This window comes from Oculina patagonica, chromosome 4 (genome assembly GCF_052425735.1).
Source record: "Oculina patagonica isolate OP01 chromosome 4, crgOcupat, whole genome shotgun sequence".
Taxonomy (NCBI): Eukaryota; Metazoa; Cnidaria; class Anthozoa; order Scleractinia; family Oculinidae; genus Oculina; species Oculina patagonica.
The window spans coordinates 36,129,570-36,201,041 of record NC_135761.1 but is presented as its reverse complement, the minus strand read 5'-3'; the positions used below and the strand labels follow the sequence as shown (position 1 = coordinate 36,201,041).

General features: G+C 38.2%; 5 protein-coding genes and 2 long non-coding RNA genes across 7 annotated transcripts in view; 2 read left to right on the top strand and 5 right to left on the bottom strand.

Moving 5' to 3' along the window:
* Positions 1–17,573: 17,573 nt before the first annotated feature.
* Positions 17,574–18,135, bottom strand: LOC144652319 (uncharacterized). The gene is made up of 2 exons (XM_078512370.1): positions 17,900–18,135; positions 17,574–17,779 (listed from the first exon to the last, which is right to left on the bottom strand). Exons 1-2 carry the CDS (start codon positions 18,133–18,135, stop codon positions 17,593–17,595), a joined length of 423 nt encoding a protein of 140 aa, XP_078368496.1. The 3' UTR covers positions 17,574–17,592.
* On the bottom strand, positions 17,574–20,094 carry LOC144652304 (uncharacterized). The gene is made up of 3 exons (XM_078512347.1): positions 19,482–20,094; positions 19,168–19,355; positions 17,574–18,717 (listed from the first exon to the last, which is right to left on the bottom strand). Exons 1-3 carry the CDS (start codon positions 19,900–19,902, stop codon positions 18,607–18,609), a joined length of 720 nt encoding a protein of 239 aa, XP_078368473.1. The 5' UTR covers positions 19,903–20,094; the 3' UTR covers positions 17,574–18,606.
* A 14,594-nt stretch (positions 20,095–34,688) lies between these two features.
* On the bottom strand, positions 34,689–36,507 carry LOC144648382 (uncharacterized). The gene is made up of 3 exons (XM_078507960.1): positions 36,412–36,507; positions 35,254–35,828; positions 34,689–34,930 (listed from the first exon to the last, which is right to left on the bottom strand). Exons 2-3 carry the CDS (start codon positions 35,645–35,647, stop codon positions 34,689–34,691), a joined length of 636 nt encoding a protein of 211 aa, XP_078364086.1. The 5' UTR covers positions 35,648–35,828; positions 36,412–36,507.
* LOC144648381 (uncharacterized) lies at positions 35,781–37,519 on the bottom strand. The gene is made up of 2 exons (XM_078507959.1): positions 37,008–37,519; positions 35,781–36,254 (listed from the first exon to the last, which is right to left on the bottom strand). The coding sequence occupies exons 1-2, from the start codon at positions 37,273–37,275 to the stop codon at positions 36,100–36,102; spliced, it is 423 nt and encodes a 140-aa protein (XP_078364085.1). The 5' UTR covers positions 37,276–37,519; the 3' UTR covers positions 35,781–36,099.
* Positions 37,520–41,993: 4,474 nt separating this feature from the next.
* Positions 41,994–46,228, top strand: LOC144652358 (uncharacterized). The gene is made up of 3 exons (XR_013570501.1): positions 41,994–42,402; positions 43,167–43,287; positions 44,793–46,228. It is a non-coding gene; the product is annotated as an uncharacterized LOC144652358 (long non-coding RNA).
* Positions 46,229–52,761: 6,533 nt separating this feature from the next.
* LOC144648380 (uncharacterized) lies at positions 52,762–57,891 on the top strand. The gene has a single exon (XM_078507958.1). It carries the CDS (start codon positions 55,147–55,149, stop codon positions 57,889–57,891), a length of 2,745 nt encoding a protein of 914 aa, XP_078364084.1. The 5' UTR covers positions 52,762–55,146.
* Positions 57,892–69,141: 11,250 nt separating this feature from the next.
* The window catches only part of LOC144652378 (uncharacterized), a 2,673-nt gene continuing 342 nt past the window's right edge, over positions 69,142–71,472 (bottom strand). Inside the window, exons 2-3 of the long non-coding RNA XR_013570522.1 lie at positions 71,206–71,254; positions 69,142–70,052 (exon numbers count right to left, since the gene is read on the bottom strand). This is a non-coding gene — a long non-coding RNA (uncharacterized LOC144652378). The remainder of the gene's footprint in view (positions 70,053–71,205; positions 71,255–71,472) is intronic.

The window sequence follows — 71,472 nt, the reverse complement described above, 5'->3', positions numbered from 1 at the left end:
AAGCTTGTGTTTTGTAAATTGCAGATTTGAAATGGTGAAAATGCGGAGATTTGCACCTGACAGTCCTGCAGTAAAATTTGACAGACAGGCGGTGGTTTAGAAAAGCAAAGTTACACGTGTTATATTCATCCATCCTAAAGGTTTGCAAATATTGAACAATGATTTACCGATGATTTACTTTTAAGGTCACAATCTCGTCCCCAGAGCCTGCGTTTCCCTTGACCAGCGGGCCAGGAAACTCAACGGCTCTGGACGAATCCAAACTGGAACCAGGAAATCCTGGTTCTGGTGTGATTGTGCGCGTGCGCCAGAGATTGCAAGACTCTTTTGCGCACGCTCCACGTTCCACTATAATTAAAAAGTCATTCGACCGTTAATTCATTCACAGGAGACTAGACATGTCTGTGGTTTTATGCAAATTCAGGTCGTGTCACGTAATTGTAATTAATGCTGTTTTGGGATCATTCTCTACTGTTAAACATCGTTATACATTTAACATGCTTATTTAAGTGAAAAAGAATTGCTCTGGGACTGTTGATGTCGTCTCCAAACAGAAATACATCCAAAAACTACACATGTTACGATTGCGTGCACAGTCTGTGATTTGCATAAAGCACAGACTTTCAATTCCCCAGAGGACAGGACAACCATCCCGACGCACGTTCAAATTTTGGCGCAATACAGATTGACCAATCAGAAGTGTTTTCATTGTTTCAGCGGCTTTTTAGAATAGCCCAGAGGTCCCGATCCCTGGCGCAGACCAGAAGGATCGCGGCCTCTGGGGACGAGATTGTTAAGGTCATTGCCCTGTATTGCATTGCGCATCTTTACTGCGCAGAATTTTACGCGTAATAAGCACGCGCACATAAACAAAATGGCGGCTTTTTTAGTGGCTTAGTCTGCGAGAGAAGTAAATTGTCGCTTTCTCGTAAACGAGTCTGGTGACCTATCAATTTTTTCTCATATTTTGGGTGTAGCGATTAAATTCTTTCTGTAAAATGAAAACAGATCAATTATTGTGTTTGAAAAATAATTTATTGCTAAAAACGTGCACTTTGCTAGTACAGTAAAAACCCGCGTGTAAGAACCTAGGAATTTAAGAACCTTCTGGCAAAAATTTGCTTTGTTAATACCCCAAAATATAAGAACCTGTTTAGCCAAACAAATTCCAACAGGTTCTTATAAGTGGGGTTTAACTATTTAATTTATATTTTTTTTACTAAAAAAACAGTTCTTGATGATCAATTATATGTTGTTGTACTTTTGGCAACATGGGTACATCAACAAATATTTATAATGAAGAACAGACCAGATTTTATACTATTTTCTGATAATCAACATCAATGTCTACTCTGTAGAAATTAATAACCTAATTAAGAACCTACTTAGCCTAAACTGTCAATAAGTACCCCATAATACAAGAACCTGTTTTGCCAAACTCTAAAAAAGTAGGTTCTTACACGCGGGTTTTTACTGTACTTGCAGAGGAATTTTTAAGGAATTATATGGAATATACAAGGTCTTCCTGCTCCTAAACGAATCTGGTGACCCCCCTTTTTTATTTCAAAATTTAAGTTCCCTTAAAGTAATAAACCAGTAGGCGAAGTTTGGTTAAAAAATTGTGTTCAGTTCTATTTCAGGGCAATGACCTTAAAGCTTGTATGATCGTTTTGTCTGCTGGCTAGTTTTATAGCCTTGCTCAAAACTTACAAAAAAGTATAGAACACGATGTTACTGTGTCAAAGGACTTTAAAAACGTCTATACGAATTGAAGCTTTTTTTTATACAAAATGTCTAAGTTAAACCCTTGTTAAATAAACATTTTGCTTAAATAAACTGCACCATTCAAATAAACGCCGGATCAACGGAGCCAAGTTTGAAATAAACGCCGGGGGCGTTTAATTGAGAAAATACGGTAATAATAATAATTGATATTTGAACAGGGTGACCCCTTCAGTTGCAGGACTGGTATCAACGGGGGCCCTGTATATGTATAAAATATGTATAAAAATATAATGATATAAATATATAAATATGTATAAAATATATATCTATAAAAACTTACTACTTTAAAAAGATACCACTTAAATGCTAAAAAAGTTAAAAAGTTTAAAAAAAGTAATAGTGTCCTTGTAGAAAATTGAATTGCCAAATAAAAATGTTGTGTTCTCAAAGAAAATTGAATTACGAATTAAAAATGTTCTAAGAATAACCTAAGAATAAAAAGCAGAGTTGGTCCCAGAGCCTGAAAATTCTTGTGTGGAGTTGGTGGCAGGTCTTCCTTTGGTATCAGCAAGGTTCTGTTAGGACATCATTCTGATCTGCAGTGTGGTCGACCAGCTTTCCTCGTGGAGCAGGACGATCAACATGCACAACGGCAGCTTGGCTCTCCTGTTAAGGCCATTGTGCCACCCTTCTACATCGTTTGGTTTTTATTGACTGCAGGTACACCCACCAGCATTTTGTTCCAAATATACCAGTATTTCACTGTCTGCATAACAAAGAGCAGCCTATAACATTTCTTCGTTAACTTGACAATATTATACAAGGTCTATAAATTCGACATAAAGCAGATCTGATCTATACCCATGTTTTGTTTTGAGCATTCAAGATGGCAGATGTGAGATGACAAAGAATAGCCTGGGAGCTAAAAGAGAATCCGCTGGGCAGAAAAAGTGATGTCCCCTTGGCCATGTGGCAATGCGACGCAAACACACATTAGAACAATGGTAAAAGAAATGAGAAATGTATGGGTTGAGGTCATCGTCAAAGAACAATTCAAAAAACAGCGTTCCCCAATCCCTTGCATACTCTTTATTTTCATCTTTATTAAAACATACATTACATCGCAGCTGTACATCACATTTCACTACATTACACTAAACTAAGGAAAAGAGAAAAAACAAAAGTAAATAAATAAATTTTCTTTAGATAATAGGATTTACAATGCATCATTTTAATTATTAAATATGACTGATGATTCTCAACAAGCAGTTTCTTGTTATCTTGTATTTTTCTTGAAAATATATACATAGTGTTTTAAAAAACTTAACCATAAGTTGTCTAATTGAAAAAAATAAATTAATTTAATTGTTTATTATCCTTTAAAATTGCTTCAAGAATATGGGGATGACTGAAGACCCAATGAAGAGAGAAAATCTGTTAAGGCGTGGAAAGCAGCCATTGAGTTTACAGGGATTTCTGCACCCCCGAAGTCATAGATGCAATTTGTACATTGCTATTAGATTCAGTGCTTGAACCTGCTGAGGCATTGTCTTCCAGTGTTGCCCAGTCTGGTTTGAGTGGTTTCTCTGGCAAATCACTGTCACTCGCACTGGTGTCTTCCTCTATAACAGCATCATTGGCATTAGCTGAATGCTCACTTTTCATCAGCACTTTGTCCTGAACTTTTCTCATCCTCTTCTGACTCATCCTAAAAAAAACAAATGAGAATAATCAATTTCACTTTATAGTCACCGAATGTACCTGTCTGTTTTTAAACTCAGTGTATTTCTCCTTTAACTTTTCAAACCGCTTATTTAATCCTTTGTGTAGTCTCTTCCACCTTTTGATCTTTTTTTGCCTGGGCATTTGTTGCAGTTCTTTGTGCCTTCCTTCCCTGATACTTTGGGAGTGGGTGATGCAACTGGCAAATTCTGTGATGTGACAAATGAAGGTGAAGAGTTTGTTATCCCTTCCATATCCAAGCTTTTGTCCATGTCCCTGAATGCTTGTACGGTTTCACCTGTGTGTACTGGTACTTCCATGATCTCAGTGACATCAGTAGAACCTTCAGGCTCTAAACACACAGATGACAGGCTGCATGTGGAAGTGGAAGTGCTATTGACTGCAGTGGTATTCGTGGCAGTTGTTATAGCGCATGCATCTTTATATTCATCCTGACAATCTATTAAGAAAACAATAAGAAGTTTAGACAGAAGTTGCTTTATACTATGTTTAATATTCTTTTATTCAATATTATCTCCTCGGGCAAATATTAAGATTGCCTCACATATAATGTTGAAAATCCCACATTTTCGAGGAGTCTTGAAATAAATGGGGCCTGGCTGCATAGGATTGCTTGGTTAATGCACCTGTTGTGCATAGTAACAGGAATAATCCATTGTTCCTGCAGTTGAACACTTAAATTGCAAGTTGTAAATAAAGGCTGTCATCAGAAAGCAACAAAAAGATGAGAATAATGTCTCATCTTGCGATTGCTCTTATCACTAAAGAACATCATTCCATCTAATGCATGGGGGTCTTGTTGGATGGGGCTTAGGCAAATGTAAAATAAAACTGTCAATGCCTTTGTAAGGTCCCCCACAGTAAGGACACGTCAAGAGACAGGTGGTTTTCCTTCTGCTGTGCACTACTTTGAGATGCCTCACCAAAGAGAATGCTTTGACGTTGCAAAGGAAACAAGCTATGTGCGCTGTGTACGTATGAATTGGCATGCAGGACAGGACCGTTGACAAAGAAACTGTGGCTTAGGGCATGGACTCTATCTTCAATGCACATTCTTAGTAGTTTCTCTGGCAAAACTGATACAAAACTTTGTAAAACCCTGGATTTAAAGTGGATAAACAGTGTTTAATAATATCCAAGAATAGCTGGTTCATTTATGTCCCATGCATTTGCTAAAATTAAGCTACATGGTATACAAATGGTGTACAAATGCTGTATAAAAGTTTAATATATACCAATCCAATTGTTATATGTTTTGCTTAATGAGTATAATTAAGGAGTATATCTTTGAAATTTGGAATTAGTTACCATTTATGTATGAGGTGAGGTCATTGTCAAAGAAGGATTCTAAAAACACCTAATACATCAAACTTTCCATAAGAACCCGGGTCCAAAAATCCACTTGGAGTTTTGGATGTTTTGAGCACAAAGAGCATGTGATGCTACATCTGCTTCATTGGATCTTGTTTCAATGTACCTCCACAGCTTTGGAGAGGTCTTGTCTTGTTCAAAACTGCTTGGATTGAGAACAATGGTAAAAGAATTGAGAAATGTATGGGGTGATGTCATCATCAAGGGACAATTCTAAAAACAGGTTTCCCTAATTCCTAATCCTTCTTTCTTTGCGTCTTAATTAAAACATTCAACATTACATTACAGCTGTACATCACATTACATTACTTGACACTAAACTAAGGAAAAGAGAGGAAACAAATATCAATGAATAAGTAAATAAGCCTCACTTAAAGTACCTGATGATATAGTTTTGTTTGATCTGTCCTGAACAATGGTTTGCATGAAGGTACGCATGCGTTTCTCCGAGCCCATGATTTGCAAAGTAGTTATGAACATAACTAATAGTCAAGTAACATCTTCCCAACAGCGGAAGCTTCGTTGACCAAATAATTGACTTGCCTCGGAATGGCCTCACATATACCGGTAATGTCGAAAATCCTACATTTTCAAGGAGTCTTGAAATAAATGGGGCCAGGCTGCATAGGAGTGCTTGGTTAATGCACCTGTTGTGCATAGTCAAAGGAATAATTCAATGTTCCTGGAGCTTAGCAAGGTGCACGAGTTTCACTTAATTCCATGGTGTTCTCAATTGCCTGGAAAGTATCTGATGCCTCCTTACATGCCACTTTGTAAAGTTCCCTTTCATTCAACACCAGGTTTAAATGTTCTTCTTGTTCTCGAATGCAATCTGATTTTTGACAAGTAGGCTGATTCGCAACTCGAAGATTTTCGTATTTTGCTGACATGTCAAGCAGAGATCAATCATTGGTTTTGCTACCACGAGGTTTGGATGAAATTGTTCCCATTGTTCATCAATCTTTGAGTAGCATACAGCCTGCTTTTTCGTGGTTTTGCACACAACTTCAAAAGTGTGTCAAACACCGATCTTTGCTTTATGGGAGGACGGACAGGAGTTTGATATCTCCGTCTTTGTATCCAGGAATCCTTCCAGGAAGGATTCCTTTCTGCATAGTTTTCAAGAAATAATTTAACATCCTTGACAACGGCATAAGGATTAGTATTCTTAGGAAGCCATTTGGTGTTTCAAAAAGTTGAGAATAATGTCTCGTCTTGCCCTCATCACTGAACAGCATCATTCTGTCTAGTTATTGCGTGGTGGCCTTGTTGGGTGGCGCTTACGCAACTGTAACATAAAACTGTCGATGTCTGTGTAAGGTCGCCTTTGAGATGCTTTAAGAATGAAAACACTTTGATGTTGCAAGGAAAACAAGCGATGTGTGCTGTCTTGCAGTACTTGATGATTTGGAAACAACACTGGTAAAAGAACACTGATAAAAGTTTGTCCTCTTTATTTCTGATTCCTTGCCTGATTGGTTGTATTCTTCAACAAACTTCAATTTAACTGTAATTTCTGCCATTTAATTTTGTCAATATGTCTTGACACTCCTTTTGCACTAGTGCTTCTATACCCTAAGTCAAAATCAAGTGAGCTCTTTTGGGTGTTGGTATTAGAACAAGAATGCTTTAGGCCAATAACACCCACTGTGATCTGCATAATTTAAAATTGAATAATAAATTAACTTATTATTTGTTCCAAATATTTTCATGGCTCTGAAACCCTGAAATTGGTTCTAGCTTTGGATTATATTTTCCCCAAAACAATGGAGTAAGCAAGTGACCTGCCCTTGAAGCTTTTCTGTGTTTTGTTGTCCTGTTTTGTAAATTGAAAGTTTTTTGTCACATGATCAATTGAAGCTGCCACTTTTGTGATGATGGTGATGATGATTCATTACCATCATTGAGTATTTGATTAAGTATTTTTCACTGTAATTACATTTTTTGGTGCATACTTGGTGAAAAGACAGCCCTTGATGCACAGAAACGTGAAGTGTAACAACGAGGGCAAACTGATTGGGGATTGTTAGTTTTGGGGTCAGTTTACAACCTTTTCGTGCAGCTGTAGTTGAATGTCTGAATAGATTTTCACAGTCTTCCAGTGTTTTAACACAAAAACAGTACTCATACTGGCGACTTACACAAAAATAATATTCAATAAGTTAACTGCTAAACAGTACTGGATAGATAAATAAAAGATACATAAATCGTTTATTAAAAATCACAATTAGCAGCTATAAGCAGAATTACTTGCGTTATGTACATATAAAAGTTCAAAATTATAAAAATCCGTAACTATATCATAAGCTATAAGAGAAAAAAAATACTATCATATAATCATAAAGTACATCGAATCAAGTATAAAAAAACTATTTACAACTAATGCTTTTCTGCATTGTGCATTATTAAAGTATTTCCAAACCTCTTTGTTTTTACACACGGCATTGAAAACATAGGCCTATTCCTAAAATTATATCTCTCATTGTTATTGTGCGCGGGCAGCAGGTCAGCTAATTTATGCTGGCCATCGCTCTCTACAATTTGTTTAAACAAAGTGCTACATAATTCGTCACAGCTATAAAAGAGTGTTGTTAAACCCGATTCTTCCAGGGCATTACTATACAAAATCTCTGGGAATAGAATCCTTAAGACTCTTAAGTTCCAAATAGGGAAGAACTTGATTTTGCGGGCAGAGTTTGAGCCTCGCCGAGGTTACACCACTTTCGTTGATAAAGGTTGCAGTCTTCTTTACCTGTGTTGGTGAACCACCTCTGTAATTTCCATGAGTAGGTCGCCGACTTGCCATTGACTGAGGGCTTCGATGAACCGCTCGCCGCCTCTTGTGGTTTCTCTTGCGCGAGAAAGGGACAATCCCGCACTAGGTGGTCAAAGGACTTGCAGTGGGTACATTGCTTCGGATGGAGGCAACTGGCGGAAGTGTCAAGTATGGTGGTGTACAAGGTTGTATCCAAGATGTCAAGGTGAACTTGAGTATTCTTGCGCAAGGCCACATGGACGCGTGTTTGTACATCAAACATGTAAACGGAGGGCCAACAAAACTTTCTGTTAGCAAGCTGGATCTGTTCCTGGTAGACTGCCAGTTCCAGGTAACGATCAGGCTATTTGGAAACAATTTCCATCTCGTATTTTGTCCACACTTGCAGCCAGACATCAAACAAGTCAACGAGATGCTTGCATGAAGGCCTCGCAAGAGAGATTAGGTTGCCCAAGAGTGTGTACAACATTGCCGCATCGCTGTGACTGCGTCGCAATACGCTTAAAGTTGATAAAACCTCTGAAACATTGATGGCAGGTGTGGCGAATTTTTCCGGCAGATGGTGAGCCTTGGGGGCTTGTTGCTCTTTCGTAAGACTGTCCAGCTGCAGAGACAGATTCCTTATTGCATCTAGAAGCTGCTGCGATTCAAGTCTATTCTGGCCGCTCAAAGCCAGAGACGAGGAAGCAGATTTGTTCTGGCCCTGGCATGGTGGCAACTTTCCGATAATCCATCGTTTTAAACTGGCGGTCCGGCACAGTGCTTGCTCAGGGCAGCAAAGGAAAGTTTCTGTTTCGGCATCTTGCAGCCAGGGAAAAGAGATTTGCGCTTAGGAGGCATAGTAAACACGAGAAATTCGGGGGGCAAACGAACCGATCAATACGACACATGACTGACGAGGTTACAAAAATGAAATGCGATTCCTAGCTATACATTACAAACTCACCATTAACTTGTATTAACTATTAATACCACCTACAGTATTCCTAGTTTACCTCTCTGCAGTGGCAGCTCATGAAGTGCAGTATTCTCTGCCCCAAAATTTTCCGAAAAGTCCAAACTTTGAGATTTCCAAAGGTGTTCCAGTCAAAACATGATTTCTAAAGGAGAGATGTAATTATGGTAATTAAATTCCACACTTTAATGTTGAGGTAGGAAAAGAACAATTTGGTTTCAAAACAAGACATGAATGTTTATTAATTTTATATGCATTTTACTGTTTACAAAATTGAATTGCTTTTTTCTCATCATAATGCATAAAAAGAAAAAAGTAAATTGACAGTAATCTCTTACTCGGAGAGAAAAGAATCTGTTGTGTATTAGGGTTCAAGGAACTACTTTAGAGTACGCAGGAGCAGAACTGATATCATTTTCAGGCAAAAAATTAAGATTTAACAAACAAGACAAAATCTCTTAGAGCAGATTTTGAAAAACAAACAAATATTTGTTGTCGACGACTTGTATCTTTAGCTGTTCTGTTGGCTGGGGCCACTGGTCTTTCTCTTGCAATCACATATTTCATGTGACAGGCTCTCTATTATCAAGACCTTGAGGATGCCGTAGTGAAGCTATGTCTGGCAGAAGGCAGTTGAAGTAAAACCATTTCAGGTTTGGAAACATCTTTGGCTGCCAAAAATCATTGCCGAAAGAGATGTGCTCAATTTGAATTCCACACTAAATAATCGCACCACTTATATCCCCTACATTTGCCCTTGCACTTCATAATAATGTTGTGATCTTTTTAAGGGCTAATTTTCACATTTTTTCGTAACAAAATTTTTTGATAACAAAATAACGGATATTTTTTTCAGAGAACAAATATTATGTTACTTTTGAGTAAACACTTTATTCACACTCTGTGGCACACGTGAACAAATCAGGCGCCCATTTTTTTGTCCAGTCATGAATATTTCATAAACTTGACGATCTCCGTCATTGCCCCTGTGCATGTGCTTTAAATAAATGCATTATAATGCGCCTAAGGTGTCCCCCTCAACCTTAACCCTTCAAGCACGAAGAGTGACCCGCATTAATCTTCTCCTGATAATACACTTTATTATATTAACATTTTAAAAAGGTTTTGTTGAAAGGATATAATTCTATAATACATACAAATTGTTTCTGTTTTTTAAATCCCAGCCTGGGTCTAATCCCTATGTAATTAAAATTTTGCAAATATCAGCCTTGATATTCCTATAAAATATATTCTTATAGAAAAACAATGGGAACCACATAATAATAATAATAATAATAATAACATTTATAGTGCGCAAATTTCATATATAAAATGTTCAAATGCGCATTACAAGATTAAAAACGGAATAAAAAAGCTAAAAACTAAAATTACAATTAAGAGTAAACTTACAATGAATTTAAAAAGCTAAAGCTACAATTAAAGGTAAACTTACAATGATTTTAAAAAGCTAAAATTACAATTATTAAAAGTAAAATATAATTTAAAAACAACTATGATAAAAATGAACGACGAAAAAGGTGTGTTTTTGCTTAGCTTTAAAAATAGTAACAGTGCTGGCACTTCTTATATCAAATGGAAGCGCGTTCCAAAGTTTCGGCGCAGCACAGGTAAAAGAACGGTCACCTAGTGTGGCTTTTGATTTAAAACGTGGATAGCTAAGTAAAAGGTTATCGCTAGAATTCCTGAGATTATATTTGGAGGGGAGCCTAAGAGAAATAAGGGACGATAAATAAGAAGGCGCTAAAAAATTAAGAATCTTAAAAGTAATTAGAAGTATTTTAAATTCGATTCTGTATCTAATCGGTAACCAGTGCAATTCATAAATAAAAGGCGTTACATGGCAAAATTTCTGTTCTTTAAAAATCAGTCTGGCGCAGGCATTCTGAACTCGTTGCAGTTTATTTAACAGGCAATCTGGTAGACCATATAAAAGACCATTGCAGTAGTCAAGGCGACTTGTTATGAATGCATGGACGAGAGTCTCAGTTGACTGCTTTGAAAGATACTTTCTGATCTGACGAATATTATAGATATAGTAAAACGAAGAGGCACAGATTTTTGTGATATGTGTTGCCATGGACAGCCTAGAATCAAACCAAGAACCAAGATTTCTCGCGATTGGCACAGGATGGATATCTGAGTCACCCACACGAATACTGATATTGTCTAGCTTTTCCAGCTGTTGTGGTGTACCAATAATGAGGAATTCAGTCTTGTCATCGTTTAATTTAAGATAATTATTCAACATCCAAGAACGAATGTCTCTGATGCAGTCTTCCATACTCCTCACCACAGCAAGTTGCTCAGCTCTGTCATTCGGACTAAATGAGATGTAAACTTGTGAATCATCAGCGTAACAGTGAATCGTGGGCAGATGATATTTAATGATCTCAAAAAGCTTACTCGTGTACAACGTGAACAATAGCGAACCCAGACAGGAACCCTGAGGCACACCCCATTCTAGGTTAAAGGGCTTGGATAGCGACTCGTTAATCATTATCCGCTGAGATCTTCCAGACAAATAGGACGCAAACCAGGAGAGAGCTTTTCCTTGTATACCAAATGAGTGTTCCAGTCGACGTAGCATGGTGTCATGATCAACTGTATCAAAGGCAGCACTCAAGTCGAGCAGAATTAGCAAAGTAACACGTTGATCGTTCATGTTGAGGAGAATGTCATTCATAACTTTAAGCAGTGCAGTTTCTGTGCTGTGGTTCTGTCGATAGGCTGATTGGAACACAGGGAACAGATTGTTACAATTTAAATAATACTGTAGTTGCTTGGCCACAACAGTCTCAACTAGCTTTGAGATAAATGCCAAATTACTCACTGGTCTGTAGTTCTTAAAGACAGGGGGTAATCCATCCTTTTTCAACAGCGGCCTTACTAGAGCACACTTCCAGGTGCGAGGAAAGTAACCAGAATCAAGCGAATGATTAATTATTTTCGTGATCGGAGGCAGTAGCACATCAATACACTCAGTGAGAAGCTTGGTTGGAATAGGATCAAGAGGACAGACTTCTTAGTTGAAGCTGTGATTAGGTCAGACACCTCCGATTCGGACAACAGATCAAATTCTGAAAAACAGGAAGCAGCTACAGTACTAGTGGCGTTGATAGTAACAGACAGGCAGATCTGGTTTGTAATAGCAGACCTGATATCAGTAATTTTTTGGGCGAAGAATTTTCCAAAATCATTAGCCAACTGATAATCATTAGTAGATAGTGGAAGGCCAGAACCTTTCGATAAGTTTAGCAGGGACTTGCTTGCTCTAAATAATCTTCTCTGATCCGTACTGTTCTCAGTTATGAAGCTTGTATAGTAATCACTACGAGCATTGTTCATCAAAAACGTCACTCGATTTCTCATAGTATGGTAAGACAGTAAATCGATATGTGCTTTAGAAGCTCTCCATTTCCTTTCAGCTTTCCTCCTTTGTCGTTTAGCCAATATAATTTCGTCATTCATCCATGGAACACAAGGTCGAATGGTAATATTCTTATGCTTAACAGGAGCGTGACGATCCAACAGGGAACGTAATGCGTTGTCAAATAAGGCAGCAAGCTCATCAGGATCATCAGTATTCATTTGAAAAAGTTCGCTGTTACAAATGTCATCCTTAAATGCATCTTTATCAATTGATCGCAGCTTCCTAAATGAGACACAGTCAACTTTGAGAGGTGGTCGAGCTGTTTTCAGTTTGAATAGTAGTGCTAGATGGTCTGAAAATAAGATGTCAGGCGCGGGTCGACCGCTTATAAGGTTGTCTGACTTCCGAGTAATTACCAGATCCAGTGTATGGCCAAGTTCATGTGTTGGTTCCGTCACATGTTGAGATAAGGACATTGACTCTAATAAATCCAAGAAACGACAAGCAGCAGGGTCATTGTGATCATCAACATGGATGTTAAAATCGCCAGTTAGACAGAGAGGATCGTTAGATAGTATAACAGAATCCAGATATTCTGAAAATTCGTCAATAAAACTGTTTACAGTCACAGGATGATTAGTAGAATACGGCGGTCGATAGATAATAATAAGTTGAATGCGCATGGTGCCAGAGCAGACAAGGTACTCAGAAAATTCAAAAGAAATCCTTGAGCCAGATTCCAGCTTGCAAACATTAATGTTATCCTTAAACAAAAGGGCCGTACCACCGCCTCTACGATCACTTCTAGGGCAGTGGAACAGTTTGTAGCCAGGTGGAGTTATCTCGTAGCAGACAGCAGAGTCGTTATCCGATAACCAAGTTTCAGTTATTGCAAATAAGTCAGCCTTGCATTCGTTGATATAATCAACAAACAGTGCAGATTTGTTCGCAATAGAGCGAGCATTTAGCGTGCACATAGTTAGCTGAGTGGCCGATGTTCTCAAATGGAGATCAGATACACAATTGATCTGCACAAGGTTGGATCGGTCGCTATGATAATGGCTTCGATGTTGCACGGCTTGACGATTTGTTGTAAAGGATGTAATGGGTGGACCAGGGTTCGGGCTGATGTCGCCACTAGTTGTTAAGCGAAGGCGCGTAAGGTTAAAGGTAGAAACAGAGTTCGGTGTATAAGATATCCGTGAAGTGACGTAGCGATGCGATCGTGTCGAAGATGAATATCCAAGATGGCGGTTCGAATGCATCGACAACAGGCAACTTGCACGATATAAATCTCCTTCATCGGTAATCTTTGTAACTCCAGCATCATCGAGAAAATAAACATTCTATAGACCATACCCCCAATTGTTAGTCATGATTTTTTTTTTAAGATCATAGCATTTCCTCTAGGTGACCATTAATTTATTCTCTTAACCTGATCTCTTGCTTATGTTTTGTTAAAATCACATAACCCGGTCTTCCTTTTAACTGAGGGCAGAAGGAAACCACTAGTGGGCAGTATCAACAAGGCTTTACATGCTCTGAAAATAGTAATGCATAAAAAGTAGTTTCTATGTGGTCACCAACTTAGGGACCCACCAAAAATTATTGTTCCCATCCTCTCCTTCCCCCCATCTTCCATGAAAGCACCTCTAATAACAAAACACAATTAACAGAAAAAAAGAAAGATGTTCAGAGATGGAATGAAATGCAATAGTAATTATTTTTCTCTGGCCTTAATTGTTCAAGTTGTTTTCTTTGTTTGCTTCTTTCTTTCCCTGCTTCTTTTATCTTCTGCCCTGTTCTTTACAGTGGAACCCCGCCTTACGGCCACCTCGTTAATATAGCCACCCCGTTATTACGGTTACTTTATTTTGTCCCGGCTAAATGCTCATACATTTCCTTATAATAACACCCCTTTAATGTGGCCATGCCGTTAATACGGCCAACGGCCACATTCTGAAATCCCAACCTGTATAATCCTTCATAAATTTACACCGTTAATACGGCCACTCGAACCAAATACCCATTTTTCGATCCAGTTTTGTTAATTTTTCCATCATATTGTATATGTGCTGATTGAAACTTCATTAGCTTTTTAATAACTGTACATCTGCAGTCGGAATGTTTGTTAAAGAACAGTTGTTTAGAAGTACAATTGAAGTAGACCCCAGGAGTAGACCAGTCATGAAATTTGACCCTACCCTGTTAATACGGCCAAATTTTCATGGCCCGTTGGTGGCCGTATTAATGGGGTTCCACTGTATTGTGTTCCCCTTTTCTTTTTTTTACTTGGGTGTCGATCACTAAAAAAATTGAAATGAAGTGTAAGAAAGAACTTAAACATTTTCAGATCAATCATTCATTATCAATCACTTTGTTATCAATCAGTCAATCAATCAAAATCAATCAATCAGTCAGTCAGTCAGTCAGTCAATCTTTTCTTCAATCACGTAGCGTCATATGAGCTATTACAAAGGTTGTTCACAAAACGTTTGTGCCAGTATACTAAGCCTAAAAATCCTGTATAAAAACTATGAAAAATACAAATATAAACAGTGTACTATTATGACTATTATAACTACTATTATTAGATCAGAAATCTTGTTCATATTGACAAGAACAGTTGACAAATGTTTAAGTAATTTAACCTAAAGAATAAGTGGTGCCAAAGTAACAATTGTAACACTTGTGGTAAACGAAGGCAAGGAATGGTTTATAGATGATGACTTTGTAGATAAACTTGAATTAGAACTGTTGGTTGGAGGCAAGAGTGGCAAAGAAGGCAGCAGCAAATGCCAACTGGGATGCAAGGGAAAAAATGAGCAGTTGATCAAGTGTGGCCATACTTGATATAGGAAGGGAAGAGCTAAGCAAAGGTTCTGGTAAGGCTTTGAAAAAAAACCCACAATGTGGTGAACAAAATGGGAATAATTTGGAGCAAACTAAAATCCTGGCAAGTAGTTAATAGTGATAACAGAGCAACAGTGGCATAATGTCAAAAATGACAGTGTTTGTTTGGTTTTACTGAATGTGAAGAAGATCCTTGTCCAAAGCCATTAAATAATAAAGATTTGCTTATTTCTTTGACTTTCTTTGGTTCTGACTCTTTTTGGCTCTGGTGGGCAATTTGTTACCCAACAAAAGGGCAAGAAAGCAAAAGCAGACATATAACTTCTTCCAAGCAGTAACTCACACAATAATGCATATAAAAGCAAACAAGAAAAAATTCCTTAACCAAATATTTCTGACAAGAAAAAAATATTACGAATTATATAAATAATAAAACGAATGCCTCATTTCGAACTTTTTACCCATAAACAATCAATAAATATAAAAACGTTAAACGATGACTTCTTTTGAATTTTGAACTGTTTTTGAAAGTTCACCAAAATTTTGCACTAACTTATTCAATACGTAATGCTCGTTTCTTCTCAATTAATTTTTTCTGATGCATTAAATTGTTAGCTTCAAGGTAAGCCCTCATTGGAGCCGTTATGTCCTTGTGGATTGGCTTGGACATGGCTTCATTGAACGATGCGCTACTTATTACCGCTGCATCTGGGTATGGTCCGGGCTTAGACTTATTAAACTCTTTGCAACTTGTGGAGGCTCTAGGCACACGAAACTCAACGATTCTTCCGATTAGCGGATTGCGGATTCAGCGACAAGGGAATATTCTGCTTCGGCGATAGATCGCGCGGACCTCTTGCTGTGTTTAATTGACCGATAAGTGACTAAAGGACCAGCTGAAGAAAGAATCCCTTCCTTTATTCCCTCTGAGGTTGGTTGTTGGATAGGCTTATCACAGACAGGACATTCATGACTTTCTTTATAAACTGAAACAAAAAAGAAAACTTTATAATGAGTGTTTCCATCATAGCTAACGTGAGCGATTTTAGAATCCAGGGACACTTATTTAAATATCTCTGAACACTTTCTACAAAATATCGTGTGGAAACAAAAGGAGCAATTGAAATTAAACGAGATGCATGTAAACAAGTGTTCGGATGACTCACGAACAATACCAGTATTTTTCATGAACTATTTATCTATCTTACCTGGCATAATATGTCCTGCTGACTTTGCACGCAAGCTGAAGATTACTGGCTGAGGTGGTGGTGCAGAAGGTTCCAAGGGTCAAACAGGAGTTTCCAAAGTTCAGGTTGCAGTGCTGGTGCGTGCTTCTTGAGGCTGCAAAGAATGGTGATAAGTGCATCAAGGCAGATTAAAGTGTCATTTTGTGATAGTGGATACATTGCTTTTGCTGTTCGGAGATTTGGTTGAGTTATCCTAGGACCTTTTGTCTGGCTATCTGGCAGGCTACGAAACAGACTACATGGGACAGCATGCCCAAGTGGTGCAGGATACTGGCCAGTTGTGGTGTCCCAATGCTCAGTCTATGATTGTAGGTATGGCTGCTGACTGTTAAGAAGTTGATGGCTGCAGGGGATTTGATGGCTGCTGAAAAGTTGATGGTTGGTGAGTTGTTATTGGGGAAGGTCGTGGTTACAGAGAAATAATGTTGGCCTATTTTTTTTTAAAAAAAAGTACCATATATATTTACCAATAACCAACAACAACCGAGTTTTTTTTACAAATATAGGTTGAATCTGCTCAAATTGTTTCAAACAAAGAGGATTGCCTTATAGCCAAGAGGTTAAGTTGGGCTATAAGCCGAACACGGAATTAATTAAATAAATAAAACAAGATGAAACTGTTGGTCATAAACTATTATAGAATTGGTGGCTCCTAATGGAGCCGTTTGTTAGAGCTTTCAACTACTAAGGTTTATTTCCATCTGCATCCCTCTCGTACTCGCTGTCAGTCTCAAACTCAATGTCTTCAGCTTCATCATGTTTGATTTCCTGCACCTCTTTGATTTAAAACTCATCCCATCCAAAGCATTTAAAATTTCACGACAGGTCTTAAAGGACTATAAATTTGTTCTGACGATATCAAATTCTGACCTGTAAAAGGTGCCCTTTCACATGCATTGAAAGTGATTTACAGAACTCGTTGCAGCACGGGCTTGGTCATGCCTAAAATCTACAGCTTTTAATACAAATCAAACCTGCATTTGGATAATAAAAAAAGATGGATAAAACATTTGCTCATCTTGATCTCTTTGCTCCATAAACCATTCCAATATCTGCTGGTTGAGCTCAGAGTACTTAAAGGGAAAGCCACCCATTGTTGTTAAAATGTTTGGCTTCATCTCTTTGACAGCGACAGACTGTGGACCCGACTTTACTAATCGAACCAAATCGAACGTTCGATTAATCGAACTTACTCGAACTGAATCGAACTGTAATCACGCGATTAGGTTCGATTAAGTTCGGTAATCGAACAGAATCGAACTCTCACAAAAAATTTTGAGTAATCGAACTAAATCGAACGTTCGATTAAGTTCGATTAGGCTCGATTAAGTTCGACTGGGTTCGATTTGAAAATCATGGAAAATGGATGTTGATTAAAAAACAACGGTCGTAAAATTCACGGTCTAATTACATTTGGCTGCAAATGGCGGTATGTTCCCAATAAACGGGTGTGAATACGAGTGTCACAGGCGCGGTTGTTTAGCCCAGAACAACGAATAAATAAACAGAAAGGAAATTGATGTCAATTTTATTACTGTTTGTCGCTTATTTCTTCACATTCTTTCAACGTGTTTTGTACTCCAATTTGATTCAAGGCTCTCGATAGGTTTCTGGCTTTAGTTCTCGTCATCTGCACTTGGACCTTGAGTGGAACATTTATTCCCCTGCCAACCCGCCAGCGTCCTCTGGGATCGTCAAATGGTTGTCCAGTAACCACACTAAAAATTTAAAATGTACGGGATTAAAACAGTGATTAACTCTAGGATTTACCTCCTAGAAAATAATTGTTCGGCCGAGAAGCTTTGTGTCAAATGTCAAACTTACAATAAACTGCTTACCATTTTAGTTCCTCCCGAATTGGCCAGAAAGGTGCAACAAGCACACGTTCGAGATGCCCCAGTTGACCACGTGCATTTGTTACTTTGAACGCTCTTCCTCTTGCCCCATGTTTCCTTTGTGCCACAAACTCTTCACCTTCATTTACAACAAAAGGGCATTCTTGATAACCTTTGGCAACACACCGAATTTCAACTCGAACTATTTGATTTTTCTCGTGCTCTTGGCTTTCCGACATCTTCAAAACTTCTCCCACGCGTGATCTGACCTTGATGTTTAGTTACTGCGGGAGTTACTGACGAGACGTCACGTACGTAATTGTGGTTTAAATTCTCCAGGAAATTCTACACAGTAGGGTATCGTGAATAGGAATTATTTAAGTAGTTTTGCGAGTACTTGGTGGAAATGAACTTCAGCGTAAAATAAGAATAAAAAATAGAAAACAAGTTCTTGTGCAAAAATCAATCATTGTTTCATTAATCATAAGAAATTTTGCCTTAAACACAAACAGTTTTTAGCACCGAGGCCGAGCGGAGGATATCTACGTGACAGATATATCTGGATATTATATTGGCAATGACGGAGCCGACAGGAAATAAATTGAATTGACGCAGGTGGTCTTCAGGAGCCCGATTTTGTACAACCAAATAAACAAAAGATGGACAACAAAAATCAGCAACTTTCACTTTATTTTTATTTCTCGGCCGAATTACTGGTCGCTTCCTGGAATCTGCTGATTTGGTTGTTCTTTCGAAAGCTGTCCCGGGGTGTACCTGCCCATCTTTTGTCTGGCACGGTGGTTTCGGAACCATGTGGTTACCTGCCAAAAAAAAAAAACCGGGTTAAAACGATAAGAGATAACATACCGGAAATACCATTGACTTAATTCTATGCGTGATGGAGGGGAAAGTAATAGGCAAATGCTCCTGAGAACTCTTACGAAATGATGATAATATATTTCTTGGCTTTTTTCGTGGCAATCAGAGGATATTTTTGTGCACCAACATCCCCACTGCAGGAAATTACCGATCAATTGGAGGCGAAAGGATTTCACGGCGATCTTAAACGAAGCGCGTGTGATAACTCTATCTTTGAGTGCAAGAAATGCGAAAAAAGAATTAAAATAAGTGAGCCAAGCCAAGGAAAATACCTCATCAGAAGACACTCTGAAACTCCTACTCACCGGATAAGATGTGCTTGGATAATAAATGAGGATTACCAAGTGGTATCTTTAAAAAAATCAGGTAGGTCAAAATTAATTATAACATACCTGTTTCTCGGAAAGTTTGAACAAGGTAGCTGCATTTTTCGTTGACTCTCGCTCCAAATTTCCTCCTGTTTTTTGGAATAAGCTGTCTAGCCCTTGTAGTTTCCAATCTTCGAATTCTTCTATAGGCTTGCTTCCCTCCTCTCGGGCCTCCTTTGTCGGTTTTGTCGCCTGTGAGACGTGGTCCGCGCCTGTCGGGAAACAATAAGTTTTTACGATTTCCAATCAGCTGAAATGCGGAAATTGATTAAACTCAATAGAGAATATTCTTATTGCTTTTTGTCCAGGGTTTTTGTTGACCTTAGCCTCTAGCTTACCTCTCTTTCTCTTTCCTTTGGAATTGGAACCAATCAGCTCCTGCTGTTTCTCCTCGTCTTCGAGGAGTTGTTTCATTGTTAGCCAGAGTGCTTTTCCATGCCCTGTCGGCATGACTTCTTGGGAAGTCTTAAGAAGGTCTGAGATGGTGGACTTAGCTCTTCCTAAGTACTTGGCGAGGTCTGACTGAGTAAGGTTTTTTGAAGACAGCCACAATTTCATTTGTGTAGCAAGCTCTTTTGGACTGTCGCTTTCCCGGGTCTGTTGGGCCTGATCGGAATCCTCCACAGTGACAACATTTGGCTTGACTTCAAAGGTTACGACAGAATCGTCATTTCTTAAATTGCGTAAAAGTCTTTCCTTGTTTCTGACAGTGATTTTGACAACAATTACCTCTTCGGATTCAGAGCTCGTGGAAGCCATAACTGAAAACGTTCGCTGTGTTGCACTGAGTAAATTGAAATTTTAACCGGAAACGGCTGTCAAAACGAAAACTGTATGTGACATTTATCAGAAAGTGCCTTCCTCCCTCTGAGACTTTTTTCAAGAGGAAAGAACATTTTGCCGGCGCCAAAGACGAAGGTTACTTTTAGGGACGCGATTACGCTTATTCGTAACATGTATATATATTTTTTTTGATAGAAAAAGGAGCATTGTCAAGTTTTTTTGTGAGCAAAGGGTGCTCCTCTCAAGAGTCTCAGGAACAGCAAGGGACATCTCTCACGTGTTTGAGACCAAAGGATACCTGTGTTAGGCCGCCTTCTGACTCAATTCAAGATGATTCAAGCATAGTTGCAAAAATTTACGAAAGAGATACAATTCTCAAGGTTTGTACTGGGTGTATTTTGTTGTAGTTCGTAATGATCTCGCAACAGGGGTGAATACTGAATGAAGGGGGAGGGGGTGAAATGAGTACGTAAAATGCCCCGGAATGATATTCTTGCAGTGCCACAGACATAACAGGGCAAAAGCAAAGTGAGATGAAATGAAAAATAATAAAAACACATTTGGCAGGTCTAATAACTAACGTTCTTAACAACTGAATTTAATTATTGCTCATTAAAATATTCTCTTATCATGACCCCACCCAAGAAACCTCGATCCGCGTTTATCTCTTAAGTAAACGTACGAGTAATTGGTATGCACACTTGTGAATATGAAAATGATTTCGAGTTTTAATAGTTTTTACTTCTTATTTCAAGGAAGTGAAAAAACAGCAAAAGGAACTTCAAGAACATGTTGGTACAGCCATTGCCCATTCACTCGCTGCAATGAACTATGAATTCAAACAAAATTATCAAAGAAAGAACAAAGACGACGCTGCAGTGTTTCAAGCATACGAGGAATCAAGAGAATCCAGAAAGTCGAACGAAGTAAAAGCACTTGAATCATTCCACGCTGCTGCAGTAAGCTCACGAAAATCAAATACTGGTCATTTGGCTGGGGTAATCGTGGACATGAAATGGAATGATCGAAAACGCGAAATACTTTCAGAACTAAAACACAAGATTTACACGTCTTTAGGTATAAATTCCAAATCGCAAACAACATTATCTCGAAATGCAAGATCTTTATGTAATTATTTAGCAACAAAGCAAACGGTGCACATCTTGTTACAAACTGAAAAAGTTGAAATCCCTCAACATGCAGACTTTCCACCCTGTGTAGAAAAGTTTGCGGAGCTTGTCCAGAGGCCAAATGAAGCGGGTGATGCTGACAAATGCGTTGAGTTTATTAAAGATTTAGTGCACAATGCCGGCAAGGGTACTGGTAGCCGCTGGTCGGAAGCCACAAAGTCCCTTTTTGCTCTAATTCTAGACTATGGAGGTCCGAGTTTGGCAGCTCAAGTGCGAATGTCAATAGGTGGGCCAGGAGCAAACGCTGTTTATCAAACGGCACGCTTAGGTTATATGATTCCGAGTCAGTTGCAGTCATCATCTTTCGCGAAAGCTAAAGATTTTTTTGACAGTGCTGGTGTGAAGGGGCCATATATATTCGCTGTTGATGCCACGCCTGTTGTACCAACTTTAAGGGTGCGCGGTAATAGTGTTTATGGACTCGCAAAAGAAGGAGAAGTCAACGTGAGGACTGCCGAGGACATAATCAATATAGTGTCAGATGAATCCTTAACCAAAGCAAATCAGGTTAACGCACTTATTTTGTCACCTTTACAACAATCAGAGCCCTTTTACATCATTGCTCTGCGTCCAGTATTGAAAGGGGAGAACTATGAGACTGTGAATGAATGGTACTCCACGGCCAAACGATTTGGAGCTGAGAATGGAATGCATGTTGTGGGACTGGGTGCAGATGGTGATTCCAAAGTACGTAAATTTTACCTACAAAGTTATTTAACGAACGGCGTCAATACAAACAGGCCAGGTTTAGAATATGATGGCTTTGACTTTTCTGCCACTTTAGAAGACTTTGGGGATTTACGAGTTCCTTCGATCATGTTTCCTGACTGGCGACATCTGATAAAGAAGTGGCGAAATCAAATATTAAACACACGAAAAGTTTTAATATTGGGAAAGAGATATGTCCTGTGTGAGCATCTAATGCAAATATACACAAAGTATAAACTTAAGTCTGGCCTGTGGAAATCAGATGTGTATGTAAAAGACAAGCAAAATGTAGATGCTGCTGTCCGGATTTTATCTCCAAGTGTTCGCAAGTGTTTAGCTGATTGGAGCGATGATCGAACAAAAGCAACGCAGGTTTATTTGGCGATTGCCAACTCATTATATCGAGCCTATACTGATGAGACTGTTCAACCTCGAGAACGAGCTAAACTAGCGTGGACTGCCGTTATATTCTTACGGTTGTGGAAACAATGGCTTAATGTAGAAGGGCACGACAACAGTAAACATTTCATCACTGATCAGACATTTACTGACACAATTCTTGCAAGCCATTCCGTTATTCTCAGCATGATGGTTTTCCACAAGTACTATCCGGATGTACCCTACTGTCCTTGGTTTTTCGGTTCTGATATTTGTGAAAAGCTATTCTCTTACCTACGATGTTTTTGCCGTGGAAAAAATAATTTCAGTTTTCTTGACATGCTAGATATTGCTGGAAGGGTACAGAAACTTCAAGAACTGAAGAAAAAGAAGGCACGAACCTCCAAAAGTACTTCCTGGCCTACCGATTTACAAGCAGAAATAATGCTCGGAATGAAAGAAGCAGAAAAAGAAGTGGTCAAGACATTGAAAGAACTTGCAATGATAGATTCACTTGTTAAGGCCAACGTACTATTTAAACATCAGCATTCTGGTGACATTACAATACTTAATAGCGGCACGGCTGCATACATCACCAACGAAAACGCTCCAGACGAGTTGGATGTTTTGTCAATGGAAGAGCTTGTGGATCTTGAAAACGGAATACTCTTAGAACATATTGATGCTAGTAGATCGAGTACAACACAGACTCTAACTGAAATTATTGCGGAGAATCTGTGCAGCAGAGATGACACGGCTAATGAGTTAGAAGATGAGGATGCACCAGAAAACTGCGAGCATTTCAAAATAGGAAAGTGCAAGTTCCAAGATCCTCTGTATCGACCACCGAGAGTATTTCACTGGATTGGTTGTGAATATCCAGGTTGTTTAAAATGGTGGCATGAATCATGTATGGGTGTGACTTTCAAGTCTACACAGGAACGTGAAAGATACAAATTCGTATGTCCGAATCATGATTCTGATGACCTGTTCACCGATAAAGTGACTGTAACTGCTGAAGACGGCGGGGTTTTAGAAAGAGACAATATCGCTAACCCTCCTTTCGAAGAAACTCATAACAGATTGTTGTCAAACGAAAACTATGTAGAGTATGACGGCCAGGTATTCCATATAGCACATTTCCTTTCACTGCAAGAAGGAAAAGTTTATAAACCAAATTCTGGAAGAATTGCGCGCTGGATGACAACTTCTAGGGCAAACTTTTATGATTCTATAGAGAAACAAACAGAGACTCTTCATTCTGATACATTAAGTCTGGAATCATATGTTGCTATTTTCCGTCCAAGTACAGGACTTGTAATTGGAAAGGTTGTACGAATGTTGCGAGGTTTTAGGACTTCTTCGTTATTCCCCTTGCTTATAATCGATCGTAAAGAGTCTAAAAAGCAGCAGGGCTTTACAGAGCTGTGTGTTTTGACACTCGATGAAATCAGGACAGTGGAAGGCGATGACACCAAACTATCGAGAAATTACAGAGAAAGTAAGAAGTATATTTGGTGTAATTACAAGGAATGTATAAGCCCCATCACGGTGACAATAAACGACGAAAGAACAATCACATTATCGGAAAAAGATCACAAGAATCTCTCAAAGCTACTTCCCCAAATGAGAGAAATTGAGAAAAAAAGGCAGATTGAAGAGAAAAAAGAAAAAGAAAGCAGGCTCCAGCAAAAAAAGGCGGGTGATCCTGAAGATATGACTGTTGCTATTCTTCGCGAAATCTTAACCGAATCAGGAGTACCCTTCAAAACATCTGATAAAAAACAAGTTCTTATAAACAAAGTCCGCGAGCAAAGAAATAAACGACAAAATCGTACTGAATCTACAGAAGTCGACGTTTGCTTGCAAGCGACCATAACACAGGAATTCACAGAACAGCAAACATTGAGCGAAGAAGACAGACTAGGAAACGACCTAGCTGATGGCTCAGAGAAGTTGCTCAACAGTGTCCTTAGAACAGAATGCCGTTTTCAAGTTATTTATTTTGATTCTAGATGGCATCGCTTGCTAAAGATATTGATCATTATATTGTTTTTTCTAGCCACCTCTGTAGATGTGAACATGTTTAAGTTCATTGAAGGATTTTTTGCATGTGTTAAGCTGTTGAGCGACCTTTTATGTGCTGAAATCGCTGAATTTTTTTTAGAGATTGCCATACTGTTAACGACTCTGTTGCTAATTTTAATTGCTTTCCTTGCAAATATGGCGGTTTCATTTATCGCACGTTATCTAGATCTCATAATCTTAAGTAACGAATTCCGCTTTCAAGGACGGGTTTTTTGCAGTTAGGTTAACTTATGTCAAATAACTTGAAAACAGTTTTTTAGCATTGTTTCAGTTTATAATATTTTGCTTGGGTTATAGTGTGCGCAGCTGACGGTTTTGTTGGGGAGCGAGTGAGCGGCAAGGTCGCTAGAAACAATCGGCAAAGTGAAAGAAGGCGAGTCTTCGCAGTAATCTCCCACGCGTGCTTTCCGACGAAATCGCCAGCTACGCAGACTACTTGGGACTCCATAGGTTGATAACATGAAATAGAACTAGAGTGAAGGAGGATTTATTTTCTATTGTCTGTTGAACTTTGCGTTTCGGGTTTTTTTGCCGAAAGTCCATAAATAAAAAATTTATTCATTTATTACTGTTACTTAGACAGACTGTTCAATTATCTGGTTGTATGAGGGTGAATTTAAGATTTGTCTTTTGTGTTCGATTAAGTTCGATTTGGTTCGATTAGTTTGGAAATCGAACGGAATCGAACTCTCTCACACAAAGTTTTGGGTTCGATTCTGTTCGATTATCGAACTAATCGAATCGAATCGTTCGATTAAGTTCGATTCAGTTCGATCAAGTTCGATTACCGAACTGTTCGATTAGTAACGTCGGGTGTGGACTAACAGCCCATATTCTTGAGGGATCTCTGAGTTGTTTTCTACCGCATCTACTTAGGCAACAACTTTTTGCTTGAAAGCCATATTGCATGATGAACAGAATGCCTTTGGCATGATGAACAGAATACACAATCGATTGACTTTTGAGCCTGGTAAGCAGTTGTTTGTGCTCCTCTGAAGCTACCTGTCAAGAAGCCTGAAGAGTTAGTTATAAATTACACCCAAATCTTTTTCTTGGATGGTCAATATACATTAATGTATATACCAGCCTGCCAAACTATCACTTGGCATGAACCTCCTGCCTTTTCAGGGCACTCCAGTTACTTTTTTTAAGGTGGACTCATATTGACAAGGGACAGAGTACATAAATGAGTGTGACATTATAGACTTATGGATAAAATGTGGTGGATTTAATTAAACTGAAGGTGACATCATGTTCTATTTATACTTTTGTTGGTATAACCAGTTGAACAGGTTTGTCATGTTCATTCTGTAGAAAATGATACATTGTAACAAGGGAAATTAGTATAATTCGGTAATTTCAGAGGAAGATAGTTTTAAGATGTTACGTTAATCAACGCTCACTGTAAAATTGAAATTATAGCTACTGTTTTGCTGGAGAGATTCGACCGGGAGTCTCGTTTAGAATAAGGAAGCGATCAATAAGTGATTTGGAAACGTTTAAGTGACAGTCATGAAATTGTAATCAAACTGATAAAAAGATATATATGAAATAACACAGTATTATAATATTTAGCCGCATTTACTCTTCTTACCGATATAATAGAGTGTTCGTCCGTGAGAAAATATGAAAAGCCAACAGTAACTTTAAAGTTAAAAACAAACGCTTTTGAAATTCTATTTTACTTTATTCAGGAAAAACTTGTATTTTTGTCAGCTGTCCTTAGATAATTTCTTTATAAGATATTCGTTTGCACTGGACTGTGTACTTTTGTACATCTGCTCGTTCATAATTTCTTTGTTGGAAATTTGCGTTGCGGATATTCTACGTTTGTTCTATTCAAGGGGAGTTTCTCTCTGCTATCAATCATTTAGTGTAACAAAGGAAATTTAGGAAGTAAGGAAGACTGTAAACTAATATTTTCCGTTCTTATTGTATCATTCACTTGGCTGCATTGTTATAGCTTTTCTACGTTGTAAAATTTTAACAATAGAAACTCACTTAGGATGATATATAAGCAAGCGACGTTGTAAACATTCTTTGATTACATCGACGGTGTGATTAGTACATCGATGATTACGAAGTTAGCAGAATAAACTACTGTTGGACCCAAGTTCTGTCTCTGCCTTACGTCTGTAGTTCTGAAGTTCCTTGAAGTAGATCGCCGTGTACCTTTGAAGCTTGTTGACGAGGCTTCGTTTCCGCAGCAAGTGAGTGCTCTACCGAGTTAAGTTCCCCCATATTTCAGTGGTATTTGAGTCATATCTCAGCCATATTTCAGCGTAGCTACAGCGCACTTCTCTCTCAGTTCAAAAGTCGGGTTTAACTCCACAAGCAAGGAAAAACCTATCGTCACAACATGCTGCTTGGTGTGTTCTAGTGGGCTTCTCAGGTGCATGTCACAAGTGACGCAAAGTATAAAGATTCGGTACAAAGTGTAGCAAAATTGGCTTTCACCAATACACCTGTCCACCCACTGCAATAAAGATTTTGAAAATATGGTGGCTGCTATCGCCTTTATTGCTGAGGTTGCTTATGCCATGTTGATTTTAAAACTTCCTTTAGCAAAACTTCCCCCAAGCAGTTGATGCTTTTGGAGATAAAGATTTTTTAAAGATTTCATATAGTAAGGAAAAGTTCATTTAATATGACAAAGGGGGGGGGGAGGGGATGAAGATATTGAGGGGGGCTCAAAAAAGTTAAAGACACCCCAAGGGGGGCTCTAAAAATTGTCGGTCTAGGAGGGGGCTCCAATAATTTGTATACTTCAAAACCAACACATGACATCATCATACAGATCAGATGGTTTTCAACTCAACAGTTAAATGACCTGTGCAACTCAGCTATATCACATGGTTTACAGATATACAAATGTAGTCTCAGTAATTATTACACTCTTGTTCTTCCCAAAAATGCTTTAAGAAAATTTCAATATTTCAATTTTAGTATGTAATGGGTTCTCTTGGCCTAGGAAAGCCTGCAAACTTAAGAGAAGCCTTGCAACTGTACCACATACTTGTGTCTGTGTCTGTATCAGGTGAATGATCTGTATTATCCAAAACTCTGACAAGTTAAAATGCAGCATCCCATATCAACACAACTCTTCTAAACCCTGAAGCAACTGGCAAGAACACTTAATTGAAGTTTTAAATAAATGACATTTTCTCTGAGTAAAATAAAACATGTTAATCATGAACTGGAGAAACGGTAACAGCTAAAATAATCCCCATTACATTGCCTTTTAACTGGAACAATTGTTTTTACTTATCTGTTAACATGTTTCCATATATTTACTCTTCGAGTTGGTGAGCCTCCTTAGAATTCTTGCAACAAGGACTTAATGTGCTATGATACCGAGAAGTAAATAATGTACGTGTTAGGATAAACAAAATGAATAATTAAATTTAAAAACGTATAGCTAAAAACAAGACTAAAATTACGGACAGCTTAGTAAAAAGCTGATGGTGCATTTGAAAATCTTAGAAATGGCGTTAAAATTAATGGCCACAAAGTGTTTCACTGACTTTTATCCAAAGCCAGTTGTGTTAGATTTGGGTACTCAAAGGGTTTTGACCCTTCTCTGGTTTTGAGGTAATTCTTACAAACTCCGGTGGTAATTGTTTATTTCTTTGAACATATTTATATCATCATATTTTGTAAGAGTGCTTATTTCAGAGAACTCGTTACTGTATAAAAAGATATGAAAGGGCTGTTAAGTACAACATTTATCTTACCGTAACAGGTATTTTTTTCCTCTGCTGTTCGGGAGGTGTAGTCTTTGAATATCTTCTACATAATCCATAAATATAGTTGGGCAAGTATGGCTCTTTTGCCGGTTGGGTCCATATGGCCGCAATTTTAAGTGCGTTTATTAAATTCTGATGGGAACTCGTATCCTTGTTGGAAAAGAAGTACTCTTAAGTTCTAAAAAAAGAAAAGGGCGTAACACAATCGTTAGCTTTTTGTAGGGTTGCAAAAGAAAAACCCAATAAGCTTACTGATTGCAGAACATTAAAAAAATGATAGGAGTGACAAGGTTATAGCTTAATAATAGGTTAAATTCTAATTTTGTACTATTAAAAAATTGAAATGGTCAAGCATATACAAATAATCTATCAAACAAGCAGATTTAAATACCATATTTACAGTGCTTCAAGCCGATAGTAAAACAGAGCTTTCACTCGTGAGGTAAAGCCTGCATGTTGTGACATGAAGCAATTTGTGTATTTGGTTTTGTTGAAAACAAGACAGATCTGTAAAAAATCGCTCAATGCTAAAATTATGAAGATTACAGATGAAATTAAAAGCTTTTAAACATAAATTCATGCTAAAATGGTTATAACAAAGGTTTACCTTGATGTGATCCTTTGTTGGGGTGGACACCAACTGTTGATGGCGGAGGCAACCAACACTCGTATCAAGTCTTTGTCGGCAGGCAGTAGGTGGTCTATGCCCAGCTCAACTGACGATACAATTGAAGACACAGGCAAACTCTTTGGAGTAATGGCAAAGTTGAAATTGAGGCTTATTGCTTTGCTTGGCACTTAGTCCTTTTCTGTTCTGGAGGTGTGGTCTTTGAATACCTTCAGCACAAGCCATAAATGTAGTCCAGCAGGTAAGGTTCTTTGGCCTGTTGTCTCCATATTGCGAACTTTTTAGTGCATTTATTAAGTTCTGGTGCAAGCTCATGTCCTTGTTTGACAAAAAGTACTCTTTAGTATTGAATAAAAAGAAGAAATAGGTATAACACAATCGTTAAGCGTTTTGTACAAAACATAAAAAAAAGGGTTGGAGTGACAAGATTATAGGTAACTGAAGAACCTAGAGCTGAACTGAATCTAATTTTGTACTATTTAAAAAGTGAAATGGTCAAACATATACAAAAAATCTATCAAACATGAAGATTTAATGCCACATTTACAGTGCTTCGAGCGTATAGTTGTGTATTTGGCTTGTGTCGCATATTGATGTATGGTGGTTGGTGTTACACTTCTGACAATTTTGAAGGATACTACACTCGGCTGCTCTGTGTTTAGTATCAGCTTTTTCTCCCTGAGGTTCTCTCTTCTTTGTGCCACACCCACCATCTTGTCACAGTCGAGGGACTTGTGCGTGCTTGATTCACAGTAAAGACATGGTCTTGGTTTCCAGACGTCTTACATTGAGCTGAAAAATTTGTCTCGCTTTTTGGGTGGCAGAGTCCTCTCACTGTTGGTTCTTCATGTGATGGCACTGGATTTGTATTGCACCAACCAAATGCTGTCTACTCTGACTACCCTGTGACTGCACATGCTTAACCTCTTCCTCTGAAACCTTCTCACTGTTTATATAACTCCAAAACACGTCTTTTACTGCCGTAACTATACAAGTAGTAAGTTTCTTGCTAAAAGATGTCGTGACTGAGTTAAAATCTTCACTTACGGACGTTACGCACAACTCTCGTACACAACGGGTAAGTTGGATGGTGGCTGTTAATAATTTCCCCAGTTATGATCACCCATTTACACAATAGCTTGGGCAGCTGGTCAGAACCTTTAACCTTGCTAAAACTCACCAGTGAGAAGAAAACAAACCTTTGCATTCTGAAGCAACTCTGGCATCTCTCCGAGTGGCTTCCCACATCAACTTAACCTGCAGGTCATCCTGTAGTCGCAGCGACTTTTCAAAGTCCAAAATCTCAAGCCCTGATTTTGCGTCCAGTGTTTCGGCGAAGTGAATGACTCTTTTTTTAGACAGTTTTTTTGGACTTTTTCATTTTCCTTTTCCCATGTAGAACTATCATCTAAAAGGAAAGACGTTTCCCTTAATAATGCGAACTAAATGAGAAAAACCTTTCAAAATTAGTTTCTGCAGAAAAATGACAGAGATGTGATGTCATCAGTCCCCTGATTTGCATATTAAACGATTTTTTGTAAAGCATAAATACTCCTTGAAATAAAACAGAGATTTGAAAATGGAAAAACTCATTTGGAATCTATGGTTAAATACTCTATGAAACCCCTAAAATTTTAAGGGGCGAAAAATTCGATCTTAGTATCACTTAAAAAATGTAGTTAACCTTTTTGGCCTGTCTTTTTTCTGTCCAAGAATTAAGGATTGTTCTAGTTGCTGAAGCGAGGTTTTGATGGGGGATTAGGCGCTTCACTTCAACACTCAATTCAGGCCATGGACTACAACATATTTGTTGGTACTGCCTTTTTTGTAGATCACTAGTTTACTCGTCTCTGGTTTTACAATTCTCTACTCTCTGTTTTACAGTTGCTCGACTCCATTTATTAGTTATTTTACAAGGGATTATCACAGAACTTGCATCAACGTTAATTTTTGCTTAGTTACCGCTTCCAGGATGGAAATTCCAGGCTCTAAACCAATAGAGGGTAATGGTGGTTACCTCAGAAAAACTTAAGTTATAATTAAACAAGTTAAGTCCTAACGGATTCATTGTAAAGGTCAATAGCTAATGAAATTGAAGGGAAGGCAGATTTGGGCTAGGTTGGAGGGTGCAAAGATCTCAACAAAATACAACTGAAATCATTTTCCTGTTAACTGTAGAAAAAGGCATACACTGTAAGCGACTTAAACAACAGGTGAAAACTAAAAACTAACAGGTGCCCAAGTATTAGCGAGTGGCAACTGATATCCTGCAGGGCTCAAAATAACGGCCGGTCAAAGGACAATGTCCGGCCAAAATGACGATTTGTCCGGACAAAATTTTGGTTCGGCGGTCATTTTGACCGGTCACGTACACGGCTTTCAAATACACGCTTTATTGACTTTATCTTCAACTTGAAGATTTCAGTTCCACAGGACTACAACAGAATACACTTAATAACTAAACATTAACATTAACAAGCTAACAACTAACTCTTGGTCGTGAGGGAAAAATTCTCCTCAAGTTCTTTTAGTGATTCATTATAACAGTTTAAAATATCCCAGATAAAGTGGGCGCTTAGATTCAAGATATTTTCATCGCACATAGCTAAGATATATATAAAAAGTGCCTTATAATTCAAAAATTTAAAACTGTTATTTATTGAAAAGAGGCGATCTAAGAAGACACCTCTGAGATGAGAAAATGATGGGTGGGTGCATTTCATCAAAAAATGGAACTCGTCACCAATAGATGACTTACAGAATGGGCAAAGTCTCTCATCTCGAGGTATCTTCTTGTATCGACCTGATTCAATAGGCAGTTGATGACTAGAAATCCGCATTTTGGTTATCGCCACTCTTTGATTGACATTTTTTATTATCCTTAGATAAGGTTCAAACCTAACTTCGTTTTTTATTTCGCCGTAAAGACTTAATTTGTTTCCAATTGAAGGATCTAATTTATCCTTATTTATATTTTTCAACCAATGAACCTGAAATTGTTTTGAAAGATTATTTTTAAACAACCTTAACAGGTTGGGTATTTTACTTCTTTCAAAAGTTGAAAAATCTATTGTCATCACATCTAATTTAGTAAAACGCAAAAGGTGTTTAATAGTGGTAAACCAAGAGTGCTTACCAGTGTTATCCAATTGAATGTTTGTCTCAAGAGCACTACTTAACATTTTGTTTTCTGAGAATGTAAGAAGTCTCAAAAAGTATTTAAAAATTGTACTATAAATAAGGAGGTGAAGGGGAAAGCGTCCAAGATCTCCTTTTACTGCGAGGTTACTTGCTTTGGAGTGAACCCCTAGAGCCATTTTGCATACTTTATTATGCATAGTTTCGGGGATTATTCGTTCATAAAAAACTTTGGAAACAAATTTATCGTAATTACCCCCAAACAATTTTAAAAAACAACCCCAAATTTCACAGTTGTACAAAAGGATTGGCTGTATAAGAGAATCGAAAAGCTTAAGAATTGTTGTGACAGAGGCACCATTGTAAATGTTAACCTCTGATAGGAAACTATATAAAGACCTTGTAGCTTTATTATACAGCTTCTTCTGTGCCAGTGAGAAAGAGCCAGAGATTGTGAAAACAATCCCTAGATAGACGTAGCTATCAGTTATTTGTAATGGTTGTTTACCAAGCTTGAATTCACCTCTGAGTACTTTGCCACTTTTGTTAAAAATAATGACCTTAGTCTTCTTGATATTGATTTTCATTTGCCATTTCTTAACGTAACTATTTAATCTATCAAGGCACTTCTGTAAACCGCTTTCCGATTGAGAAAGAAGAACTAAATCATCTGCGTACAGTAAGCAACTAATTTGGCAATCTATCATATGCAGAGGTTCACAACTAGAATCAAACAGATCAACAATGTCGTTTATAAACAAGTTAAACAATGTTGGGCTCAGGTTGCAACCCTGCTTAACTCCTATAAGAGGTTGAAAAAAGGAACTAAGTCCATGCTTAACTTTGACCGCAGAAACAACTCTATCGTACATAAATAACACACACAAAAAAATTCATTCGCAGTATTTCTTGAAATTTTACAGTAAAATTATAAAATATCATAGCAGCTTGCAGTCACACATTTGTAGAATACAGATGAGACGGTCATGCTCTGCAGATTTGTTAGCGGTTTCCTTAAATAAAACAGGAAACAACCACGTTTGTAAAATAATACACTAAACAGACAACAATGAACATCGCATCGCTCGTTAGTGGACGGGCTTTTGTGTTGTAGGCGACGTTGAAAACTTGGAGAGATCCATGATTTTTGAAATGCGTAGGCTTTCTCGCTAATCTCTTGGCAGTCTTGAAGAAAGAGAACTTTTAAAAGAGGGCATCTTATAGGAAGCTCGATAAACGAGTCCGTAACTTTGCAGTGACTCAAATCCAAATAGCGCACTCGGCAAGCACCCAATCTTCAAAGTTTGAGTGAAGTCTGGAACGACTTCTTTCTTATGACCGATCCATGGTGCAATAAAAACATCAATTCTCTTGCATTGGCTTAAGATGGAGCAAAGGTTTCCCCATTTCAGATAACAGCATTCACTTAGGAGTATTTCTCGTGTCCCCGGATAACCATATTTTCGCAGGACATCTGGCGTAACTTTCCTTTGGAAGTCAAAGTCGACCTTTTTCCAAACGGTGGTACAATGAATGATTTCATACCACTTTTCACATACTATGGCTAGGGTGCAGATTCGCTCAGCATTTGGGAGATAACTAAAGATTATCGCTAGGATTGAATCGGGAAGATGAGTGATCATTAAATAATGTAAAACTATGCAGAGTAACGTAACATTACGGCTACTGATCATTTTGTTTTATGTAGAGAACACAGAAGAAATGGAAATTCAAAAAGCGAACATAATAAAATTTAACAACAAGTGTTTTAGCTTATGAGGCGAAATTTTTGGCAGAATAGGCTATTGCTTCAAAGTAAATACTCAATATTTTGACCGGTCAAAACGAGACATGACCGAGCAAAAATTGATTTGGCCGGTCAACATGACCGGTCAGTATCCAAAAATTATTTTGAGTCCTGTCCTGCATTGGTTTTGGCCATCGGATAATTAAGCATTATATCTACTTAAAATCTAATTTACAACAAATATCCATTAAAAAACTAAGAGTCTTTGCAGAGGTTCACATCAAGATCACCATCACGGTAAACACAACAGGTGGCTAGACCATGTCAGGTGGTCACACGAACTAATTAAGTCAACAAATCATTAAAATCCTTAAAGATCATATCCCAAAAACAATAAATTATGTTTCGACAACAAAAATCCCCGACACCAAATTAAGTCACCGCTATCAATAAACAAGATAATACTAAAAATATGTGTAATGCTTCATTGCTTGTATTTTGTTGTTTTACATAATTCTCCTCCCTGTTGTCTCATAAGGCTCCTATCTTCCTTGATCTTTTCCTTAGATTAAAGAATGAAATATTGCCACCTTATTACTATTATTATAAGGTTAATTAATATAATATATAGACTTCATGGACAATTTTTAGAAACCTTGTTTGTCTTTTGAATCGCAATAAAAGAGTTAATTGATTTTTGATAAGTGAAATAAAATTTTGATAATTTTTTGCAGCTGTGTAAATCTGAACAGCAACCTGTACACTGCACAAAAAATACTCACCCTCTAATCCTAAAGAGTGCAAAGCATTCTTTGTTCTTAAAATAGCTTCCTTCACATTTTCATAGCTCTTTCCTGTCGGAATAAATATCCTTTGAATGCATGCATGAAAAGGGTTCATCCATAAAGACAACTGTATGCATGCAAAAAACTGACACAGTGCATGCATGAATTGTCTGCATGCGTGCACCATGTGGGGTTGTATAACACATTTACCTAGCTATGTTTTAAATATACAAAAATTACGAGAGTAATAAAACTAGTAAATTTTTTTTATTCATAATGAGGGGTCAATTGTCACGACAGCTGAGCTAATTTTATATTATACATTAAAGCTTAATCACCATGATTTTTGGTGTATTAAAATAATAGAAACAGTTGTAAAATGGATTTTCTTTTCAATAAGTTACCACAAGTTTTTTTACAAATGCAAAAAACTGAAAGGTCTTTCTCTAGTTCTTTTTCTGAATCATTAGAGGAGTGAAAGAACAACAGAGTCATCAGTTGCATGGGGCCTTGTCTGGACTCTATTGCCACTTGTCCGATGATGCTGTTGACATCCTCATGTTGATAGCTGTTTGGGTAGGTCTTTTGAAGAAATTCTGAAAGGTAAAAAAAATCAGTTATTAGTGACTGCAGCTGTTAATTATTCAATAAATAAAAGGAAGGTTGCGTGTATAAGTGGTTATGTAGCAGTGGCAATATAAGGTTTAAAAACCTCTGCTGTTTATGGAAAGAGACATTTGGTAATTTATTCAACTAAGGCATTATATTGGCTGTAATTAATATATGGATTTTTTATTTCTTTCTATCACCAACCAAACTGTCCAGATAGGGGGGCCTTATAATTTTTTGGTAGGTTTACAAATTTTTGTTATAATTATTTTAGAATTTCTGAAACAGATATATTACATATAACACTAACCATGAATAAGGGACATTCTGTAAGTGTTAAACTGAGGCCGCTTGGTGTCCTCATTTGACTTGTTGCTTGATCCAGGTACTGTACAAGAGCAACACTCTTTCACTGTAAAAAAGCCAACTGCCAGTATCCGTGCTGCCTTCTTAAGCGAATTTGTCCCAGCAACCTTTGACCTTAGGTGATGTGGCAAAACAACCTTTTGATTTTCAGGTGACCTGACTGGAAGATTACCGCTGTCGTCACCACTTTCGCCAGTACTGTTGTCAATAGAACAGCCTATTTTAGGGCAGCTGGTATGCCTTAGAGTGACAGGAGAGCTTTGATCATCTGGAACATCCTCGATTAGCTGACAATTGATTTCCTGAGTTTCTCTTAACACTTCTGATTCTTCTTTCATCTGCTCCCTCTGGGCCTTTTCCCTATTTGCCTTGAATTTTTTAGTAGCTTCTCCTTTTCTGTTCTTTTCTGATTATCTTTTTTGGATGATTTGGCATTAGATTCCACTTATTTGGTCTTTTTGGCAGTTTACGTTGGCTGTCTGTTTTCTTTGTAAGAATTCTCTGCATCATTTTTGGTTGCTACAAAATAAATTTTTGCATATGATTTTAAGGTGAGTATGGTCCAAGAAACTTGTTATTGCTCATATCAAAAAGCATTTGTACGGCCAAGAAAAGGAGAATTTATATGAAATCCAAAAAGAAAACTGGGAGAAATCATGAAATTTTTCAGAAGACTGGTAAAAAGTATCCTGAGTGCGAGTGCCAGGTTTTTTTTGGCAAAACACAACAAAAACTCTCTAGCATCCAGGATGGGTACATTGTAAAAGAGAAAACATATCCTTCCTTTAGCTCATGAGAAATCCTCAAGGCTAGTGATAAATGACCTTTCAGAAACACCAGGCATTCCCTTTTGAGCCATGTACCAGTAGTCTAAAAGGTCTCCGGCAAACAGGTGGCACATGTTAGTTGGGGTGCCTGGCCAAGTTTGAAGGGTGATGTCACAGGACATTGGTAGTGGGACAAAGTTTCAAGATCAAAACGTCCTGAAAGGTAAACAGGAATAAAGGTGATTTTAATTATTTGTTGAAGGGGCATAACTAACAACACCATAAAGGGTACAAAAAGTGGCTAGTATTTTGATTGGGTAAACGTTAAAGCACACCTTGTATTGTTATAATTATACATTGTCCACCGCTACCAATGGCTAGCATGTCATTTGCACAAGAGGGACATGCAACAGGGCAATAGGGAAACATGCGTTCTGCAAAAAATAATGAAAAACGATAACATTGGGTAAAATTGACTATTAATTATGTTACAAACAAAAACATTACTGCACACACCTGACCCACTTGAAATTTATGCTTTTCAAAGAACAATCTATACTTGTGGCGAGTTTACTTTGTGATCAGAAGGTAACGTGGCACAATAGTTAGTACACTGGACTGTAACTGGACTGAAAGAAGTCAGATCTTAGTACAGCAGAACCCTGGTAACTTGAACAACCCCACTAACCCAAACTGTCTTCTATTTCCCTTGGACCCACTTTTCAGTCATTTATACTCTGTTACCATGAAAACCCTGCTAACTCGAAGTGCTTTTCTTGTTTGTTTCCCTTCAGAGTTTGAGTAACTGGGGTTCAACTGTACTTTAGGTAATAAAGAAAATGGATATTCTTTAGGGACGTAATTTGTAAAATAGTGCTTTCCAAATAAAAATAAAACTAGAAAGCAATAGCAATATTGGGTACTCACTAACAGCCCTCCGTATCAACTGATACAGTTGGTTTGATCTTCTGATAAAATCCATTGAAGAGAACTTCTCGGTCATGAAATGGGTTTGGGAAATGAATTTTCTCATCACATTTACAACCGATATGGATATAATTTACACACAAAAGGCATCGGAAAATAGCATTCTGTGAATTACACATAAGACATTTTTCGATCTTTGGTGCAGAGTGCTTCAGCATCTGTTCAAATAAGTGTTTTCTTGATGCCTCCCAGTTTCTATTGATAGACTCCATTAGTTTTCCCCCATTCAACAGAGTTGATAGTGTTTTCCGGTATATGCTTACGAAAGAAACCCTTGTACCCGTTTCGGTGCGCAATGCTTCCTTTGAGTTTGGTTAAAAAGTATGGGTTGTGGCTGCGTGGAATGGGAGTTTTTTTGTAGAATGAACCGTGTTTGGTCCAGGGGTGATTACTCTCAGAAGAACATTGGGTTCTCTTTGAAACATAGCTCCCATTGCAAGCAATACGATTGATGGAAGATGGATGGATTATTCTTGATGTGATGACTTCCAGGCAGTGTTCACGGTTTTTGTGTTCTCACTGTAACATTAATTTCTATTTTTATTTATTTTTTTAAATCCAAATTCCACTTCCACTATTGCTGTTTGGTTTTTCCAGCCTGTGCACTCGCTGGAACTCGATGCTTTTGGCATCCTTGATCTCCAACACGTTTTCCAGAAAGTCCACAAGGACATCTTTGGTTTCCTCACTTGGACTTGATGCTGCATTATCTTGGAACGCTTCTGCAATTCCTCAAATTTCAAGTTTTCTTTTCGGCTATATGCCTCTAAATAGAGCATTTTTTGCGACATTCATCAGTTTCACTCTTGGGCTTATCCAAGTTGCTTGTAAGTTTGCTGATGTATTCATCAACAAGCCTGGCATTTGTTCTTCTCGTCTAAATGCTTGTGTTGCTCTTGGCAGAGTCGATTTCAGTTTTCATGCAAGTAATCTTGTTTTTTAAACTTTTAACTTCCATTTTCATATCTAAACTGGACAGTCTTGCCAAGATAGAACGCCAGAAATATAGAAAATAGAGTGGCAAGGGAGACAATTAAAATACAATTCAACTCATACAATTAACAAATACAGTCACACTTCAAGGTATCCATACTCCTAGGCTGTGTTCTGCTCGGAGAACACACAAACGTCCTTAAGAAAAATACAGTAATATTACTTACTTACTTAATAACTGTTTTACAAAACTGTCCACTTAGAGATGTAAATTTACAAATAATTCTCTTAAGTAACATAGCCAAAACGTAGCTTATATCAACTGAATTAATCAAGTAATTAAAGAGGGGAAAACAAAATGCTAAAAAAAATAAAATAATAAGACTATCTTAAATTGCTAGAAAAAAATGCCATTTATTCTCAAAATCTTTCACTTTATCAGACGTGGCTGCGATATATTTCTCTAGCTTCATCTTTTCCCGCACAAGAGAGACGAAATCTTGAAACTGGAACTTAATAGTATCTAATGCTTTAACATATATAAAATACTTGCCTAACATGATGAGATGGTTGAGAGCTAAACAGTGAGTGTGACTGCGAATAATTCCGAACATGACGTCTAACTCCGAAAGACTCAATTTCGTGTTACTTAAAAACGAATACCACTCTTGGAATTTATTCCAAAAAGAGGTTGCCTGCGGGCAGTGAATAAACATATGCCATATGGTTTGACACTCAGAAGGACAAAAAGGGCAGAAAGGGGAGGCAACTTTTTTCATTTTGTGTAACAGGTTGTTCGTTGGTAAGATTTGATGAATAATTTTGTATTGGAACATAACTAATTTTATTTCTTTCGTGGCTCTGAATGGTAATAGGTATAGTTTATTTAGGTCCTTCTTCTCGACCCCGCATGCTAAAAGTTTTTTCTCAGAAGTAGGTGGGGGTAGGTTTTCAAGGTCTAACAGCATGTCATATATTATTTTGCAAGACAGTGAACACTATGAGGCATTTGAGGCAGCTGGGGCCTCAGAATTTTCTCCGAGCAGCGTTTTCCAACTTTTGGGAATAGAGGAAAGAAGGCTATAATATTGCAAAAAGTTACATTTGACTTTGTATTTATTGCGAAAAGAATGAAAAGAAAGAAAGCGATTTTCACCGGAGTCCCAAAGATCAGATATTTGCTTTATTCCTGCTCGAAACCAAAGGGGGTACCGTATCACTTTCCCATTCACAGTTATAAATCTGTTGTTCCAGATCATCTGTGAAAGTACCTCAGTTTTATTAATGGGCGTGACTGCTGCAATATCCTGCCAGTAATAAATAATTTGTTTGTAGAATTCAGGTAAATGCTTATCGAGGTCAAGGAGTTTATAATCATAATTGCATTTAAACAGTTCTGTGCCGCCAACACCAGCTAGGAGTAATTTCGGTATATATTGCCATGGTGCATCAGAGTTCGAACATAGTCGTTTGACCCAGTTAAGCTTTAACGCTTTGTCGAAAATAGAAAAGTCCCTCATGCCCAGGCCACCAGTATTTTTTTGCCTGATTAGAGTGGTCTTTTTTATTTTGGCTGGTTTGTGGTTCCAAATAAAGTCGAATGTGATTTTGTCGACTTCTTTGGCGAAATCTCTTGGGGTTTCCATAACGCTGCAGATAAACACGAGTTTTGAGAGTGCCAACGTTTTAACTATGTTTATCTTGCCATATATGGATAGGTCTCTGCGAGACCACATATTTAAAGTTTTCTTTAACGATACCAATTTTTCATGAAAGTTTTTCCTCTCAGAAACATCAAGATCGTACGAAAAATGTACTCCAAGCGCATAAACTGGTTCACTGTCCATTCGAAGATTATGAATTGTATCTTTTCTGTAGCGCATAGAGCCGAGCCATAGCATTTCAGATTTTGTTTGGTTAATTTTTAGACCAGAGCAACTTTCAAAAAGTAATAGTAAATCAAATAAATTGGCCACTGACTGGGAATCAGAAAGAAGTGCAGTTGTGTCATCTGCATATTGCGAAAGCTTGACTTCTCTATGTTCTTGTATCTTAATTCCTTATTTGGTTCGATCGTCTGATACGTTGCGCCAGTATTTCCATGGCAATAACGAACAATGTACCTGAAAGTGGGCACCCCTGTCGCACCCCACGTTCCAGTTGAAAGTGTTTTGACGCGTGACCGTTATTCAATACGCAACTCGGGATGTTCCTATAAAACACTTTAATCCACTGACGAAGGTCAGGGCCGAAATTAAAAGTTTCAAGACATTTATGAATAAAATTCCACTCAATCGAGTCGAAGGCTTTTTCAAAGTCTAAGAACACTGCAACGCCAGGGATATCCTTCTGTTTAGTGAAATGCATTGTGTCTGCTATTAACCTGATGCTCTCCCCGATAAACCTTCCTTTTACATACCCAGATTGGCCAGGGTGGATTATGTTAGGTAAGATTTTTTCCAAACGCAGAGCAATAGTTTTTGTCGCAATTTTGTAGTCCACATTCAGTAACGATACAGGTCGCCAATTTTTTAAGTATTCCGTGTAATATTACTGCTGTAAGGCACAAGGAAGGGTTAGGTTACAGCAAGGAATTTCAATTCAGCATGCCAGTCTGCAATTTTTAACATGTAGGCCACCAGTCCCGCACAGTTATCAGATTTGATAACCTCGTGACGTCACAACATGGCGCCATTTCGCAACTCGGTGAGATTTCGGAGGATATCTCGTTTGTTCGTCTATTTTTCGGTTGTGTTCGTGTGTTCTACCCATAGTTCTACGCGATGACCTCGAGAGAAAGATGAACTTCAAAAGTGCATAAAATGGCGAGCGTCGGTGGTGAGTTGTGTTGGTATTTGTTTGACGATTTGAAGAGATCGCTCGAGGATGACAGTTCATTCCAGGTATGTTTATATTCTTTGCCGTCAATTTTAAGTCAGTTGCGCATTTTTGTGGAACACGTAGAAAAAATGCTGTGTGCTTCAGTTATTTTTCTTTCGATTTATCGCTTGCTCATCCGAGGGCACAAAGAATTGTACGAGGGCACTATGGTTTTGTGATTTGCTCTCTGATTCCTCTACTGACTGCCATGTTTAATTGTTTGTGTTTCTAGTGTACGTTCTATAGAATGAGTAGACTTAAATTGCTAAATAATGGATTTTCACATACAGAAAATCGTTCGTTTGTTTCTATACTGCTTATGTTTGGAGGGCTTAGTGCTACCGTCCGTAGTCCTTTTGTGGTTGACAGTGAAATCAGCGAAGTATGAGCAACACTATCGCGGCACGCAGTCACGAAGTCTTTGAATTTATGAGTGTTTAGAGTATGGCCGCTGTATGCGCAATGGAATTTGAGCGGGCTTTATTTTGTTTGTTCTTTCAGTTCGCCCTATCCTTCGCGCAAACCGCTTACAGAACGAGTAATACACATTTATAATAATAATAATAATAGCGGAGCTCTTCAGCGCGCGCCAGCGCGCGGAGCGGAGCACCATGGGTAATGCGGGTACGAGAGAATTTTTGTAAACCCAGGAGGCCGAAAAAATTTGGTGCGTACGCCCGACCGACCGCGCGCGCGTACAGACTCTCGGGGAGGGGGAGGGGAGTCCCAAGGCAACCCAAGCAGAGGGGGGAGGGGAGACAATCTTCTGCCTCCTTCGTTAACCAGAAATGAGTGAGGTAATCGACTAAGATCTTTGATATTGGACATCCATTTTATGGTCAATTGACAGCTGTCAAAACAACGTATCCGCTGACCAGTATCACATGACCATATCGCGGGCTCAGGTTTAGAACTAGTCAAGGTCGCGTGTTTTTTTTAAGTTGACCGCTGACCAAGTGATAGCATTGCTATTGGTCCGCGGGCGCAAGTACTTTTCCCTGGTCAGTCCATTTAGATTTACATGAAGGACAAAGTGAACAACCCGGTCAGTTTGAAAGCTGAACGAAGCACAAGGAGAAACCGAGCAGGAAAAAGAAATGTCTCCGTATATATTTCTCGGTCTACCCCGTCTAAAGGCTTTACACATCATGGAAGTTATGGCAAACGATAAGGGCTTACGGGGAGATCCGAAAAAATGGCACAGGTGGAGAGCGAGCGAGTTTCTACCGTTTCGGCGGCTGACCAGCTCTAGTAATTGAGCTAAACGCAATTAACTGAAGTGAAGGAAAAAAGAAGTGTCAATAGCTACACGGATGGAAAAGGCTGAAATAGACCTTCGCAGATAATTCAAAGGTCGGTGGTGCTGGAGTAAGTTATAATTTATAGCTTACACATGTACTACGCGGTTGGATAATAATACGAAAAACTGCGGCCGCTTCGCCTCCGATTAATTCATGAGCTGGTTGAAAGCTTTGTCCTGCTGAATTGCTGTGAATTGACAAGCATTCTCCGACTTCAAATATGAGGTAACAAACTTTGACTTTACTGAATACACTAAGTCCATGTGTTTTGTGAAAATCTGTAATTATATGCTTACACATGTACTACGCGGTTGGATAATAATACGAAAAACTGCGGCCGCTTCGCCTCCGATTAATTCATGAGCTGTTAATGACTTAATGTTTTTATTTAAACTCCCAGCTAAACTTAGTGTTTTAGTTTTTTTAATTCATCTATTTATTCTTATTTACTCGCTGTTGGAATTCGTTTGAACGAACTATTTTAGGGTCGTGGACGAATACGCTAAGAGATCGTTCGTTGCGAATTTCTTGCGTTGACACGTTTTTACCACACCTTAGCAGAAACAAAAAAAAAACTCAGTTTATTTCCACATAAAACTATCTTAGTTAATTATTTTTAGTAATTTTACAAAACACAATTGTTCGCTCTACTTGTAATTCATGCCATTTTAGACACTGTATGCAGCTGTGTATGCAAACTTACATTGACTATCACTATGACAGTGTTGAATGTGTATCTTTGCAATGGCAATGTTTTTTCTATACAAGTAAGTTAACAAGAAATCTCCAAGAAGAAAAGCTAAATATCCCATTGTAGGAAGGAAGGGTCACTACACTGAGTGTATAAACGAAAGAGGCTAATATTATTATATTTGATGAGATCCATTAAATAAGACAGAATTTTTTATAAATTCTTTTTATAAACAGGGCCATTAATTAGAGCTAGTGTGGTGGTTTTTAATAGATTATTATGTCAATCCTTCTTTTAGGTAGTGTTATATTCTGCCATTAAGCCGCAATGAATGAAGAATACCTACTGGCTACAGTCAAGTTTTGTTGAACTTGGTATAGAATGCTCTGTGCAAAGTGGACAACAGCAAAGTAAATCAGGTATCTAGTTTATATTAGTTATAATTGAAATATGTTTTTATTCAGTTTCGTTCTTTTTTTACCCAGCTGCTTTAATCTGCATTTGGTTGCTGCTGATCTTCTTACTTTGTGAAATATTTGCATTCATTATTCAACTCCTCAATGGAGGTTGCCTATTCACCGAGTTAGGATTTCGAGTTGGATTTCGAGTTAGGATTTTGAGTTGGATTTACGAGTTCGATTTTCCAGTTGGATTTCGAGTTAAGATTTCGAGTTGGATTTCAAGTTAGGATTTCGAGTTGGATTTTGGAGTTGGATTTTGGAGTTGGATTTCGAGTTAGATTTCGAGTTAGGATTTCGAGTTGGATTTTCAAGTTGCTTACCGTACTAAGCACTCCGGTTAGCCTACTATACACGCCAGTTAGCTTACTATGCACTCCGGTTAGCCTACTACACACTCCTGTTAGCCTACTATTCACTTTGGTTAGCCTACTATGCACTCCAGTTAGCCTGTTTATGGTTAGCTTTCAATAATTGTAATGGGTTTTGCTTTGTCAAAAAAAATCCAACTCGAAATCCTAACTCGAAAATCCAACTCGAAATCCTAACTCGAAAATCCAACTCGAAAATCCAACTCGAAATCCAACTCGAAATCCTTACTCGAAATCCAACTCGAAAATCCAACTCGTAATCCTAACTCAAAAATCCAACTCGAAAATCCAACTCGAAAATCCAACTTGTAATCCTAACTCAAAAATCCAACTCGAAAATCCAACTCAAAAATCCAACTCGAAATCCTAACTCGAAATCCTAACTCGGGAGTTAGTTTGTCTCTCTTTAATGACATTCAAAACAACTACAATGTATTAGTAGACAATTTAAATAATTAATATTTCACTAAAAGTATGTTTTCATGAAATGCCTAGATCTTGTACCAGAAAATATCTATACCCTATCCTCGCTGTGGAAGGTTAAATGGTTTGAATGCCACCTCCCCTCACAAACTCCTCACAAATTCCAATGTGTGGTTATGGCAGAAATCCATGGCCATCTCATCCTCAGTGTATGAACCAGTGAAACAAGGCATCAAAGAGCCTCAAAACAACATGGAGCAGGAAAACAATAGCTTCAAAACAGACATTTTTCACAGGTTCTTATACCAAGGAAAACCCAAATATTCAGATCCATCCCATGTAAGGTCAATGGAAGTTCCAAAAGGGCTAGCGGGAGGGAGAGGGGGAGGGGGGTTGATTAAAGGCCAAACCTTTTAATTACCGGTAAGAGGGGGTGTTAGGGTTTGCAGTGATGCTTTGAGTTTATTAAAATATTTAGTTGACTTTGCAGTTATCAGTAAAAAAAATAGTCTGTGCTGATCCATCTATGTTAAATATCTAATGGATCCTTTTGCATCCAGTGGTTTGGCTTCAGTTAAACAAGCTCAAGTTAAGTGTTTTGTTTTATAAATTATTGATATTGATGACAATTAATCAATTTTAATTTAATCTGTGGCATTTGACTTTTTTCAGGGTTAACATGAGTTGCAGAGTTTGCAGTGCCACAGACACAAAAACAGACAAAGACAAGGACATAAATAGAAAACAGGAAAGATTAAATCCAGCTCGATGTTTGGGTGTCGTCATGATGCTATTTTTAAGAGACTAGTAAATTACATGTAAATTAAAATCAAGAAAAGCTGCAAATAAGCAAAATTTAGATTTTAAATGTTAACCTATTTACAGTGTACTTCAGAAAACGACTTCTTGATTGACCTGTCACTTTCACATCTTGTTAGATGTAACAAGGGAATTATGAAGTGATCTTTTCAAAAATATGCAGCGAAAACAGTAACAGCAGAAATGGTGGTAGTTTAAAATTGCTATTTTCAATGTTTTGACTGGTAAGAAACCACATGTGACCAAGCTAAAATCTGTTTGGCCAGTTAACATGACCTGCAAGTGTCCAAATGTTTTGAGCCCTCAACTACACAGGACTTACATGTAGTTGTCTAATTATATGATAAGATCTTTGGTTGACTTTGGGGGAGGCAGTGGAGTTACAAAGCAATGTAATTATTTGAATTTGGATTAGTTATGCTGAAACTGGTGGTACTGTAATTCTAAAGTATAGGTGAGTTTAAAACCGTTATTGCAAGCAATATGCATTACCAATTTCATTCTTATGTATTGTATGCTGTGTACAATTTATAAGAACAGCTATATTTTTAAAATAAGTGAAATATTCTAAAGCCAGATAAAATTTGCAGTATCCATAAGGTACCATGTAGCAACCAAATTGTGACTCACTTGCTTACTTTGTGAACTCCATGACAAATGGGCAACATGACTCCATAAAGATGTGGACAATAATACAAACAAATTTTTAAAAGAGTAGTCAAAGTATTGATGTTATATTTTTTCTTGCATAGTTTTATACACAAGCAGACATGATTCTATTTTTTTTTCTGGGTAATCAAATAGCAAAACTGAGTTTGAGACTCACAAACAATATTCTAGCTTCCCAGAATTTTTGCTTTTTTTCTGTAAGTGAAGTGAAACCCCTTAAGAGGAAGGGGAGTCAAAAGACATGTAAAAGTGAACAAGGTGCTATCTTCTTCTTTTCTTTTTTTTTTTTTTTTTTTTGGGGGGGGGGGGTTGGGGATGGGGTGACCCTGTTCGGTGGAATGACAGAATGTCACTTCTTTGTTTCCGGAGTTAGGTTCACCCCTGTTTGCTCGCAGTTAGCTTTATTCATCTGGTTTGCTTGCGGTTAGCTTTCACTCTAGTTTGCTTGTGGTTAGCTTTCACTCTGGTTTGCTTGGAGTTAGCTTGGTTTGGGCAACATGCTGTAAACCATTAGCTATAACCTCTGCCATTTCCATTCAAAATTAAAATATCGGCAAATAGTGAAAATGAAAATGAATAAATGAGTGAATGAAAAAAATTAAAATCAACCTTATTATAAATGTAGATGTTTGTTATTTCCTTTATACTCTAAATGTAAAGTGATTTTTTCTTTCTTTTAAAGCTGGTAAAGCAACAACAAAAATGCCTTATTTGCCATGTGATATGCCTATCTACCCCGACATGCAGCCCTACTCCTCCCTCCTTTTTTTCTACATGAAGGTAACATAATTGCCCGTTTTGCAACATAATTTCCCATCCAGACTTCTTTATGATAATGCTTTCGGTGGAATTATAACATTTTGATTGATTTTGTTTGTTCTCTTATTTGGTGTTGCTGTACACGGTACCCGGAGGGGGGGATGGTACCCCCATATAAGAGCTATACGGGTATGTGCCGCTCAACATGGTATGCTTTTTGTCTCTCTGACTCTGAAACAGGGTATACAAATCACCCTTTTGACTCTAGAACAGGGTTGATTGTTTTCCCAGAATCCTGATTAAACACTATCAAGTATATAGCTATGAAACTCCGCTCCTTTCATCGCTTTATCTCCAAGCCACAGACGAAAGTCAAGTGAGAGCTTTGTGATGTACGGTAGTGTTTTTATATCTATCTTCATATATTTCCATTGTGGATATTGCTGGAACAGGGTACCTACTTTGCAGTGTTTGTCTGGAACAGGGTCGCAAATTGAACCTTTTGTCTCTGGAACAGGTCCAGAGTCTCAGCAACTCAACGGCACACCCCCATAGTAAATTTTAGGGAGTACCCCCCCCCCCCACCCCGGACACGGTAAAAAAGAAATAAGGAAAAATATTAATTATTATTTATTAAAAAAATAAAACGAATATAAAATTCTTAGCCTTAAAGTTTTACAATGGCCAGAATTCAGAGTTCAATAAAGTGCAAAATAATTAACTGGGGAGCTCCGCTTTTAGGCTTGCCTAAATTTATATATTAAATATATTTTTATAGCACCTATCCAGGCCTGCTCTAGGCGCTTTACAAATGTTTAAAAAAATATATATATATATATAATAAAATCAATAAAAATTTTGTTAAAATTAGCTGAAAAAATCTTAAAATTAAAAATTTGCATTAAAAGTAATAAAAAGTAAAAATCGCTAAGAGTAATAAGTTTTAAAAAGAAACGTTTTGAGTTTTGATTTAAAAGAACTTAAATTGTCACACGAGCGGATAAAAACAGGCAAACTGTTCCAAAGTTCAGGCGAGGAAACAGAAAAAGCTCGAGACCCATAGGACTTGAGGTGGAATTTGACAGGGTTGAGACGTGAAGAGTGTGATGATCGGAGGGTTCTTGAAGGTTGGTAGTACGTTAGCAAATCTTGAATGTAGATAGGAGATTGTTGATGGAGAGCTTTGAAGGTAAGTAGCAGAATCTTGAATTTAATGCGTTCAGAAACAGGAAGCCAGTGTAGTTCTTTCAGTATTGGAGTGATGTGGTCGTATTTTCGGGAACAAGTGATAAGTCGAGCAGCGGCGTTCTGAACAGACTGGAGCTTTTTTAAAGCGTACTTCGGCACATTATACAAGAGAGAGTTGCAGTGGTCGAGTTTGGACGATACAAAAGCATGGACCAAGATGTCGGTTGTTTTCGTGGATAAGTATTTCCTTATACGGGAGATGTTGCGAAGATGATAAGAGGCAGATTTACAAATAGAACTGATATGTGGAAGCATAGTCATGGTTCTGTCAAATATCACACCGATGTTTCTGGCAAATTGAGATGGCTGAATTATATCTTGACCAAAACGGATTGGAGGTAGAGACTGCTGCGGATTGTGCTTCGAGTAAAGGTAGAGAAGTTCAGTTTTGTCCTTATTCAGTTTTAGCTTGTTAATAGACATCCACTTGTCAAGATCAGACAAACATTCCTCGATTTTTCCGATTGTATTGGTTAATTCGACATCGTTGTTTGTTGAAAAAGAGATATATAGGTAGCTGAGTATCGTCAGCGTAGAAGTGAAATTGCATTTCGTGATGTCGTAGAATGTCAGCCAGTGGTGCAGTATAAAGTAAGTACAGGATAGGCCCTAAGACCGAGCCCTGGGGGACTCCACATTTGAGCTCATGAGACTGCGATTTAGTTCCATCGATTAAGGTAAATTGTGTGCGGTTGGTAAGATATGAACGAAACCATTCAAGAGCAGTGCCACAGATTGAAAACTTGGAGTTCAATCTTCCTAGTAGAATGTCGTGATCGACAGTGTCAAAAGCAGCAGATAGATCCAGTAGCAGGAGTATAACACAGTGACGATCGTCAATGTCACGCAAAATATCATTGTGTACACGTACAAGAGCAGTTTCACAGCTATGAAGTCGCTTATAGGCTGATTGTAGCGGTTCATTAAGTTGGTTGGTTTCCAGGTAGTCTTGAAGACGTACTGCAACAACTTTTTCGATCATTTTTGAAATGACCTTGAGATTTGAGATAGGCCTATAATTACTGAGAATTTCGTGATCCAGTGATGGTTTCTTGAGTAGTGGCAATAAGACGGCAGTTTTTAGAGAAATAGGCACATATCCAGATTCCAGGGACAAGTTTACAATCCTACATAGTGTTGGTAGAAGCATGTCAAAGTTTTCTTTTAACAAAACAGCAGGCAGAGGGTCCAGGCTACAAGACTTAGACTCAACAGTACGTGCAACCTTCGAAAGTTCAATGATTGAAGTAGGTGAAAAGGCGTTCAGCTGACAGTCAAGCGTCGATTTATCTAAGGTGCAGAAGAGATCAGACGTTACGTTAACTTCGAGTTTACTTCTAATATTGATAATTTTATTTTCGAAGAAAGTAACAAAATTATTGGCTAGTTCTGTAGCCGAGGAACAGGTCGGAAGACACTTCTCGGGCTTCCTGTGGAGAAGGCGGTCGATGGTGCGAAAAAGGGACTTGTTATTGCTTCCAGCCTCGTCGATAAGATTGGAGTAATAATCCATTTTTGATTTGAAGATAGTGTTTTTTACAACAAGGCACTGTTCGACGTAGGATTGGTAATCAGACGCAAGACCGGAACGACGCCAGCACCGTTCACGTTTGCGACAAATGGTTTTCTGCTCCCTGATTTCATTCGACTTAACCATCGCGCAACACGCTTTCAGAACGAGTACTACACATCTACTTTCCAATCTTGGACATATCCTTCGAACAATTGTTATGTAATATTTTGAACTGCGTTACTGCGGTAGACGGTATATTTATCTCTTTCATTTTGCATACGGATCTAGAAAATCGTTCGTTTGTTTCTTTACTGCTTATGTTTAGAGGGCGAAGTGGTACCGTCTACAGTCGTTTAGTGGTAGACAGTGAAATTAGCGAAGTATTATGAGCAAAATTGTTATCGCGGCACGCAGTCACAAAGTCTTTGAATTTGTAATGAGCGGGCTTTGTTTTGTTTGTTATAACTGTGTTATAAACGCTTTCACAACGAGTAATGCACATCTGTTCAACATATATCCTTCGTGCAATCCGCTTACAGAACGAGTAACAGATCTATTCAACTTATTCTTCGCGCAACACGCTTTCAGAGCAAGTAATACACTACTTTTCAATCTTCAACATATCGGCTCCGAACAATTGTTATGTAAATTCGAAGCGCGTGACTGCGGTAGACGGTATATTTTTCTCTTTCATCTTGTCACACTTATTAACCCAAATATTTCTTTATTCAACAGATCATCGAAGCAACTGACCGCCTAAGGCACTGAGACGAAGAAGTTCTGAGTATGAACTCAATAAACAACGCATCTTTTATTTCTCTACCTTTGTATCGGTTTCGTTCTTGTCTTAGTTAATAAATATTAGCAGCGTTGGTGATGAAATTGCTTCAAAGAAAGGCATTCACGGTTTTGTTGGTGTACCAGTACACTTGGACAAATTCAAAAGTCTCAACAAATTTGGAGAAATGCTATTTTACAAGCAAGGGGAATACAATAAAAGCTAATAAACTCCGGATGTCCGGAAACCTAAGACCTAAGATCTAAGACCGCGCGCGTTTGATGACCTAATCTAAATATGCTTTGTCTGTTATTTTCGACAAGAATTTAAAAACATAAATGCATGCGGTCCAGAGGAAATTCAAATCTAGACTTTTTTATCTTAAATTTAGTGTACAATTTGAATCGCATTTAACTGAGAGCCGCATAAACAAGCTTTCTTGAAATGGACGCCATATTAAAATGAGAACTGTTGCCATGAGAACATTTCACATGAACTCAAACTTGGAGATTGATTGGCTAATGGTTTGTTTTGGCCGTGGTTATCAAATCTGATAACTGTGCCGGGCTGGCCACCCAATCTATCGTCAGGAGTAAATCCCTTTTTTCAAGTGACGAGGTGCAATTGACAGCTCTTGCCACAGAAAGTTGGTCACCAACAACCACAACTCTGTTAAATAGAGGTAAAGATCAACTTTTGTAAGGCAGGGTGGCCCAATCAGCACTTGGCTGGTATCAAAAGGGGCCCTGCGTAAATTATGACTACATATAGATATAAAAATTAATATTTACAAGGATAAATACGGGGAAAAGCGCTTAAAAATACAAGTGAATTATAATTATTGTATAAATTTCAAACTACTGTCTAAAATGAAGACCAAGAAGATTTTTAAAAAGGGGAAGCGATGTTGCTTCTTTTATAGAAGTAGGTAAATTATTAAAAAGAAGCGCATCACAGTATCTGAATGTCCTTTTCCCCAGCGTTAACTTGGGTTTCGGCAAGTGAATGTCTTTCTTTTTTCTCATGTTGTATGAATGAACGGTGCAATTTCTAATAAAATAATCCGACAAATATGGAGGAACTAAATTTTTTAAACATTTGAAAACTAAAATGCAATTGTGGGCTTTCCTCTTGGTTTCCAAATCTACCCACCCTAACATTCTAAGACATCCTTAGGTTGTTGCCCTCTTTTGTATTATGCATGCTGCTCTGTTTTGCAGACGTTGCAGCTATGACTGAAGCCGATTGAAAGCCCATCCCATTCTGTGTCAGTGTAATCACAAATCAACAATTATACACGCATTTAGCAGCTTTTAGAGTAAGTCTTGAGGAACATAAGAAAGAAACTGATTCAAAGCCTGCCTGATCCCATCTGTGGTATTTTCATTTTCAACTATTACTCCAAGGCATTCCTTGTAAATGTTTCAACCCTGCTAGGAGAAAATACATTGGTTGTGATCCTGTTTATGATAGTCATGCGAAGTTTCACACACAATCTGTTCCATCAGCAGTGACGGTTTAACATTCATAATCATAAACTATTTTTTAAAATTGAACAAAACAGTTTTTTAGCCTCTCAAAGTTCAGCCATTGGTGGCAATAAATACATGTCAAATGCGTAAGGCAGGTGCCTCTGTCACTGGGCTACCTTTACCTCTGTGTTACTAGTAACCTTTTCTGATTTTGTGGCCATCTCCTTGGAATGAACATGGGAGGATGTCCAACATCAAAACATCTTGGCAGGATGTAAGACAAGGTATTTCTTCTGTTATGACTCTTTCAATAAGCAGAAAGTAGTTTCCTCTCTGTTAAATGTGTTGTGCCACAGTGGGAGTTATCTTGTAGTATGTAATTATGACATCTTCCTCAGGCTGATTGCCTGTTTCATCAAAAAATTCTTTTCATTGCCAATTTTCTGCCTCTTTCTTCATCGCCTGATAAAGACTAGCAGTGTGCAGTCAAAACGTCGCGATCTACATCACAAGTGACACTACGTCGTGAGACAAACAAAAAATATTTTATTATTAAGATCCGTGAGTCACATATTTGTTTGTCATCTGGTACATGCATGATTTTTATAGCCCAACAAAGTTTTTAGTTGGTCGCAGAGCATTGTATCACCCACTTATATAATAATTAACCACTAATGTTATACTAGCCACTAATGTAATAAATATCAACCACTAATGTACTAATTACTAATGTAACAAATATGCTAACCACTAATGTAATAACTTTTTAACCTTTAATGTAATAAAACTCTTAACCACAAATGTAATAACCGGGTGACCACTAATGTAACAAACTTTAAGAAAAGTGCCGTTAGGTCGCAATAATCGTAAATAGGGAAAGTCACTTGGTGTCTTCAGGAAAGAAAATGCATTGGCCCGTGTTTTACGGAAACTCAACGCTGACATGAGAACCCATTAAACTGCACTTTATGAGGGCAATCAAGGGGGGTTCCATGTCTTCTTCTTTCTAACAACATTTCCCTTGTATTTCCCCTAAAAGAATTTATTCGATTTTGGGTGACCATTTTTCAGTCAATCCTCTGTAGGATTAATCAAAAAGTCTTTCTGACCGGTAACCCTTTTTGAAACTCAGGTTCATACAAGGGTTGACAATTTTCATAAAAAATTTCCGCGAACACTGGGTTGGCATTTTGATACCTGTAGCCATGTTTGTTGGTTTTCTTCTTTCATTATAAGCCACCACAGCTCAGTGAGACCAGGCTTTGTAAAATAAAAGTGGTATTCTGTTACTTTATAGGGCATGTACTAAAACCCGAAACAACGAAACGAAACCACCGAAACGAAACCGCCGAAACGACCGAAACCACCGAAACGACCGAAACGAAACGGCCGAAACCACCGAAACGAAACGGAAAGCGAAACAGCCGGAACAGTCAAACGGAGGTTGTGGATTAGGAGTCCTGGGAACAGGTTAGCATGTCGGGTTTGTGACGTCACAAATTCGCGCCAAAACCGGAGTGTAAGATGGCTGAACGAGAGGGCAATTCGGGCAAGAACGATATCGAAAAAAAGGTGGGTGTTTTTCTTAGTTTTCGAATGGTAGGAAAGACACAATACTTAGTTTAATGTCTACAACAACAGAAATGGAGTTATTGATAGTGTGACGAGCAGAAGTTGTAGATTCTTTCAGATTCTTTACGCGGATCATCGTTGTTCATGTTCTGGACGGATAAAAACAAGCTTACTTGCATTTTGTCACTCCTAATACCTAGGACTTACCTATAAAGTAAGCTTACATGGAAATCGTTGATACTTTTAGATTATGAAAGAGGTAAAAGGAATAATTGTTGCGTACCATAACTGAGGATAAAAGTAATGTCAAGTTTTATAATATATAAGCTTAGTGACTGACTTGATAGTTGGTAATTTCTTTAATACTCGATGTCACTAGCCAACAACCAGCTTCTTTATGTATTTTACGGTACTTTAACATGACATCTATTCCAAATGCTGCTTGCAGGAAAATTGCTTTCTACCCAGGCTTTCTACTAAACTGAGTTGCTTTGAAAAAATCACTGTCAATGATACGAGCAGTAAATGTATAAGGTCATATTGCGTGACCAAACACGTCACGCGATTCATCACTCATTTCGCAACTTTAGGGGCATTCTGGGCAGGGTTTAATAAAATGAGAGACTATTTTGGGCCATTTATGTATAAAATAAAATAAAATACATCAACCCCGAACCCCTCTTTTCCCTTAAACACATCTAACAATCACAAGAAGTCACACTTATTTAAATAATTATTGTTCTACTAATAAATGGGAGGCATTTTGGTCAATAAAATTGTTTGCTATTGGTGACACTATGCCATGCAATAATCTTTCAGATTTGTGAAACAAAGAAGTTGTTAAAAGAACTTGAGAAGAAGAGAAAAAGGTTTGAATTTTATCAAAAATTATACTGATGTCAATGACATGATGTTCCGGCCCATTAATAATGTATATTAATATAAGTGTTCTGTCTATTTTTGGATATTTGTTATTGAACATATTTATTTTTACTGCTGACTCATCAATTAATTACAGTTATCAGCATACCGCATTATTTTCAGACTATTGAGGGACCATAATTAATTTTTGTACATGGTTGGGTTGGGGGGTGGTGCTGGGATTTGAAAGTGAGCCATATCAAACACTATGGCTTTCGACTGAGGGTTGACAGAAAAAATTATATGATGTGTTCAGGGGGTCACTCAAAATGATTCCCCTTAATGATGGCATCTATAATACCTGTGGTGGAAGAAAAATTCTGCAAGAATGCTTTAAATAGCAGTCCTGAGGTTCTGAAAGTTTAATTTTTTCAAAGAAATCATGGCCCCAGACTCCCCCCGCCCCCTGCCCGATCTTGTTGGGTACCAAACAGCATCAACTAAATATAGTCAACCTGGTTAACAGATAAAAGAGTGAAAGCAATGTCAGCTCTTTTTTGGGCTTAATTTTTATGACTGTACAAGTGATGCAAAAGGGACCAGGTAAACAGTTCTGATGAAGAAGGGGTTAGATAGATAGATGGATGACTTTATTTATTCATGGTAGTTCCTCTCGGTAAAAGTCTATAAACAAATATAAGAATTAAAACTATTATGATATGAAAGAAAACTACACGAAAAATGACCCAAGCTAAACTATGTTCCTGCCTATATCACAGGAATTATCAATCATAGTCTACCAGCCCCTCCCCTCCCCCTTTCCCCTTCAAAATAAATGATCTCTGAGAATAAGGATTTTGTTTTGCAGTGTTCAAGGTGTTGACGCGAAATTTCCTAAGTTAGAAAATTCACACTTTGGAGGAACACCAGGTGTAAGTACTCTTAACTAGTTTTGTTATAAAATAGATTAGTGACATCATAACAATGTTATTACTTAACGCTCCCTTGTCTTTGCCTAAACAACTCCTAAATTGATAGTAAGTTGGCAATTGGCAGATAGAAAAGTACAGTGTAACCAATACGTTATTCGGCCAATCTTCAGTTTTTCTCCAAAGAAAGTTTAATTCTAATTATAAATATGGCTCACTCTTTTAGGGGAGTAAAGCAGAACCAGTATATGTGGACTCCAGCTCAGATAATGACAGCTTAACAGGCGCTGATGATACTGGTGGATTGAGTGAATTAGATGATACCGACAAAGCAAGTGTTATTGGACAGCACAAGAAAGCAAGTAAAGTTGATGATGCCGTCAAAACAGAAGCGTATGATCAACGTATGATAACTAGTGATACAGTGGGGAGGTCGTCTGGCCAAAAAGATGAAAAGGAAAATGATGATCCTAGTTCCCAGCCGATATTGGAAAGGGCTGTGAAAGGCTTTACTGCAGGGCGCCTACTTGGCATTATTGTGGGAGAAGATACGCCCGATGAAAAAGTTTGCAAGCGTGTGCCACGGGGAGTTCGACATCATGCGGCATTTGTTGTTGACACTACGTCTTTTGAAGCTGATATTGTCAGCTACGGAGATGACAATGGCAGCTGGACTGGACACAGCAAACCAAGACGAAAATACTGCATTGAAGTTGAAGATGACACTGGTATGTTGACAGCCGAGGAGTATCAAGGTGAGCTAGGAGATATCCAGCACTTGGACAACAACATCTACACCTTGTGTCGTAACTATTTTCGCCACGCTCACACCCCAGAGTTTAGAAAGATGATTGCAACAGTGCGAGATTGTGAAGGTAAAGTAATGCCGTTGGCAGTTGTCCAATACTATTTCGAAGGAGGCATCGAAGTACCCGTGAATCTAGCAAAGCATGGGAATGCAAAAGATAAAAATGCTTCTCCTTACATGCGCTCATCGCGTCCGGTTCTTCACAAGCTAAAGAAAAAATGCTCCACTGAGACTTGCCGAAAGGCCGTAGAAGAATGCTTTGAAGACGGTGGAGGAAGCTCTGGTATTGAAGCAGTGGCTGATGTGCCTAGAAATCGTAAACAGGCATACAACCTCAAACAACAGATTACAAAGAATTCACAGCGTCATGAATTCTATGACGTATTGGAACTTTTGAATAAGGGAACATTTGTTAGAGATTTTGCATTTCAGCGGCCGACATCACAGAGCCGTACTCGACCCCGATCATTTCAAGCAACAGACTTTCAGCTCACCCAGCTTTCTCGTATGTGTGCATCCCAAAAGTATGGTTCAGTACTCGGTGTTGATGCCACCTTCAATTGTGGTAACTTTTTCGTTACGCTCACCTCTTTTCAGCACCAGATGTTTGTTAACAAACAATCTGGAAAACATCCAGTCATCATTGGGCCGTCGATTATCCATATGACGAAAGAATTTGAAGACTACCATTATTTGGCAAGTAATCTCAAGTCCCACTGCAAGAGCTTTGAAGCCTTGACAGCGTTCGGAACGGACAGTGAAATTAACTTGGCTAATGCGTTTGTGTGCGAACTCCCAGATGCAGTCCATCTTAGATGCAAGATTCACCTGTCAGAGAATATTGAGGGCAAGTTGCGCAAGCTATCCTTTAAAAGCGATGCTCGGCAAAACATTCTGAATACAGTATTCGGAAGGCGCAAGGGCGATTCAAAAACAAAAGCACTCGTAGATGCCACTTCAGCCAAAGAATTTGACGAGATGCTTGACGCTTTGGAAACAGAGTGGCGCGTGTTAGAAGCCACCCAGCATTCTGGTGAGCCCCAGTTCCACTCGTGGTTCAAACGCCACATTGCAATGGTCATGAAAGACAACGTGATCGCTCCTGTCCGTGAAAAAGCAGGTCTTGGTAGCCCTCCGGAATTCTATACTCAAAACACGCCAGAATGTTGTAACAGCATGGTCAAGAATAATGCCGGCAGAAAGAAAGAATGGGCAGATTTCTGTATCTCTTTGGAATCTGCTGTCCAAAGCCAAGAGCAAGAGTTGGTAAAGGCAGTACACGAGATGGGAGAGCTACGATTGAGTTCTGATTTCAAGCACCTAGAAATTAAAGCTGACAAATGGATGGGGATGAACACAGCCCAACGCGATGCACACATCAAGCGCTGCTTAAACAGCCCACTCGACAAGCTTGCAAAGTCAGTTGACAAAGACTCTGAGTCAGTGGGAAGTGCAAATCACACCACCCTTTCCGTACCCTCCCAGGACTGTGGAATCACGACGTTGTCCGGCAGCAACCTCCAGCAAATGTGGTGTTCTGCATCGAAGATCTTGGAAGAAAAAGAAGGAGTGTTGTCAGTGCCTTGGGACAAAAGCGGAACACAACGGCTCGTCTATGATGGTGAATGTGCACCACCCTGCCATGTTAGCGTCAATCCAGGTGGGGGTCTAAAATGTTCGTGTCAAAAGTTCAAGTCAGCTATGATCTGTGCCCACTCATTGGCAGTTGCAGAACAAGAACTATGCCTTCCAGAGTTTTTGGCAAAAGTGGGAAAGAAAAGAAATGAGCCTGACCCATATCACCTTGTGAGTAACGATTTGCCAAGATCTGCTGGAAAGAAAGTGTCGACAAAAAGGAAAGGCAGAGCTAATAACCACAGAGGACCACTAATGGAAATCCAGTCCTCCTGTCCAGCTACACCATCAAAACGCATTCCGGTTGACGATTCCAGCTCCATGGCAGCTTCTGCATTACTACAATTGTCGGGATCAGGGTCGTCAACCACTAATGACGACTATTTCTCCTTAAAGGCTCTGGAGGGTACCCAAGTCAGAATGTGTTACGGCTGTGGCCAGGCGATACGAGTACCTCCACATGTCCCGCCACCTCCGCACGACTTTTGTGTGGTAAACAGAGAATACAGGTCTTTCAAGAAGCCAGATGGAGGTCTCAAGGTCTCCCTGGAACGACAAAACTGCCACTACCACCTGAAGCCAAGCTGTGTTAAAAGAAAGCACCAAGACTTTCTTCCGTCAGCGCTAAGAATCCCTCCTGAAATAAAGCCAAAACTTACTGCAGTACACTGGAAGTTGCTCGAGAATGAGTTTGAATTTATGGTTTAAACTTTCACAAACTCAGTCTTAAAGTTTAAGTGATCATATATGAAAATACAAGTCAGTCGAATCAAGTAAACACGTTAGCCGTTCAATTTAGGTTTTTTTTAATTGGGTTTGGTGTAGGAAAAGTTAGAATTCGCAGACTCGTCAGACATTTCATTAGCCCCTCACCCAAGTTCTCGTTTTTAAGTTTGTTTCTTTTTTTTGTTTTAGTAAATCACCTGTTATAGTAAATCATTTGTACAAGAGAAATTTTATGCTGCTCCACAGCAGTTTGTTGAGGTATTTTTGCTCGTTCGGTGAAACCTTTTTGTGTACTGACAATTCTCAGCTTCTAATAACGAGCAGCAGGTTTTTGGTAGTAAAAGCCTATACGTCTTAGCTAGTCTTGCCGATTACCAATTCTTCACTTCTAATGTTGTAGTTGTAGGGAAATGAAGACGTTTAGAATGATCTTTGTCTTCACTGTTTTAACTTTATATTTTGTTCACATTTCGCCATGGACGTGATTGATTGATACGTTTAGTAAGCGACAACAAGGATAACTTGACTCTTTGAATGTGCTATAACTTTCATGTGTAACAAAAAACTCATCGCCGATACTAAGACACATTGTTGGTAAACAATTGTATCTCTTTCCTAGAAGCATTTATAATGTGATAGTACGTGTTGGACGGTGCCGGTGATGAAACGTTCCGTTTACAAACAACAGCAATAATGTATTTATTAAAAGATTGTTGACTTTGAATTTGGTATTGCAAATCCTATTTCCTGGGGGGGGGGATACACTAATAAAGTATAACTTATACACTGGGAAATATTGAACGCCGACATCAACCAATACTACATATTTGATGATTACCAGATCCGTACTGCGCGATGTCCGCCTCCAATGCCTATGCGAGTCTCACGCGAAGGGATGTTTACTAGCAAAAATAAAATTCCGAGAGAAACTTACCTCTTCTTCATTATTGGGGACAGATATTCCAATCCACCATTCCAATCCGACGTGTCTTCAGCTTGTCCAGCATCCCTGAACGAAACGTAATGGCGGACTATATCACTTCATGTACGCTATTACCCAAGCGTAACGTAACAAATTCAAAACAAAAATAAAAGGAAAACAAACCCCGAGACTGCGCAGTAGGGACAGGAAATCAGCTGCAGGTTCCTTGTTAGTAATTGTTAGGATACATGGCAAGACTAAAGATATCGGGGAGCCGATACTACCATGGGTGCCCTGGAGGTATTTCTATCTGTTATCATTGGAGGGGGGGGGGCGGGGGCAAAGTAACTTCTGGTATCCAGGGTATTTGGCTACAGAAGAACTAGGAGCCGTTTTTTTTGAAAGGTTACCCAATGCTCGAGCTGCGGAGAAGACTGTCATTTCGGTGGTTTTAGCCGTCTGGTTTCGGCCGTTTCGTTTCGGTGGTTTCGCTGGTTTTGGTGGTTTCGGCCGTTTCGTTTCGGTCGTTTCGGCCGCTGGTTTCGGTGGTTTCGCTGGTTTCGTTTCGGTGGTTTCGGTCGTTTCGGCGGTTTCGTTTCGGTGGTTTCGTTTCGTTGTTTCGGGTTTTAGTACATGCCACTTTATAGTTACCCATTTCCAGTTTTTGGCTGATCAGGATCAGCAGGAATAGGCAACCAGGGTTCATGTGAACATTAATTTTTCCACACTTAGCAGCAAGCCGACCCCGGCTAGTAAAAGTGTAAAGCGTAAACAGACCCTTAGTTTGGCAATCAAATGTGAGATACTTTTTAGCCTTGAATACAACGGAAACATTTCTTGTGTGATTTGCGATTTTTTTTTTGCAATGTGATCCTTTTAATCTTACTATCAAAAACACCAATTATGTGCAGGTCTTAGACAACAGATTCCAGTAATTTGTGTTGCTCAAAGTAAAGGTTATGAATACTTACGGATATACACTGTAACAACTTGATTATTGCCCTCTGTCCATTAAAAGAGTAAGGAGCCAGAGATGTGCTAAGGCCAGAGATGCAAAGTCAGCAATAAGTTTATTTTCTTTCAACAACTTTTGGCATTTTTCAGTAAAATGAAAAATCTATGTCAAAACAAACTGTTCGACTTTTAGCGTAATTCTTGTAATTAATAAAGTGAGGTTGAAAGCTTTTCATTCCTTAAACTGATTCATTCTTCTGGCATCCTTAGGGTGTTCTAAAATCAAAATTTACAAATACTGTTTCCAATAAAAAGAAGAAAAAGGCACGGGAGGCAATAATGCAGGCAGTAGATGCTGTTATTACCCGAGAAAGGAAGAGCATTGAGCAAGTGAGTGCTACTTCAGATTTAATACCAAAAATCATTGTCTTTAATTTATGATTAATCAAGTGCTGGATTTATATACCATTTAATTTACAAAATAAGATACTATACCAGGTATTGTGTTAGGTTTCAGAAGATAATCATACCCATCCAACAGAAGGTCTTTGGACATTTGTGAGAAGAGTCAGGGTCACATTGACAAAGTTGGTCAAAGTCCAAAGTTTTCAAAGGGAAGCCTGTTTGAAGCTTATTTAAAATTAGTTCAGAGGGCTAGGGGTCTAAAACCAAACCATTTAACGTACACATTGTGTGTGATCTTCACATTTTTGTGACTTAGTAAGTAAGTACTTTATTTAAACACATATCACCAATGAGCCTTGCACTCGTTTAAAAGTGAACATGTATTCTAAAAATTACAATGTAAAAATTTAAATATGATTATCTATTCAATAAAAATACAAAAATTATACTATAAAATTTAAAATTGAAAAACTAGACTATAAAATTGAAAAACTATGTAGACAATAAATATATAATAAATGCAAATGCGGCCTTATACTACTGAAGACCTGAAAAAAATTTCAGGGTCTGAGCGGGAGTCGAACCCACGACCTTTGCGTTGCCAGTGCAATGCTCTACCACTGAGCTATCAAAGCCACATGAGAGCGGTCGTATATGGGTAATCCCTTTATATGGTGGACATGATACTCGGCCCAAGTGTATGTGAAATAAATAAATGTGTCCAGCAGTAGCAATGAAATGTATATATGATAAATGCAAACGCGGCCTTATACTACTGAAGACCTGAAAAAAATTTAAATTTAAAATTTGTAAATATTTATACTGTATCCATATAATTTATCATGACTGTAACATTGAAACTCAGTTGATGTTTGTGGATTATTGAAAATAAGGTCAAAAAGAGATGGGAAGACATGGCAACACAAGTTAAGAAAAAAAGAGAGAACTGCTAGGCAAAATGAGCTAAAGAGAATCAGGGTCACTGGAAATGGCAATTTGCCAGATGAACAGGTACACATCATAAGAGCAGCAATTCTGGCATTTCCCTGAATGATCAACACTTTTTAATCCATTTGAAAATAGTGTTATTGTAGTCAGGGGATGACATAGTTTGTTTAAGGTTTTTCGCAAAAAATCAATTGCACCAACTGTAATTTTGTATACTACGGTCAAACGGAGCGACCATTAAAGACCCAGATTGCGGAACACAGACGGGCAGTGGCCATGTTCGACCATAACTCAAAGATCTCCTTCCATGTACATGAAAATAATCACCACATGGATTTCAATGCCTTCAATGTAGTTGGACATGAGCCAAATTACCACAAGCGACTCTTTTTGGAAGCCTGGTTGTCCATTAAGGATCCGCACTCTGCCACGACCATGCTGTCATCCCAGAGGTTTGCAAGTCCTCGTCACGCGCATGAGTTTCGCGCCACGTTTCTTTTGTTTCAAACTTTTACACGTTAATTTAAAAGCGCGCGCTAACGTGCTGCTATTTTAATTTGCGTGTGAAAGCTTTGATTTTTTAACTGATAAAGGCTTAAGCAATAGCCGAAACGTCTTGGAAAATAACATCTAAAACACAGCCAGCGACAAACCTTCAATAAACTACTTTTTAATCCATTGGCACCTAAAATATTTTTATGATATTAGGCCCATTCCTTTAACAAAAATTGTATTCTGAGACACAGAATTTTACCATATAACTCTCAGTAAGCTGTCAAGAAATATTAATGGATATTAAACAAAGAAAAAATATCAGGTTGCAATTTTAAGGCAAAATATTACACTCAACATCTACACTATACAGTAAGGTAGTATCTTTGAATACCACTGTTTTGAAAACTGCAATTATATTAGTAATATATTGTTGGTGTTTGCATAAAGGGGAAGTGTGGTTTGCGGGATTGTGTGGAATGCTTTTTGTTTTTTGTTCAGGAATGGCATTTGATAAAGAGTGATTTTATATTGCTAAAATGGTGAAACCATTGATATATTTCATTTGTCTTTGGAGCGATTCCTGGTATGTCTCGACGCAAATACATCTCACTTTCAAGTCACAAATATTTTCTAGACCGCACAGAGGCAGAGATCAAAGAAGAGAAACAAAGAAAACTGAGGAAGAAAGTGTTACAAGACAAACGCCTATGGGCTAAATTAAAACTGCTTAACAGAGAACTAGAAAAGACAATAAGAGAGATCGGTGAAATGACCATTTCCTAATTTGGATTTCAATTGTATAAACGAAAATAATGTTGGTAAATTTTGTTCTCGAGAGAGCGCCCATCTCTATCATTACTCTTTTGTCCCTAAGTTGAAACTTTGGAGGTTAAACACGATGAGTGCTTTTCTTGAATGTTTTAATTTTAATGTTTAAAACATCATACTCCTAATACTTATTATTATTATTATTATTATTATTATTATTATTATTATTATTATTATTTCCATCAAGATTCTCTTCTATGGCATTCCATGCCAGAACACGTGCAGGCATCCTTTTTTGCCTCACATTTAACATAACAACAACACATCACGTTCCTCTGTCCACTCTGTTTGCCTGAAAAAGTCAAAGGTGGAAATATATTGAGGAAAAGTAATACAAATTGACAAAGTGATAGGTATAAAATCAGAGATTTCTTAAAAATTAAAAATTAAAAATCTTTGTACTTGATGTACAAAAACTTGTGGCTGAAAGTCAGTTCTTTCTTTAACTGTCTCCTTTAAAATTTTTTGCTATTTCTTTTATAGCATTAAACATAAGTTTTTTACTTTTAAGATCTCTCGCTGCCTCCTTGTCGGTGAGGCGCTCGAAAAGCTTCTGATCTTTACTTTGACTCTGTTGTAAAAATTCCACAAGATCACTGTTGGACTCAGCCCTGCTCTTTTAGTATGAAATTAAGCTTCTTTGCGATGGCCTCCCACACAGTGCTGTTTCTTTTCTTGCTGATTGGGAAATTGTCCCTCCACAATTCAAGTAAATACCTCCTCTCTGCATCTGTCCAGTTAGAGCCACAGTTCCTGTGCGTAGCTACTGGTTGTGTATTTTCTTTGTTCGTTGTGCTTTCGCTTTAGCTGCTGTAAGCAGTGCAAGTCGGTGCCAAACTTGTCGAGGGTGACGCATGCGGCAAAGGAATGTGGTATGGATGAACTGCTGGTTTCCTGTAATGAGGGAATTAATTCTGCATGCCGACACACAGGGAGCCCTCCCATCCGTTTAGAACATGAATAAAAGATTAACCTGCCTTTATCGCACGTGTTTTATGGCGGCCATTTTTAATGAACGCATGGTCTAGTGTGATGTCTGAAACCGATATTACAGAAATTGCTGGGAGCCTGCACGGAGCTCTAAGAAAATGACAAGGGATGAAACTGAAATGCTAGCATTAAGAACTTTAAGAACTTTAATGGTAATCTCCCCAAAGGGCTTTTCAGAAACTATTTACAATAAAAAATAAATCTACTTAACACTAATATTTACAAATAAAATTGAAAACTAAATAAAATAATGATTAAAAGTTTAAAAGAAGATGATCCCTAAGCTTTGATTTAAAAGAGTACAGAGAGTTAGCGTTTTCGATTTTAATATCAAGGCTGTTCCATAGGTTTATGGCTTGTATGTAAATGTTCTTTGGCCTGCTGCGGTCCTGAACAGTGGAATTTGCAAGCTCTGGTGTTGGCGAGTTTTTCGTCATCACACCTTTTACAAAACTTGTTGCTTAAATAGCTGGGTGCTAAATTATTTAGACATTTGTACATTAATACTAAATCTCTAAAGGCTAGTTGTTCTTTTAAAGGCACCCAGTTTAGCTGACGGAGAGGTGGAGTCACGTGGTCGTACTTCCTTGAGTTGGTAACAATTTTGCAACCAAATCTTGCTGGAGTTTTTTTATGTTCGAGGATGACGTGTTTGCCCAAACAGTCGAGCAATATAGCATCTTGCTAAAAACTAGAGACTTAATGAGCATTTCCAAGGTCTTAGCATCGAAGCTTGATCTTACTCTGTTTATCTGACAAAGCTTAGAAAAACATGAAGATACAACTCTGGAGATATGGTTGTTGTAAGTAAGGTTGGGGTCTAGGAACACACCCAAATCCATGGCAGATGCTGCAGGATGAAGGTGCTCGCCCAAAAAAGAGACTGATGGAGTGGATTCAAGTCTGCCCATCAACTGCCTGGTACCAATGAGTAAAAATTTGGTTTTATCTGGATTTATTAATGTATGCGCCATAATGGCAGCAATTTTTATATGGTTCCTCAGCTTTTGGATTTTGTACCCTATTCGATCAAACGTTAACATCTCACAATGCTCTAGATTTGATTCTAAGCATGTTTGTTCAACTAGAGATTCTCCAGGTGCTCTGTCCAAGCAACATTTGGCGAGTTTTCATCCGATTTATTGCGTATGCATTAAAACCACCTTGAAGCGTGGTCGAGGTGAGTCCAACAGCCGAATCTCAACTCCCATTTTAAAGCAAACAAAACGCAGAAATCTGACGCTGGCACTTCCAAGCAGTCTATTCTGGACCGACCTTACAACACACATGGATATACAAGCAAACCCTGGTCCCAATTCGACAGACTTACATCAATCTGTGGATTTAAATCTTCCCGCTACTCGAACAAAAGAATATTCAAGAAGAGAACTTATTCAACTTCGAGCAAAACATGCCATCCCGAATGATCTTTTCGCTCGCCTTAAAGATCTCAGGCTATTAAAATCTCGAGGTATTTGCTCTGGTATTTCTACTCGCCTGAAAACCATGAAAAGCATTCCGAATTTCACATTAGTTCAAGGGGCAATTTACTTCGTAATTTGACAAAAATTACTCTGGGAAGAAGCATTAAGCTAAACATATTTAAGCTTATTTAGCCCAAACATTAAGAAGGTCTGATATTTTGGCGTTGTTTTAAACTACTCGCTTTCACGTTATGTCTCTGCCAGTTGGGAGCCACTGAAGTGAAAAATGCGAAAAGTTGATTGACAGAATTGAAGTAAAAGTGAGAGTGTCACTTCTTCTGATTGGTGAGCTTTAATTCTGGAAGTTGGATGATTTTAATCTGGAAATAGAATGCTGCCTCAAGGCCAAGGCCAGGAAAGGCCAGATAATTCCCGATTAATGACGGCACAGTGGCGGGAAGAGTTCCAAAAACTTTTGATTTATTTGGAAGAATTCAGGAATTTCATCACTCTTTAATATGATAAGAAATTTCTTCCACCTGATAACACGAGGTACGTATGAATAATAGGAGAACATTTTGCCATGTCAATTAACTCTAAGGTAATTTTGTGCTTTGAGACGCAGCGGTTCTTGTTAATTGGGGACCTTTTCGGTACTGCAATTTAGATCAGCTTAAAAAATGTTGCTGTTCGTTTGCCTCTAGCGGTTTGACTAACTGCCAAAAGAAAGTGTTGGATGTCGTTTTGGCTGGCCATAATACTTTTCTTTCTGTGGCCACCAGTAGTGGGAAGTCCTTCCTCATGAAACAAATTTGTGAGCGCACAAAGAAAACAGTTTGCATAACAAGCATGACTGGGCGTGTGGCGAAGATTTTAAAAAACAAAGCCAAAACAATCCATTCACTTGCAGGAATTGGTGACTGCCATCAACCTAAAGAGGTATTTTGTGTGTTTCATGTTTATCTGGCTGTTTATTTTTTTTTGGTTTTAGAGAAATAACTGATATGTTTGAATATATGGGTGCATGCTGCCGGTACACGAACATAACAATGTAATGCAGGAAATTTGTATTGTAGAAATTTCAACAATTTTTATGAAATATAATTGGTGAAAAAAGCATGGTAAATTTCGTTATGTTATCGAAGCATGATATCTAAAGTTAAATTGTTCACAAATTATCCCGCTAAATATGGGCTCTTTAAACAGATCATTACAACAGCTGAAGCTAAAGAGGAATCTTATGCCAGTCTTTTGGCTTTCTTAATGATCAAACATGTTTATACAATGTGCACGTCATGATGGATGAAATGCTAAGCCATCAAAGCTTCTTATTTACAATACACATCTTGTGAAGAATTTTTTAACTCAAACATTTTCATTCAGCTTTTTGTTTTAGCGACTTTAACTGCCGAGGATGATGGATGGAAATGTTGATCATTTAAAAGTGGCCGGTGGTTCCACGGGCCTTGAAACTTTGAAAAAAGATAAAAACATACACAAATGCATTCATCACAAGCGATAAATTGTTCGCTCTTTCACACAAAACCCGTTTCTGTATACCATTTTTTCTTGGATTAATTAGATTGGGCCGACTTTTCTGTGCAATTTGCTAATACTGGAGTAATTCCGAACCATTTTGTTTTTTCACTGTACTACGCACCAAATTATTTGACATTTTGTTGCAGGTTGTAAAGAAATTGGAAAAGTTAGCAAAGAAGAAAACTAAAGAGACGCGCAAGGCGAGGCGGGTCTCGAAAATGGAACTTCGAAAGAGGATGAAGGAAAAGATTAAAAAAAAAAGAAAAACAGAAAAAAAAATGAGGAAAAAATCGAAAACTGACGTTATTGTCAAACATTGCATCCAGGCGAAGCAACTATCAGCGCAACTGACAAAAATGTCAAAAGAGTTGCGGGTGCTCACAAGGAGCACCCAAAATTTGATTCAAAGTTTGTAAAGGCAATAATTTTATATTAATGAAATAAAAGATAACTCAAAGGAATCAAGAGGAATAATATTTTACTTCTAATCAAAACTATAACAAAATTCTCGAACGTGATTGGTTATCAGCAGCCCGATTTGAGCACTAATAGGACAGTGTACGCGTCATGCTTGTAATTGGACAGTGTAATAGGACAGTGCACGCGTCATGCCTGTATAATTGGACAGTACGCGTCATTTTGCGCGCGCTGTTGTTGTGCATTTCGTGGAGTAAACTGTTATGTTTTTCAATATTTTTAAAGGCGTTTAACCATTTAACCGAAGATTAGTTTAATTTGTTTCTCAAATTTTGTCATAGTTTTGATTAATTGGTAACTGGACTTCGTGTCATCCAATTCTGTCTGTAATCATACTCGTAATTAAACAAATCGGACTCCCGCTTCGCGGTCGTCCGATTTTGTTAATCACTCGTATGATTACAGACCGAATTGGACTCCACTCAGTCCTATTACCATTATTAATATAACATAAGGGGAAATCCTGGTAATGTAATGCAATGCAAAATTCTGGTGGTGGGTATAGAGATTAAAAAGCAAGGAAAACAAGGACAAGCCAAGGACATTAAATTTTGTGAGTTTTATTGATATCAGGAATTGTGTCATGCAGAAATCTAAGAAAGCAAAACCAAAAAACATTAGCTTAAAATATCAATCTTACGCCAATCCTCTGTATAGTAATATGTCTAAATTTTAATCACTCGGGTACTTAATAACTCCTCCTCTCAACCAAAAGACCAAGCACAAATTTTATTTTACAGAATCTCAGGCAGAAGTCAGACAATAAACACAAAATAAATACTCAACTTAAAGCTAAATAAAAGATCATTTCACTAGTCAAACACAAGTTTTGTTTCCCGCAGCCCTTGTATCTGCAATCCTGGACGAAACCTGTTGAGACAACTTCTCTTTTCAATGTTTTATCGCAGTGATTACAGCAATTGCAGTATGAGAAATGAAAACAGTCCTCACCCCTCCCCCCCATTCAATGTTGAAATTCGCTTTTGCTAACATTTGCTAAAGTATGTCTGTCGAGAAACGTTTTCGTAAAAAACAACATTGAATAGGGGAGAGGGGGGAATTAAAAAAACTCTGAATAGGTGTAGGGTGTAATTTACTGTCGTGATAGCTAAAGGTGAAACCTTTCGTATCTATCCAAAACATTAGAACTCAGTTCTTCTAATTAGAAGTGAATCCTTTTTTGGGCATCAAAAGCCGGCGCGCGCAAGTCTCCTTTTTTGATGACGCGCACAAATTATAACGAGTTTCACAAGCGCATTTGTCAGGATGGTTTTTCATGGTCAAATAAACCCGGAGGTCAAAGCCTATATATCCTATTTAGGAAAAGACAAAGAATTTCCATCCAGGAAATATGTTGACGATTCAAGATATCCCGTGCGACGGCGGATAGATACCGCAAAATGACGTTTTCACTTAAGAGGTGTAAAAATAAAGGACGCGTAAATGTTGGCAGACGTCCGCGTAAGTTAACACTTCGAGATAAAAGGAAACTTGTCAGGAGTTTGCACTGGTTAAGAAAGGAAGAAGGACGCTTTTCCTGTTTGCGCATCATGGAAAAAGCTGGAATAAGCGAGAAAGAAGTAAGTGTAAGAACTGTGTGCCGCTACTTACATAAACAGGGCTATCATTATTTGCAAGCAAGAAAGAAGGGTCTTTTTACAGAGAAAGATCTGAAACTGTGTTGTCGCTTTGCAAGAATGTTGAAGAAGAAATATTCTAAAGAAGTTTGGACTGAAGACATAGCATTTTATTCTCGACCGCGTTAGTTTTGTTCACAAAACAAACCCTGCAGACCAAGCCCGCGCAGCAGAAGGCCGAATTTGGCGGAAAAAATGCGAGAGGACAAGTTTCGGGTGTACTGCAAAGGGACGAAAAGAAGGGACAGGTGGAAGACTTGTTAAGTTGTTTGTGGCAATCAGCCACAGAAAACGAGTACGACCATCTGGATGGTACATATTTCGCCAACTTTGCACGTCAAAATTTAAACGGCATGTTTAGAAGAGCGGGGAAAGGAAGGTCCAAAATTTGGATTCAAGATGGCGACCCGAGTTAAAATTCTACAGCAGCGAACAGGGCGTTGAAACTTAAGAGGGCTAAGCTGTTATCCATTCCACCTAGAAGTCCTGACATTAATCCTATTGAAAACCTTTTCCATTTAATAAAACGAGAACTGCGAAAACAGGCGTTACAAAACAATATAACTAAGGAAAGTTACAGTGAATTCTCTCAGCGGGTAAATAACACCAGGGGGCTAAGCTGTTATCCATTCCACCTAGAAGTCCTGACATTAATCCTATTGAAAACCTTTTCCATTTAATAAAACGAGAACTGCGAAAACAGGCGCTACAAAACAATATAACTAAGGAAAGTTACAGTGAATTCTCTCAGCTGGTAAATGACACCATCACAAATTTTCCTTCTGAGCAAATAGAAAAGATCATCGAATCTTTGGAAAAGCGAATGGATATTATAATAAAGGGACATGGTCAACGAACCAAGTATTAAGCAGTATTTTACTCAGCACAAAAATTCTGTACTGGAAAACTAACATTTAATAATAATAATCAAAACATCCAGCCTGTATATAAAGTTCTAACAGTGGTTTCCTTTTTTGTGCATGTTCATCTTAATTAATGTTTTTTTTTTAAATCATCAAGCTGAAAAATGTAAACTAATACAATCATTCAGGTGCATATTGGCTGTCTAAGAGAAAGTGGCACATGCCCAAGGTAGAAACTTACATTAACTCTCACATGAAAACAGCAAACACAATTTTTTTTTTCAAAAAACAAACAAACAAGAAACGCCACAATATGTTTCTTCTACCAAGTATTTCTCACTGCTTAAGGAGACACCACATTTAGCACTCTTAGCACTCCACAAGTCCTTGGTACAGCACTATACAAATGGGGGACAACATTTGTATGATCCTGATGACATGGAACAGTTTTGTGATGTACAAGCTCCTGGCCTGTTTGAGGACATCTTTTCGGCCATATTTAATGATGAAAAGGAAGCACAATCAAGGAAGAAAGAAGGAAGGAAGACAAGGAAGGAAGACAAGGAAGACATCTTCAAGGAAGACATCTTCAAAGAATTTGAGTAGTTGTCTTACTGCACAATCTCAGTGTCTTTAGAAATCAGGTATTGGTCTTTTCTTCCTTCAAACAAAACAGATAAAATAATTGCATTAAAATTCAACCGTGGTAAACAAAAAGGAGAAAATATTTTCTTATGTAGTAAAAATAACTATTAAGATTTCCCTCCTCTCTTGTTTAGCTGAATTATTAATTATTTTAATTAAAGAAGAGAGGGCAAAGCTGTTTATAACAAACAAGCGCCCATCTGCTCTCTTTTTTGTAGAAATTTGTATGACGAGGTCACAGAGTTTGGAGCAAGAATCAAAGTTCGTTGGAGCAAGGATGATATCAAAGGAACTGACTGGAAAACAGGTTGGTAACTCATTGACGTACAAGGCTTTGATCAAGACGAGGACACTATCTCAGTAGTTTATGATAAAGAGCCTGGACGAGTTTGCAAAGAATGTGTGACCGGGGCAAACTCAAAAGGGGGAAAAAACTCATCAAGTCAGTGTTTTAAGATTGAACGAAACTCCTTTATTATCGCGCTTATTCTAGTGGGGACCAATTCAAAATCTTTTCACTGAGAAATACTTTAGAGACACATTTCCTCGCATTTATTTGGAATGAGAAAATGTGGACTACAAAATGCGGACAGTTCCTCAAAATAGAAACAAAATTAGGCACGGTTTATTTTGAGTCGGAGAATGTCTGTGTGTCATTGGGTATGTAGACCGCACTCCCATCAGAATCACAGTGCCGTCAAGACGGCACTGACTACTGACGAGCCTGACTATGTCAACATAAAAGGATACCATTTCATCAATGTTCAAGCAATCTGTGATTATCGTGATAATACCAATACCCGGCATCGGGTTCCGGAAAACCTGAAAATCTTGCTACTTGCTCTACAGAAGCCAAAACCCCCTTTTAGCACCTCCAAATCCAAAACGAAAAGTAAAAGAGTAAAATAAACATCTTCATTAAAAAACTTAACAACAATTTGTCACAAAATTAACCAAAAGTTAACATCATGTCATGAAATTAGTATGGTTGAATATGAACCCAACCAGCACAATCCCCCCTAAATCTACGATCAGATAGCCCCCCCCCCCCCTAAACCTACGATCAGACAGACGTCAGGATGTATTGCGACAACCCCAGTGTTAGAATGATCATTTAGTGGGCTTGGCTGCCTGCTGGCCTGTCGTTCATCAATTTAGAAACTGCTGACCTGCCGTTCATCAATAGAAACTGCTAACTGCTTTCGTCACTCACAAAACCTAAAAAAAAACAAATGTCTTAGCAAAAAAGAAATAAAACATGATTCACCTATCCTCCCTCACATCGGTAAAGAAACTTGTCAACAATGTTTTTTGTATTTTTCTGTTCATTTTCAACCCGAAGAAATACTCTGCATTTTAACTACATGCCCTCTGTGAGCTAGAACTATGTGTGGGCTGGAAATACACTTGATGTTTTGTTACAATGAATTTTGGAT

Bases quoted from the DNA above. Each gene is read 5' to 3' on its own strand.
- LOC144648380 (XM_078507958.1), top strand. From the start codon at position 55,147: ATGATAACTAGTGATACAGTGGGGAGGTCGTCTGGCCAAAAAGATGAA.
- LOC144648381 (XM_078507959.1), bottom strand. From the start codon at position 37,275: ATGGAGTCTATCAATAGAAACTGGGAGGCATCAAGAAAACACTTATTT. The intron at 36,255-37,007 runs GTTAGTGAGTAC...CACTACCAATGT, and splicing joins ATCAGTTGATACGGAGGGCT to CCTGTGACATCACCCTTCAA.
- LOC144652319 (XM_078512370.1), bottom strand. From the start codon at position 18,135: ATGTCGGAAAGCCAAGAGCACGAGAAAAATCAAATAGTTCGAGTTGAA. The intron at 17,780-17,899 runs GTAAGCAGTTTA...TTAAATTTTTAG, and splicing joins ATTCGGGAGGAACTAAAATG to TGTGGTTACTGGACAACCAT.
- LOC144652304 (XM_078512347.1), bottom strand. From the start codon at position 19,902: ATGGCTTCCACGAGCTCTGAATCCGAAGAGGTAATTGTTGTCAAAATC. The intron at 19,356-19,481 runs GTAAGCTAGAGG...GTTTCCCGACAG, and splicing joins CAAAGGAAAGAGAAAGAGAG to GCGCGGACCACGTCTCACAG. The intron at 18,718-19,167 runs GTATGTTATAAT...TTTTTTTGGCAG, and splicing joins TCAAACTTTCCGAGAAACAG to GTAACCACATGGTTCCGAAA.
- LOC144648382 (XM_078507960.1), bottom strand. From the start codon at position 35,647: ATGAAAGAAGAATCAGAAGTGTTAAGAGAAACTCAGGAAATCAATTGT. The intron at 34,931-35,253 runs GTTAGTGTTATA...TTTACCTTTCAG, and splicing joins CAGAATGTCCCTTATTCATG to AATTTCTTCAAAAGACCTAC.